Consider the following 72,089-nt stretch of genomic DNA (forward strand, 5'->3'; position numbering starts at 1 on the left):
TCTCATAATGGTTGGGTATCGTGTGATATGTTGGAACAGTGGAATATTTCAGAGGCAGATTTAGGGGGAAGGCCCAGGGGGCCTATGCCCCCATCCCTTCTCCCTTTTGTGGGAAACATTTGGTTGATTATATAGAGAATTATTGAAGCATGACTGGAGTGAGCCCCCTCTTGTGAAAATTTCTGGATCCGCCTCTGAAATAAGGGTTAAGATTCTGTATGTAATGTTAATTTAACTTTCGGCGAGACTTTTTTGGATGTGAAAAATGACAGTCTCAGACAGGGCTTTTTAGTATTCAAGTATTTGGAACTTTTTTTACCTTTTCATATATTTCTGATAGTTTCCCCACCTATTCACATATTTCAAGCCGGAAAACGTGACATATTCTGAATGGCACGTCCAATCATTTTGTATATAGTAACTGAGTTGTAAGTAACTATTTGGTGGAATTATGCCTTGGTATCGATCAATAAAAAGAGTTGTAAAATTATTCAATCTTTTAAAAAATGCATTATGTTTTTTTTTTATTTGTAGGATAGTGAGAACACCCTCGAAAAAGGTAACAGTGCAGGATAAACACGACATACAGTATTGTGCACTGCAGGGTAAATAAGTGATAGTAGAGAAGCAGAACATTCAAATGGACCTAGAAAAGAAATAACTGGAACTCCAAATTGAGCTTTTACAGAAGTTAGTGGGTGGCAATTCAGAACCGGTCACACTCTTCCATGCACTTGCCTCTATCTTTTAAACATATTAAATTCATTGTTATATTGTTGATTTTTATTTTAGAAATTATTATGAGGCCAACAAATTAATTTTGTGTACATACTCCTATGTAAAAGAAAACAGTAATTACAATTTAGCCACACCCAATGCACCTTCATCATTCACAGAATAATAACTGATGAATGAATCAAAAGCTTATAAACAAATGACAAGTATTTCAACCAAAAACTCAATGATCTAAGGATGTAATAGTGCACTTGCATGAACAGGAAACTTGCTCCTAGGTTTTATTTTCGACTTCTTGCAAGAAATGATATAGCTTTAGATCCTCGCTGAAATTATTCTACATGTACCTTCCCCAAATCAGGAGCCTGTAATTTAATGGTTGTCAGTTGTTAATGTATTTCATAATTGTTTTTTGGTTTATTTATTATATAATTCTGGCGATTGGTTTAAATTATTTGAATTGTTTTACAATTGTCGGACTGGAACCTATAATTGCTGATATTGAGGACATTTGGTCTTGGATTAATTGTTGTTTCGTCACATTGGCAATCATGATGATGGAAGTTTTAAATGAACTTGACTGGCTATACAGCCCTTGCACTGTCGGCCCTGGCTTGCGCCTTTTTGGGCATTTAAATAATTTAATTTTTACCATATGGTAATTGATATAATTAATTGGCAATCATACCACATATTCTTATTTTTATACTGAAGTACAGTTGCATGGCTACTGGGTTTTTGATTTCATAGGCGACTAACTGCTCACCATTTACTATACCAATTTTGAAGCCAAAAATGCACACTTCCTCTCTCGACAGATTGTCAAAGTGATCATATAAAGATTTGTTGCTATTTTCAAATTTCCTCATTTTTCAGTAATGAAAGACAATGTATGAAAAAATGGAAAAATAAAAAACATGCAATTTATAAAGCAAAAAAAGTGGTAGCAAAATGGTCCCGTATGCCTTTTCCGTCCTGTGGACCATTATAGGGTGGTAGCAAAATGGTCCCGTATGCCTTTTCCGTCATGTGGACCATTATAGGGTGGCATCTGAGGTTGATTGTCAATTAATTGTTCTTCTGCAACGTCAGGTTCATTCCTCATGATGGCAATATTGTGCAGAATACCACAAGCAATGATGATTCGGCAAGCTTTATCTGGTTTCATTCGGATCTGGAATACAATTTAAAAACATTTATTTCTAATTTTAAAGTGGGACAGAAATACTATTTGTAAGTATCATGATGCAACGTTGCTCATGAATAAGTCTGAGATTAAAAAAATCTATTACGAAAAACATTACCTTCTTTTTTAGAAACAGAAACACAATGTGACATGTGCATATTTGAAAACACTATTAATGAAAAAAGGACCAAATCAGGTATGAAGCTGAGCAAAAAACCCAACTGATGATGTACTGTTTCATTCACGATTTATTAAAGTTACAGTAATGACTAACTTGGAGCATCTACCCCAACAGGACTACCTGAATTTACCGAAGCAACATTACCAATTTTCCAACTGGATCCCTGTTCTCCGTATAATTTTAGGGTTTTGATCTATGTGATGAATTGTCGATCATTGTGTTTTTGTCCCGGCATTATATTTTACGTGTTTCTGAGGTCACCTTTATCAGCCTTTTAATATACAACTGATTTTTCAGTTTTCTCGTTTTTTTTAAATAATAAAAATAAGGAGATTTGGTATGATTGTCAATTTTATAACTAAAATGTATATATCCTGCAAAGTTAAAATGAAGTGGATGTAAGCAATTATAGGCAACCGTACGGCCGTCAGCAATAAAAAAAAACCGTATAGTAGGCTATAAAAGGCCCCGACATAGAAGGAGACAATTATTAATACCTTAACCCAAATTTAGAGAAATAAAAAAATGTACTAATGAAATATTTAGTAGACAGCTCTCACAAGAAAAAAACAATATAACTTTTAAAATATAAGGGCATTTACTATGTCAAACATTCATTTTACTACTATGACTATTTGTAAAGAATTAATTGTATCTCTGATCCTGGAATGTGAAAGCGCTTCTTCCATATTCCAAATGTCCTTTCTATTGTTGACCTTGTTGAGCAATGTCTTCTGTTAAACCTTGCTTGACCTCTACCAGCAGCTGGTTGTCTGTATGGTGTCAGCAAAAACTTTCTGCAGGGATAGCCACTGTCTCCTAACAACACACCTTGTGCAATTTCTTGATATCCATTCTCAAGATGTTGTCCTATGGCTGAGGTTCTGAAAACATGAGAATCATTTGCTGATCCTAGCCACCTAGCACTGATGTTGATGAATCTACCTTTAAACAAAACTATGATAATTAAAAAAGGGGAAAAAGGAGGTTCATAATTCATTTGTCAATGTAAAGCAAGGCAGTGATTGTGAATAAAGTATGGTGACCAATAGCTGTTTTTTTTCTGTGTCATTTAATCTCTTGTGGAGAGGTTGTCTCATTAGCAATAATACCACATCTTCTTTTATATGCATACATAGTTTGTCCATTTTAGTTCCAGTCATTAAAATATTGGCCGAATTTGCAATGTGATGAAAGCAAAATATGTATAGTAACAATTCAGATAAACAATACATGACATCGAAGTTATGCTTCCTTAACATTTTTTTTTTAAATGTAAAAAAAAAGGGGCGAAAAATACTAAGTTGCAGTATACAAACAATATTAGGTAAATGTCAATTGACAAAACGCCCTTTCACCAGTTTCTCAGCCTCATACAAAAAAGTTTATATTTTTCAGACAATGACCTTATATTGTATATATATATATATATACAATGTATATAAGTACGTCTGAACCAGTGACAACTCTACAACAATGAGTTCGAATCCCGGCGAAGGAAGAACAAAAAATTTGCGAAAGCAAATTTACAGAGCTAACATTGTTGGGTTGATGTTTAGACGAATCATATATGGATACAATGCAAGGCGATTTGGTGTCACGATATCTCAGTTGCATGAGTTCAAATCCCGGCGAGGGAAGAACAAAAAAATTGCGAAAGCAAATTTACAGATCTAGCATTGTTGGGCCGATGTTTAGAAAACTTGTATATACAAAATGTATTGTCGGCCTTGTATCACCATCACTGCTGGTGATCCGATGGACAAATCTGTTGTAGATGTGTCACTGGTTCAGAAGTACTTATAAATAGAATTATTTCTGTAACTTTATCTTGCATTAATTTGTAGGATCATTTACAATAGATAATTCAGCTGATCTGTAACAATTCCATCTTCATTCCTTATTTATTATTCATTTATGACAGATATTTTAAGTTAATTTTTTGCAATAACGAATAATAAACAATAAACAGCTGCGCCACGAGCGCATGATACACCCGTCGTCTTGTGAAAAAACATAATGTTTTTGGAATAACACGGGGATTGTACAGGAAGTCATGCTAAGTATATTCTGACTTATTCCTTATTCCTGTTCAATAGGAAGTTTATATAAGAGACAGAAAAAATTTTGCTCACAACATGTTTTATATGATTTTTACCAAAAAGCTCAATAAAAATTCAATAACTCAAAAATAAAATAAGAATCATCACGAAAAAGTATACAGATCTTCAGATTAATATAAGTAACAAGTGAGTGAAGTTTTGTGCAAAAATCATAAATAGTTTCTGAGATACGGCGCAACATGTGAAACCCCCCCCCCCCCTTTTTTTTATAAAAAACTCAATAACTCTAAAATAAAATATTGAATATCACCAAAAGGAATACAGATCTTTAGATTAATATAACTAAGAAGTGTGTAAAGTTTTAAGCAATAACCATAAACCGTTTTTGAGATACGGCGCGACATGTGAAAAAAACACCACCCCTGTTTTAGTTACAAAGTCCCGTAACTCAAAAAGTTTTAATCTTATTTACACCAACAAGTATACAGATCGTTTGACCATCATAAGAAACAACTATTTTCAGTTTCATGAAATTTGGATAAGTCGTTCTCAAGTTACGGTGCGACATGTTCACGCCGGACAGACAGACAGGCGTACGTCGAACATTTGTATACCAGAATACGTCCCGTCAAAATTTTGACGGGCGTATAAAAATGTGTCAACAGAAATGTTTGCTATAATTTCATAAACATGTCGTTCTGCTTTTATAAATATAGTTTTTAGATCTTTCCTTTGCGTATTTCAGGCAATTGAAAGTTTGGGCTTCAAACTGTTGACTTTATACAGTAAAATCGCCCTCTTAAAACATTAACTGTTTCACAAATAAAACGTGACTACAAAGTAAACTCATATCTAAAAACACTGCAAAAAAAATGATTCTGATTGATTTAAACCATTGTGGTGACGTCAGCCTATTCATTTACCGTGGATTCTTTTTCTAGAATCAACGGTTCCTAAATCTGCCGCTGAAATTGACTCACCAAATTATATTCAATTGTTTCCTTTGTGTGCCTAATTTCATTAAGTTTGAATTGGCTAATTTACTGATTTCTGTTCACTAATGGAATTAATTTAAAAACGAAATCTGTTATGTGTGACTGACATCAACACATCGACGAAACCTCTCGGCTACCAATGGGTTACACTATAGATGTCTATTTTATATATTTAAATGAACATCTGATATACATCGGTTCATCGGACACACAGGGCTTGTACCTTTATATAGACACAATAGGCAGTCGTATAATATGAGTTGGTAGCCGCGAGGTTAGCATGGTTAAAATCAATGAGTTAAAGATATGGATTTGTCGGTTTAGGTTCGAATCCCTGTGTTCTCTCTGATGTTCCAATTCTTAAGTTATCCTGTTTTTTTTTCTAATTTTGCATGTTAAAGTGGATATTTTTGTAATAATAGCGAGTTTTACCGGTTGTTTTTTTATTATTATTGGCTATTTCACATGTTTGAAACAAAAATGATTACATTCTATTTGTCAATTTTTGTTTTATAAATATAAAATTGAGAATGGAAATGGGGAATGTGTCAAAGAGACAACAACCCGACCATAGAACAGACAACAGCAGAAGGTCACCAACAGGTCTTCAATGCAGCGAGAAAATCCCGCACCCGGAGGCGTCCTTCAGCTGGCCCCTAAACAAATATATATACTAGTTCAGTGATAATGAACGCCATACTAAACTCCAAATTGTACACAAGAAACTAAAATTAAAAATAATACAAGACTAACAAAGGCTAGAGGCTCCTGACTTGGGACAGGCGCAAAAATGCGGCGGGGTTAAACATGTTTATGAGATCTCAACCCTCCCCCTATACCTCTAGCCAATGTAGAAAAGTAAACGCATAACAATACGCACATTAAAATTTAGTTCAAGAGAAGTCCGAGTCTGATGTCAGAAGATGTAACCAAAGAAAATAAACAAAATGACAATAATACATAAATAACAACAGACTACTAGCAGTTAACTGACATGCCAGCTCCAGACTTCAATAATACTGATTGAAAGATTATGTCTTCATCATATGAATATCAGGCACAATCCTTCCCGTTAGGGGTTTAGTATCATACCATCATAATATATATGAGAAGAACATAACCCGTGTCATGCCAACAACTGGTTTTTAAATAAATGTGTTTAGTGCCGATGCAAAGACCCTATAAGTGAATCAATATTAACGCCAAAATATGCAATCTTTAATGACCTGACAACAGTATCGTAACTAGTATGATTTCATCTGTTTTACTACATAATTTTACACAGGTTTGTTCGCAAATTCCTATGTGAGAAAATCGTGATGTGCCTAGAGTGCTAGAAAAATTTCGATAACATACTTATTATATATACTTTATATATGCTTTTTGGTCGGGTTGTTGTCTCTTTGACACGTTTCCCATTTCCATTTTCAATTTTATTAGAAATAATTTCGAATATGTCTTATTTTGTATAAACAGATAATATTCATATGCCTGGTAATATAAAGATCTTTAAAGGTAGAAGGGTTATATTTGTATTTTGTTAACCAATTAATTGTGATCTGAGATTTATCAATGCATCGTTTGGACACGATAACCTGGTTATTTAAACTCACTTACCGTGACAATACCTTCTAATTAAGAAAAGGCTTTAATTTTGAAAAGAAATTAACATAATAGTTTAAGTTATAGATACAATGGATAAGCGTAGATTCATGAAAAACAAACCATTCGCCCTCCGGGCTCATGGTTTCTTTTTCAAGAATCCACGCTTATCCATTGTATCTATATAACATAGTGGTATTGTTATAAAGTGTGTAGAAATGAACAGTGGTATTGCAAACATAGAATTCCCTCACAAAATGTTGTCACACACTATAACTGTGATGAATATAGCGACAACAATCATTATAAATTACAAATTTGAAACATTTTAATTCGAATAAATTGACAACATAAGTTCCATTTTCAGAGAGTTCGGACAAGACATTCATAAAAATCCACACATGACACAAACAGTCCTCCATGTTAATAAAAAAAAATAGAAGTTTAAAGGAAACGCGTAGATATAGAGATTTACATAACTATATAACATCAAAGTCCAAAGATATCTGTGAATGGTCAAATAACATGTGTAAAGTCTAGCGCTGGAGATGTAAAGTCTATAGCGCTAGAGATGTAAAGTCTAGCGCTGGAGATGTAAAGTCCAGCGCTGAAGATGTAAAGTCTAGCGCTGGAGATGTAAAGTCCAGCGCTGGAGATCTAAAGTCTAGCGCTGGAGATGTAAAGTCAAGCGCTGAAGATGTAAAGTCTAGCGCTGGAGATGTAAAATCAATCGAATTATACGAATTCCAAACAAAAAGAAATTAGAAAATTCAGCAAAGAGTCAGAAACTCACTAAAATAAGTAAGAAAATACCAAAACGAGAATAAAAAAATTTATAGACGGAAGAAGAAATGAAGCACACTATGACCAGCAAACAACCATAAGATAGCTGATAGTGGGGCATAAAGAACCCTCAGATAGCTGATAGTGAGCATAAAGAACCCTCAGATAGCTGATAGTGGGCATAAAGAACCCTCAGATAGCTGATAGTGGGCATAAAGAACCCTCAGATTGCTGATAGTTGGCATAAGGAACCCTTAGATAGCTGATAGTGGATATAAAGAACCCTTAGATAACTGATAGTGGGCATAAAGAACCCTTAGATAGTTGATAGTGGGCATTACGCAGCAAAGAACAACACACCCTCAGATAGCTGATAGTGGGCATAACGAACCCTCAGATAGATGATAGTGGGCATAACGAACCCTTAAATAGCTGATAATGTGCATAACGAACCCTTAGAAAGCTGATAGTGGGCATAACGAACCCTTAGATAGCTGATAGTGGGCATAACGAACCCTTAGATAGCTGATAGTGGACATAAAGAACCCTTAGATAGCTGGTAGTGGGCAAAGCGAACCCTCAGATAGCTGATAGTGGGCATAACGAACCCTTAGATAGCTGATAGTTGGCATAACGAACCTTTAGAAAGCTGCATTCTGGTACAGGATTATGTGAATGTTCGCCAACGTCGCCAACGTCGCCAACATTTACAAAATCATTACTGTTCGCCAACGTCGCCAACGTCGCCAACATTTACGAAATCATTACTATTCGCCAACGGCGCCAACATTTACGAAATCATTACTGTTCGCCAACGTCGCCAACGTCGCCAACCTTTATGAAATCAATACTGTTCGCCAACGTCGCCAACGTCGCCAACCTTTATTCTATTCTATTCACTATCAGCTATCTAATGGTTCGTTATGCCCACTATCAGCTATCTATGGGTTTTTTATGTCCACTATCAGCTATCTAAGGATTCATTATGCCCATTTTCAGCTAGCTAAGGGTTCCTTATGCCCAATATTAGCTATCTAGGGGTTCGCTATGCCCACTATCAGCTATCTGAGGGTTCGTTATGCCCACTTTTAGCTATCTAGGGGTTCGTTATTCCCACTATCAGTTATCTGAGGGTTCTTTATGCCCACTATCAGCTATCTGAGGGTTCTTTATGCCCACTATCAGCTATCTGAGGGTTCTTTATGCTCATTTTCAGCTATCTGAGGGTTCTTTATGCCCCCACTATCAGCTATCTAATGGTTGTTTGCTGGTCATAGTGTGCTTCATTTCTTCTTCCGTCTATAATTTTTTTTATTCTCGTTTTGGTATTTTCTTACTTATTTTAGTGAGTTTCTGACTCTTTGCTGAATTTCTAATTTCTTTTTGTTTGGAATTCGTATAATTCAATTGATTTTACATCTCCAGCGCTAGACTTTACATATCCAGCGCTTGACTTTACATCTCCAGCGCTGGACTTTACATTTCCAGCGCTTGACTTTACATCTCCAGCGCTAGACTTTACATCTTCAGCGCTTGACTTTACATCTTCAGCGCTTGACTTTACATCTCCAGCGCTTGATTTTACATCTTCAGCGCTAGACTTTACATCTCCAGCGCTTGATTTTACACCTCCAGCGCTTGACTTTACATTTCCAGCGCTAGACTTTGCATATCTCCAGCGCTAGATTTTACACATCTCCAGCGCTAGACTTTACATCCCCAGCGCTAGACTTTACATCTTCAGCGCTTGACTTTACATCTCCAGCGCTAGACTTTAGATCTCCAGCGCTAGACTTTACATTTCCAGCGCTAGACTTTACATCTCCAGCGCTAGACTTTACATCTCTAGCGCTAGACTTTACATCTCCAGCGCTAGACTTTACACATCTTCAGCGCAGGACTTTAAAAGACACTTTATAATCTGTGTGAGACCAACAGGGCTCCGTATAATCGCACACAATATGAAAACAATACAAATTCAAGAACGTTTAAAATGTTCACACTGGATATAATTACACTGAAAACGTACATATGCTAATTTAAGTAAACTTTTTTTTGTTGCTAAAATCTGACAACAAAAATAAAACCTAAAACGTTTTGCTACAAGTTGAAGTGTGACTTTATTTTTTGATTTTTAATTGTACTTCTGTTAATAACAGAATAATGCTTTTGCAGTTTTCTAATACCGACTCGTTTATTTGTTATACTATAATTGACTTTGCATTATAGTGATAAAATTTGTTCTAAATTTTAAGTTCTTTTGATTGTTTTGTTCATGTTTTTGCTATTTTTTTTAAAGTTTTGATTTACTTGTTTTTCTTAACGTCATGAAGTATGCTCGAGGCTCAAAGTTTCGAAAGCCAAAAGACGAAAACGTTCGGAAACATACCACTATTTTCTTATGTGACTTTATTTGTTCAAAGTATCATAAGCATGTGCTTCAAAACTTCATCCACATTCCTCGTATGTATTAATACAACAATAAAAATAATGTTAGATACTATCTATGTTAGATTATGTGACAGAGAAAAAAGAAACAACAAAGAAAGATTAAGGGAGCAACCATTCAACTTCAAAAGGGGGGGTATAAGTTTTTGTCTGAGTCAGCACATTTTGATTAATTTTTCAACGCTATCAATCATTTTTTTTTTTTATTTTCAAAATTTAACACTATAAGGTATGGGGCAAATCTGTATTTAGAATTTTTTTTTGTCACCTGCTTGAAGAATTTTTTATTTTCAAATAAGGGATCAGTATATTTTTTTTAGCAAAAAAAACATTACCCCTCTTGAAGTTGAATGGTCGTTCTTTTTTCATACATTTACAAAAAGGAACACCCTAATAAGATTTCATAGGTCATTCTTCAACTAGATAGTTCTGTTAATTATTTTTTTTTCTGCATTTGTTGTAAATCAAGGCAGTTTATCATACCGGGGTGTTTTTTTTTTTTTTTTTTTTTTTTTTTTTGTATCAAGAAGAAAACAAGAGGTAACAAACAAACACTGATGAAATCGCATCAATTTTAAAAAGAGCGAAACCAATGTTAAGCGCCTACTATTTTGCATTCATCACCCGCCATACGGACCAACACTCGCAATATGCAACAAACAGTTAAATTACAGATTACTCGACCTTTCTCTCATATAAGGACCTAAGACTATGCATCGTGTCCCATGTCGTATGAAACATGCACACATCTGTGGAACGCCATAGCTGTCTATTGTAGTATGAGCTTCTATATGATGTTTCATTATATGATGATGCTTTTTCATTATATGATGGTGCTATCGTAATATACGACGTTAATTTGTTAATATGTGATGGTGCATTTGTATTCTATGATAGTGCTTTTTTAATATATGATGTTGCTTATTTATCATGTGATGGTGCTTTTGTATTATAAGTTGGTGCTTTTTTATTATATGGTGGTGCTTTCGTATTATGTGATGGTGCTTTTTTTATTATGTGATGGTTTCTTTTAATTATATAGTGGTGCTTTTTTATTATATGGTGGAATTTTTTCATTAGATGATGGTGCTTTCGTATTATACGTTTTTTGTTATGTGATGGTGCATAAGTATTATATTATGGTGTTTTTTTTTATTATGTGATGGTGCTTTTGTATTATAAGATGGTGTTTTTGTATTATATGGTGGTGCTTTTTATAATATGGTGGTGCTTTTGTATTATGTGATGGTTCTTTTTTTTTATTATATTCTGTGGATATTTCAATATATGCTGTGGATATTTCATCATATGCTGTGGATATTTCATTTTATGATGGGGCTTTTATAATGTGATGGTGTCATTGTATTATATAATGGTCTTTTTTTCATTATATGGTTGGATTCTTTTATTAGATGATGGTGCTTTCGTATTATACAATGTTGCTTTTTTATTATGTGATGGTGCTTTTGTATTATAAGATGGTGCTTTTGTATTATAAGATGGTGCTTTTTATTATATGGTGGTGCTTTTGTATTATGTGATGGTTCTTTTTTTTTATTATATTATATGCTGTGGATATTGCATCATATGCTGTGGATATTTCATTATATGAAGGTGCTTTTGTGTTATACGATGTTCCTTTTTTATTATGTGATGGTGCCATTGTATTATATAATGGTGCTTTTTTTTATTTTAAGATGGTGATTTTTTATTATATGATGGTGCTTTTTATTATATGGTGGTGCTTTTTATTATATGGTGGCGCTTTTATATTATGTGGTGGTAATTTATTATTATGTGATGGTTCTTTTTTTATTATATGCTGGTGCTTTTTTATTATATGGTTGGGCTTTTTTAATATATGATGGCGTTTTCGTTGATCAACCGGAAGCGTTGGGTGTATTTGAAATCTTGGAAGGGCCAAATATTTGAAAAAAATTCGAGATTTTAATATAGAGTTGCTGAATGTACTTAATTTTACTATTCGTCCTTGGTTAAAAACATTCTTATATGTAATGGAATCCATGCTAATATTTGCGGTTTTTTGCTGTAACCGAAATAAAAAGCTTTATCTTGGCAATTGAGTTCAATTATTTCATCCAATTAGTGTATGTCAGGGACTTTTAGATTCTCTCGAGCATTTACATAACTACTATATATAAAATTGAGAATGGAAATGGGGAATGTGTCACAGAGACAACAACCCGACCAAAGAGCAGAAAACAGCCCAAGGCCACCAATGTGTCTTCAACACAGCGAGAAAATCCCGCCCCCGGAGGCGGGCTTCAACTGACCCTTAAACAAAAATGTGTACTAGTTCAGTGAAAATGGACGTCACACTAAACTTCGAAACATATAAATGAACTAAAATTAAAAAAACTTACAAGATACACATTACATCATAAAATTAAAGGTTTTTGCATACGCGTTTATATCAAGTTGTTAAAATACGATTCATAAAGTCCAACCAAATATTATTTTGACAATTATAATAATTAATCTTGAGATGTAATATAATCAGAGTTCTGTAATACAATAAAAGAATCGAGAAAAAAAAACACCGTTATATGTGTTCTTTCCTAATGAGGTGTGTAGCTCACTAAAACAATGCGAGAAAAAAATAACAATTATTCTTTCAAAAGAAACTGTTTGATGTGGTTATATAAATCATATTAAAAACAAATTCCTATAAACCTGATGCAAAACACTTTTATTTTATTTACATTCACATTGACTGTTATTGCGTGAAATCGTTGTTATCAATGTCGCGCAACATAACTATTGTGATTTGTTTACTTCCGTTATGCGGCACTTCATCATTTTAGTTTGTTTTTCATATAGCATGGTAAAATACTATAGTTCAACAGAAAAGAATTATGCGAACATAAAATCAAGCACCAATAAGAAAATCACATTTTAGCTGTATTTTTTCTGTTGAATTTCTATGTGTGCTCTTTAGAACGTTCTTAAAATATCCCGACAAAAACGACATCCAGTTCAGCCATAAAAGGGAACCAGAATTAGCATGCACATTTCGTCTGAAGAATGTATAATATGCATATGTCGTAAAAATTTTCGGTAATAATGACCTGGGGTCATGGATAACTTGATATCAATATGTTTGGCACGTTTTGAAAACGTACAGTCTTTATATATTCGACGTAATTCAGCCAACCAGAGTGATATATCTGTTTAAATGTTGCCTGACTGTAAGTTTTAGATGTAGTCCTCTCATATCTGAGGGGCGTCAGATATGAAACGACTACATCTGATTTACATGGAAGTAATAAGTTACTAATGAGATGAGACATGGTCCTTGGAGGTGCCGATGGCAATAATGTTTGTCCTATTGCAACACATTCATTATTTATTTTATTATCTAGACTAGAGTATCTTTGTCCTTCCACACCCTTTGGTCTTTCCATGTCTGTATTTACTATGTTTTATCAATCTTAAGTTCCAATATTTTATTCAATGCCTTTTTTAAATCATTATTTATCCCCGATTACAAATAACTCAATAGAAATATAAAACTACAACATTGATTGTTTTCTAACACCGAAACCACTAAGAGCAGATTGTGTTATATCTCTGATGTTATAATGATCAAATTAGGAAATTCTCAACATAAAAGTAGGTCAAGGAAGAAAATTCAAAAATTTTCTCATTGGTGATTGTGTCCGAAAGTCGTGATGTAGATTTTATAGAATTATATGATCTTTTTACTCGTTCTAAAAAGGCAATTAATTAGTTTTGATTTTACAGGAAAAGTGTCATTATCTCAAATTATCAAGATGCAGTTACTCTTTCAGAAGATGTTTTATAGTTTGGAATGGAATTTTAATTGCCACATATTTTCTGTCATCAAGCATTGCATCTGAATTGCAAATTGAGTCGCATCACTTCATTGTCTTTTTCTCTGATTTAATTTTAACAACTTGAACGTTTTGCAGACAAACGATAACGCTTCTATGTAAATATATATATAAAAAAAGATGTGGGATGGCTATCAAAGTGAAAACTATCCCAAACTACAATAAACTTTACAACGCATTTTGTTTTAGCATAAATTATGCCGTCTGTTTTCTTGTTTAAATTTGTGTTACATTTAAAGGTTGGTGTTAATGGCTTAACATGGGTTTTGCTCGATGTTAAAGGTCGTATGGTGATCTATGTCTTTTTACAGATTCAGATTCAATAGTTTATTAAAGTCTCACCACATACAAACAAGTATAAACACATTATAATATCAAGTACACAATATAAAAATTTAGAATGCATGTGCCATTCCTAAAAGAACTATGAGAGACTGTTATATACAATTATAAAACAACAGAATTAAAACATAATTTTGTTATTTACACAAAACATAAAAGTGCAATGTCACCATGTACATTCAAGGATAAAACCTGTTACATGTACATAAAAAAAAAAAAAAATAACAATGATTTTTTAACAGTATAAGATACTATTTCGTCGTAATAAAATATTATGGCAGGTTTTGGCAACAGAACTACAAACATTTTCATTTTTGAACAAAAATATAAATTTTTCGTCATCTGACAAAGTTAAAAACATATTATTATGTTGAATTATATCAATAAATAAAGACTGCCTTAAATCTTCATATAATGGACATGTTAACAGTACATGTTTTTCATCTTCTATATCATCACAATTGAAACATAATCTTTTATCTAAATCTAATCTTTCGTAACGACCAGTTTCAATTTTTAAAGGTGCTACTCCACATCTAAATTTCGCATATGCACTGCGATATCGAATAGGTATATTTTGCAACAAATATTGTTCAGTAGAGTATGAAAATTTAAACAATTTATAAGTTCTCAACTTATTTCCTTGACCATAAGAATCAAGCCTTGTACTCCATTCAGTTTTATAATTATCAAAAATATTAACTTCTAACTGATAAATTATATTTTTATCCAGTATATAATCATCTACATTACAAAATCTGTCCATATTGTAAAGTTTCAACATATCTATAACTTTATAACTCCAATTTTTAATTTCATAACTGCTTTTTCTAATTGACCATATAAATACTTTATAATTTATCCTGTCTTTATCCATTTTTGTACATCTTGCCCAGTGTCTTAAAATGTTACATCCAAGTGTTTTAGTCTTGGATAGTTGTCCCAATAGCAACCACATCGCATCTGCTTTTTTAATACCTTTGTGTTTTCGCGTAAACTGCCCTTTTCGTAGTACAATCTACATCGTATTGTGGCTATAATGTGTTTTGAATGCACATACCGATTTCAGACTGTATCGTAGTGTATTCATCTATAAATGCCGGGTTGTCTTTTTGTACACCAGTATATTCATCCGATCTGAAATTTTGTCATACCCACCTTTACATATGTATCAAGGAATTCATTTATTAAAATAGAAGACGGATTTTCAAATATATGTTTTAAACAAAATAATGCAAATTAATTGATTTGACTGTACTGGTGGATACTGCTTTCAGGAACCTTGAATTTACAAAATGTGTCATATTGTTTATGCATTCAAATCGTGTTTCTGAACTTGAATATTCTTCATTTATATCGACTGTTTGAGACTTTCATAGGTAGTCAATGTCGTTAAACACCCCCTAGTAGTACCATATTAATTTGCATTTTAGGAAGTGAATTCTTGAGTTATCTTTTCGATGATGGTTATCTTTTAACCTTCTAGAAATTGCCCATAGAAACTTTTTTAAAACAATGTACGATGTATTACAGTGTTTGCCACAACAACTTGTACATAAATTCTACATTTTATGTGTTTTGATCTTTACATTGAACATGAATACTACGTCCTTTAATACATACTTTGAAGATTTAATGGTCTTGTTCTTGAAACCTTTAAATATAAAAAAAAATACAGTATGATTTTAATATTATGCATTTGCCAACAACGATTGCCTTTCTTACCAGTCTTTAAAAATTGTTCACGATTTCGTTCATTTTGTAACGTATACACTAAAAATGGTAAAGAACAGAGATTCTATGTGTGACAAAAATGTATTAATTCTCTGACAATATTTCACACAATCCCCTTGTTCAGTAATACTGGTGGACATTGAACTCGAAAAAAAACCCATACATAGATGATAAGATACTGTATTGGGAGAACAGCTGACGTCGACGATAAACCTACACAGGCTTATTGAGTGTGTCGGTTCGCCAGTTATATGTTCTACCGTAATTTGGTGTTATAACACGGTAGTCTATTCAAAGTCTTATGAATTTCCTGTTTTATACGACCGCAAAAAAAATTTGGGGTCATATATTGCTATCATGTCGTCGTCGTCGTCGTCCGAAGACATTTGGTTTCCGGACAATAACTTTAGTTTAAGTGATTGGATCTCTATGAAATTTAACCAAAAGGTTCAAAACCACAAGAGGAAGGTTGGGATTGGTCCCAACCGTTTAAGAATAAGGGGCCTAAAACAAGCATTTTTCTAGTTTCAGGACAATAACTTGTGTATAAATATTTTGATTGCTCTGAAATTGTACCACAAGATTCAATACAACAAGAAGAAGGTTGGGATTCATTGGGGGGGGGGGGGGGGGGGGGGTAATTACCCAAACCGTTCAGGAATTAGGGACCAAAAAGGGTCTAAAACAAGCATTTTTCTAGTTTTCAGACAATAACTTGTGTTTAAGTGTATTTATGTCTCTTACATTGTACCACATTGTACAAAAAGAAAAATTCTTCAAATGTTATTTTTTTGGGGAAAAGGGGGTGGGGTAAAAAAAAAAAATTTTTTTTTGGGGGGGGGGGGGGGGCAATTTTTTTTTTCTCAAGATTTACGAAATTAAAAAGAAAATTTCTTCAAATAGTTGTTTTTTTTTGGAAAAGGGGGGAGGGGGTAAAAAAGAAATTTTTTTGGGGGGTCAATTTTTTTTCCTCAAGATTTAAGAAATTGTCAATTTTCCAAAGAAAAATTATGGTCACAATTTATTTTGCTAATTCTTTGTATAAAGTCTGAGAACAGATTTACTAAGTATTGCGCAACAGCACAGTGTATTGCACAAAAGAAAAAATCTTCAATTGAATATAAATTAAAATCATATAACCAATTTCAAGTTCTTTTGACTACATTTATTCTGTGTCAGAAACCTATAATGTATCAAATATTTAATTACAATCCAAAATCAGACCTGTATCAAGCATGAATATTGTGTACATGTTTGCCCCAACTGTTCAGGGTTGGGCCTCTGCGGTCGTATCCAGCTGCGCTCGGCGAAGCAATTTATTTCCTTTAGATTAACAGGTTTTCGACAATTTTCTGCCATGTATATGATGATATTATAGGATATCGATTTAGATAAGTTTTGTCTGCTTTAAAGTTTCATAAGAATTAAATGTTGGGCGTCGTTCTTGTGTACATGAAAACAAAATTGTATATAACATACATGTGTATATAAACAAAATGGCTAAATCAATTTTAACCGGGTATGTATACAGTGATAACGACAGTGACCAGAATAATTTTGCAATTGCGGCTCCGTTGTGTGACAATATATTTCTGTAGATGTCCCAATGATTGCGACCACTACAAACGGTATTTTAAAACATTTCTTGGAAAATATCTCATGCATTGACTGCTGGCAATGTAATAGATGATCCAATTTTCTCTAAAGACTGGGTATACATAGTATATAAGTCTCATCACTAACGGTTGCAAACATAGAAATCAGAAGTCGGATTAGTTGATGGAGACAATTAGAAAAACCAGCCATGCCTATTTGATTATCACAAATTCATCACTTAATAAATTCCGAAACAAACTGATGAGACTTACATACAATGTATCTTTGGTTCCGTAAATAAAAAAAAAAATATGTAAAATCAATGAGATAATTTAGATTTTTACCTCTACCAAAGCTTTACGTGGTGATGTATTCAGTGTATTTCGACATTTTGATACGGTCTTTATATTGTTTTATCAGTGTAGATATCGGTGTCTGGGTAGACGATTTTTCAGTACACAACTTGCCAAACCTTTTCTATATTCACCTGATCTTCAAGATCACGTACAAAGCTACTGATAAAAACCCAGCAGTTAACATTCAATAAATAGTTATTGGTCTCATTTTGAGATTTTCTTAACTATTAAATTCTGCTTAAACCAATACTTGTGGACCTCAAGAAAATGTAGGGACGTCTGATATCAAATACACTCTGACTACGAGATGGAGACTTCAGTTTGACTACAAGATGAAAAAAATGGAACAACTGCAATTCCTTCGCGGAAACTTAGCCAATCATGATGCATTCCGTGTCACTGAAACCACATCTTGTCGTTTTTGAAAAAGTCTTTTTCAAGACAAACACGTTGATATTGTACAAAGGATGTTTTTCAGTGAAATTAAGGTCGACGGTGCTTGACAGCAGGACACAAAAGATCACCGCAAATCAAAATTGTGCAGCTATAGTAGGCGACATGAATTCGAAGATCATGCTATAGCTAGATGTCGTTTGATTGTATGTGTCTTTAGTTAAATATTCATTGACGTATATTCATATCTTGATTTTGCACATGTAATAATCCAACAACCAAGGTTACTATTCCGACAACAAAGATACCAGTACTTTTTTGTGTGTGTGCACACGTCTCTTGATTTGAAGATGCTTCAAATATATTACTATTCATTATCAGTGAATAACAAAATAATAATAAAAATAATACTATTTTTATGTATAAAGAGATACTCATTTGCATTACACCAATTTTTAATAGGGCTCACTTAATACAAGAACAATTACATTAAAAACCAAACAATACAAAGTCAATTATAATGATAAATAAATATGCAATACAATTTAAATTTCGATAAACAATTATTCTATGGCATTAAAGTACACATATTATGGTAATGTTAAATGTACTTAGATTTGTAGTTGTGTTTAAAGAATTATAATGTATTTGACTTTTAACTGTGCTATGAAGAGCATCCTACACTTTTGATCCACCGTACGAGAAACTAGACTAGTTTTATACAGCTCTATTTTTGGTTTTAGAATTACAAAATTATCAAATAATGAAAATCTCGTATTGTATTTTTGGTTTGCAGAAGCTGATACGATAAGACTCGACAAATATTATGGAGCTGAATCATTTTTTTGCCTTTAACATTAGGTATGATGTATGATAATGTATTCTCTTTGTATTCTACACAATGGCAAATTCGTGAAATAATTCGCTATAAGGTTTGGTGTAATTCCTTCGTCTAAAATTATTCTTGCTGTCCCATTTGCAGTTTGAGTAAAGTATTTAATAGAAAGTTGTTGCAGTTCCATCACATTGAACAACAATGATTTAAATGAGGTTAAACGTAAGCATTATAAAACAGTGTTTCATTAGACTTTTCAGTGAAGCTGAAAAAGAGCTGACTTTATTTTATTATATAATCAATATGAGAAGACAAAGAGGAAGATACATCAAGAAAAATACTTAGAACCTTTTTACAATTACTTTCTTTGATTTGTTGTCCTTTTATGGCAAGATCAATGTGTCCATCTGATGTAATAGAAAGCCTTTGTGTAGAGCTAATACACATAGCTTTCGTCTTAGATACATTGTACATTTACAGCCAGTTTATTTAAATCACACCAAAGAAAAATATCCATTTAGCTGGAATTTATCTCGACGTCAAATTCACCTAAAATAATTGTTTCTTTATATGATCATGAGACAGTAAAACAGACATTAATAATTTGAATAAACTTATTAGTAATATATGAAGACAGTTCATTTATTTCGTGCGGTGGTTGATTCGTGTCATTACGTCATAGTATTTGAAGACAGGGCATGAATGGTGCACATGAGTGGCCAAAAGTATAGACGTTACGCTCGATGTTGGTGTCACTTTTGGTAACGTCGTATGTTAACGTCAAAATCATGTTATATTGACGTTTTGCAATATTGACGTCCAGTATATTCGTTAAACACTTGGTTTTCTGTTAATAAAAGGAGATATGGGTGTATGCCATGTGGCCTCTAGACAAATGGAAATATAAGGAATACGTATGGTGTTCTGTGAAAGAACGGAAATGTGGGATATACGCTACATTCAAGTCCACGCGTATGCATTCATGCACAATTTGTTTTAAAATAATGTTTACCGGTTGAAAAAACAAGTTTTTTTTTTTTATAAAAATCGTAATGAAGAGGAGAAACGCCTTACAATTTTTAGATTTTTTTAATACTTGTTCTTTTTGTTTTTAACTTTAAATATGGCTGTAGGGAGGCCCGGTATAATTTTTTTAGGTCCACCTAAACGGAAATGTGGGATATACGCTACATTCAGGTCCACCTTTAACAAATTAAATTTTGTGTATTTTCAATGATTGTAAGATTTTAATGTCTGTCAAAATTCTATGATGACAATATTTGATTGGCAAGTTTTATTTTTTGGGGAATGGAATGGTTGTAAAAGGCTCGCCTCCGGGTGCAGGAATTTCTCGCTGCATTGGTGGCCTTCGGCTGTTGTCTGCTCTTTAATTTGGTCGGGTTGTTGTCTCTTTGACACATTCCCCATTCCCATTCTCAATTTTATATTTTATGTTTTACTTTGTTCTGTATTTGTTTTGTGCTGTAATTTTTTTTCTCATTTACCTGTTTTTGTCGTTGATGGTATCTTATTTAATTGTTTTTATTTGGCGCATTCTTTATTTCTCAACGAAATGATTTTCTGTTCCTTAGAATACACTTTTAGTGATAAGTAAAGATGTACTTTAGTGTCATGTGATTTTCTCCCGAGTAAAACTTCTTAATTTTGCATTTCTCTAAAATATCACAAACAAAATACTCATTGTATAATGCAAGATTTATCTAACGCGAGAAAAAATATAAATTACGCGTCATACATTTCTAAATCACTTCTTTTAATATCAATTTTAAGAAATAAAATAATAATAAAAAAAAATTTTCAATGTAAAAGATATTATTGCTTTGGACAATATTGAATCAATATTGGGAAAGTTCTACGTAGTGCTCTCATCCTGTGCCGTGACACATTATGAAGCCGTGACACAATATGAATTTCAAATGAAAATCAATGAATCAGTTCACATAAATTAACACATTCCAAAATATTATTATTCTCTTCTTCGGTTAAAACGAGTCTTTTCAAAATACTGTCTTGGCATACATACAACACCGAAGCGCTTGGGACAATTGCTTTTTGATTTTTCAAAAGACTGTACTGTAAAACGTGATGTTTTTTCTTCATGAAATAATGTCCATTAATTACGGATGTTCCTTCAGGGAAAGTCGCCCCCCACTCATCAGACTCTTCTCCTGTTAACATATGACTCCCCGATGTAGCTTTAAGGAGGAAGAGATCATTTTCCTCATCATCACATAAAACTGCAAAAATGTGACCGGTATTTATCCTATCAGCGACTGTCTCATAACTGTCATCTTCTAATGTGTCGTCCTCTGAATTGGAATCCTCTGCCTCTACTTTGACTTCCAATGAAATGCCAACTTGATCATTAAACAAACAATGTTCACCCTCAAGGCACCCGTCGCAATAGCACGACACGGTTCGAACTAGTACCGTTTGTAGATTTTTTGTTTCTACGCGATGTATGGTCCGTATCCCCTTTATTGGTTTAAACGATTTTCTATTTCTAGGAATTTCTTCTACATATTTAAAAATTCGTCGTTTGCAAGCATATGACCGTGGTGTTGTTAATCGTGACTGCGCCAATTGAAACAGTTCTACAGCCGAACGTATCTGAAATTGTCCGCGTATAACGACAATATCTGCTTGATTTTTCAAAAGTCCACCAGCGGCATCCTGTGGCCCCTTTCCATGACAACTTTCAAAATAGTTCCTAATTATTTTGTTATATCCAAATTCGGCTGCAGATTCTGCTAGGGTACCGATGCAATGTCGACTTTTATATTGACTTGAACATCCGTCACAAAATTCGTGCATCGTATCAAAACGATAATTTATTTCGCTTAAATATTCAGATACAAGATTTTGAACATGACGAGTAAAATACTGGTCGTGTTTCTCATCTGGTGATATGACATAAAAATGTTCACAGATTATAGTTGGGTCATCTGGTGTGCTCGATACGCCATCGATCTCTAAAACTGCGTGACGGTAAATTAAAGTAACGTGAATAGATACTTCCGTTCGCTGAAAGTAGCTAGATTGTATATCAACTCTCTCCGTGCATCTGTAATTTTCGGAAAAATCATGCACTGTAACTCATTCATTTTCAGGCAAGTTTTCAACGAGTTTCTTCAATTGATCTGTTTGCCATTTTGCCCTAAAACTGTGACCAGGAAATGTCTCTAATACGGTTTTCAAGTGTTCCACCATTTGACCTGGTTTTGTAGATTTATCTACCAATGTAAGTTTTTTTTTTAATACTGGTTTTTGATTTTATGTCGATGTATTCAAACTTCTTCCACTGTACTGTACAATCATTAGAGGTGCACAGTTCTGATTCACTGAATTTTAGTAAATGTACACCGTAAGCCGAACAGTTTCTTTCTAAGCACTCTTTAAGATGTAAAGTCCCTTCTGTAATTGGGCATAATGTTGCGGCGCATAATTCAGCTAATGTTCAAAACAACTCGAATTTTTTTCATCAATAACATTATCTTTGATAAGTTGCTTCCGATGTGAACTGAAAGATTGAAATAAATATTTGTTTTCAAGGTGATACCTGCAACAGCATGTTGTTCTATCTTTGGGTCTGGCGACTCTTATGAAGTATGGTTTGCATTTCTCAAATGTTCTTTGTGAAATTTTGATTTCAGGGCGAGTCTGTTGAAAAGAAAAAAATACTTCACTTTGTGTTTTCTCTAAAATTTGAATTGCATGACTGCAGTATGTCTTTACCCCAATACGAACCCGTTTAACATCTGTTTTATTGCCCGTCTGTCGAGAATTTTCAGGGGAACACCAAAAATCGTATATCATTTTCCGTACTTCTTCAGACAATTTATCCGACCTCGTTTTTCTTTTGATATACTCGTAAGAAGACTTTTCTGAAGTAAGAACCCTTGACCGTACACGAAATCCTTTAGTAATACGTCTAACAGGTACTCCGAGTTTTTTTGCTAAATCAACCTTAGCTCTGCAATTTCCAACTGCAGGTCCAGACACCGATGCAGCTAATACTTCTACCGATGCACGTGATTGGTCGTTGCGTTTTAATTTTTCATTACTTAAGAAAGTTTTAATATCTTCAACCACTGAAGCATTAAGTTTTGATTCTTTTATTTCTTCAGGTTAAGGAACTAGTCCAATGCGTTGCAGTGTAATTGCTGTTGGCGATTTATTTGTTGAAAGGTATGCTTTTACTGTAGCTACTCTTTTACTTGGCGTTACAGGCAAGGCTCTTTTTAATTTTCTTACCGCGCGACTTTGGCTCATTTTGTTTTTAAATGGATCGTTTTTGTCTTCAGCCGAGGTCAAATTCAATGGTACTGGCGATTGCGGCTGATTTTGTTTTTGTTTTTCCCTCCAGATACGCTGTCTGTTTGTCTTTCGACTCCTTAAGGTCTGTTCAATTATTTCTTTTGCTGATTTTTTATCTTTTCATTTAGTTCTACTTTTATGCTTTCTTTTTGTTGTTGCTACTATTTTCTCTATATCTTTTCTTTTGTTATTTCTATCCTTTTCCCTCTGTCTCCTTTTTCGGATTGCAGAAGAAGACTTTGATAATGCTTTTGTTTGGTCATTTTTACTCTTTTGTTTCCATTTGCGTTTTTGTTCTCTTCTATTCTCAGCTCTCAGTTTTTGAATTTTGGATATGACTGTCATGATACCTACAAGTCGGAAAATGACAATATTCATCAATCTTTATTTAAAATTTTCTTATATTAATATCAAGACTTTTATAGCTGACTATAACATATGACTTTTTTCATTGTTGAAGATCGTATGGTGACCTATAATTGTATTTGTCTTCGTCATTAGAACTCTAAGTCTTACTATTGGATAGATGTCTCATTGGCAACCACACCACATCTCCTTATTTATATATTTTGACACTATACAGATTATTTCTAGTAGTATATTTGTTCTACTATTAAGTACATGGCGTTAAAGAGTTTGCGTTGCGTTTTTTTGTTTTTTTGTTTTTTGTTGTTGTGTTTAAGTCGCATTGTTTAGTATGGTGACACAATTATCTATTATATCGACTTCAATATCTGACAAGTCGACCTAACATCTGACAAGTCAGTATAATTATCTTACAAGTCAACTTAAATATCAGACATGTTATGGGGAATATTTGACATGCCAACCTAAATATCCAACATGTTGATTTAATGTCCAAAAGTTTCTTCGTCAATATCTATGTAAGGCAACATCACGTATCGATGATTTTTATTTGATACATTATATACTTTTAAAATATTACTCATAAAACGGAAAAATTTCAACCTAATATGTTTGGAAATATTAATTATTACCATTTACAAAATGTATTTGTAATTAAGTGTACCCAATTAGCTGTACGTATAAAATATCTCCGTATTTGATTGTTTACATATCGATATGTGTCCGTGTGTCCGTATTCGTACATGTATACACAACGTTCAACTTTCTTATTCAACACTTTAATTGATACGAATATCCATTATGTATGATGCTAATTGTATTTGAGACGATAATAATGTTCTCTACTGAAGATATTAATTTTGTATATACATGTATAAATTTTTTGTTGTTGAGTTTCTGTTTCATTAGCTTAACAAAAAATGACATGAAAGAAAAAGCATTTGAAAGAAAAAGTATATATTCTGAATTTAAGTTTTAGATGTTTTTTAACAAAATAAAGACGTTTCAAAAACGCCATAAACGCAAAAAATAAAGGTTACATGTAAAAACGTCAAATTAGCGATGCTGTGACATTTTGGTAGACCACCATGTGACCAATTTATTTTGATAATTTGTACATTAATCTTTATCCTATTTATATTGAAATGTTCCTTCGGTTTGAGAATTTCCGGTTATCGCTTAAATTTTCTTAACAATTATACAGTTTTCACTTATTTCTAAAGGTTTGTAACAAATTGTTTTTAGTATTTTAGAGAAAAAATGAAGATGCCATTTTTGTGACATTTTGGTAGACACCCTTCCAACGCATCAGTAATCGAAATAAATTGACAAAAATATAAACGAATGCATACAACCGTTTCTCTTTTATTAGGAATTTATCATATTGGCTTCATTTCTCCGTTCTGAAATGCATAACCCTTTTTTTTTCGTTTTCTTTAAAAACAACCCATCGAAATTACTAACGTTAAACGTTAGTTAAAAGTTTTGTGACGGGAGCCCTGTGGGGATTCATATGCATAATATGATTTTATGTAATGCTAAAAAAGAGACTGCTATATGAATAAATGCCGTTCAGATGTTCCAGATTACCGGACATGTAGTATTTTCTGACTAGATAACATGCTTTACATATTTGTACTCGGTATTGATAATTTCAAGTAGAGCATGTTTTTTTTAAACGTTGTTGTGACAGTGTTTTTCGGGGCTTTGAATTTGGTTATGATGTCGAAGTTCTCATGGAATTCGTTCTTTTAGATTGGGAATCAATGTTTTAAAGCATTTTCCAAGTTTCTTTTACATAATGATATTTGATATGAAGACTTTGATGACAAATAATCTCGCTATCGATGGATTCTCACCTGTTATGCTGCAAATTAGGGCGTATATTTTTCCTTCAGTGTCTACAAGCTGAAATGGCTTCTTCCAAGGTCTACTCGATTCGAAAATGGCGTCGATTACGTCATACAAATATGACGTCACAAAGCCCTAACGTTCCTCTTCAAAATGGTATACAATTTTTATATTTTATTTACTTGTGGGTATCCGAAATTAGGAGGAACCCTCAAAAACAATATTAGTATGTTACCCGTCTACACGCAAAGACATGTGATTTTTCTCGTTTGTTTTTGGAAAGCTGATTAACAAAAGTGAATAAAAACTAATAAGCCACCGTAAAAATAATGTTTTAAGTGGTCATAGTTACATGAAATCAGAAAACGTCACCAACATCGAGCGTAACGTCTAAGTGACTGCATATGTGTATTGCTCATGCGTGACGATGGGACACTCACGCATTTAGTGTATTCCAACCTAGCCACAAGGTTTCGGATTCCTTCTTTCATGTCCACGTTCTTGAGATAAAGAGGGCAAATTGTAAGTTTTGGTATCATTTTTGTTGGAACCAGGTTCTTGTCAATGTAAGTCTTTCATAATAATAAGTCAATGATCATACAATTGCCTAAAAGACTTTATTCTAGAAGGATCCATATTTTAAAATACAGACATAAGGGTTTGACACAGCACACGCTGTCTGAAATGAATATACGTAAGGAATTTATTCAGAACGACAACGCTCGGTCTAGGCAACTAGCTATATATATATAGAACATAGGCACTTGTCTCTGAAAAAATAACCCTTATACCCTAATAATACATAAGGTACCCAACTCGCATTTTTAGAAGAAGAAAACAAAAACACTCGGTTGGGAACTTCCGTTATATTTTTATTCTGTTGATGTCTATCTTACTGAAACTTGTTATGTCGTTAATTAGCTTTATCTACAAAATGCTATAAAACACGATTATTTTTGTTGTCGGAATCATTCGTAGCAGATCTTCCAAATTGGTCAACATCAAATTATTTCGTCTCCTCCCAACGAAATGGCAGTATTGAAATCGCAGTGAATATTCAAATTATTAGTATATACATCCCAGTATCCGATTAGTGTATTTTCTTGCTAAAATTTTATGTTTTATGGAGTTATCGATTTTATCTGTAAAGTCAAGAGAGAGTTTGAATGACATTAATAGAATGGGACAATTTGAGTTTTATAAAATAACAGTGTTCAAGTTTCCCCTGTGTTGCACATATTTTATCTGTCCAAGAGCAATAACTAAAAAGATTTTGTTTGTGCTTTAAAACTCTTTATTTATATCTACAAGAAATGTAGCCTTGAGCGCGCTTATAATGCAATTTGCCATATAAATCATATTTCCAATGGGCATATATCTTTTACAAATAGTTGATCGGCACCGATTTTCGGACTCTTACTCTTGCTAATATAAACCTCTGATATAAGTTTGATAGAAATCAAACAATATGTGTACACTTGAGAGCGCTTAAACATGTTAAAATTAGGTTGTCAATATAATTTGTGTTTCGGAGGGACGTTACACTTTTAAACACAGTTGATTGGCACTGAAGTTCGAACTTTTCCACGACATTGCTGATAAAAAAAAACTCTGATAGTAGTTCGATAAAAATCTGACAAGACTTGTACACGTGATAGCGTTAATTTACAATTCAATTTTCCATATAATTAATATTTCCAAGAGGCATGACTCTTTTAAAAATAGTTGATAGGCATCGATTTTTTAAATTGTCAGAGACATTGCTGATACAAGCCTCTGAAATACGTTTTATTAAAACCGAGCGCTTATAATGCAAATTGAATTCTCGATATAATTTATACTTCTAAGTGGCGTAACTTTTTTAAAGCAGTTCGAAGGCCTGCTACGAAGGATTCAAACAGCAGAAACAGACAAGATATACATCATTTTATAGATAAATTAATGTAGATTAATGACAAAACAAGTTTCAGAGGGATTTCCAATCTTTGATCAAAATGAACCGGAGGTTCGCGACAGAGTGTCATTTCTCGAAAAATGCGAGATGGGTACCTCGTGACCTCGAGACAAGTGCCTATGAACCTGAACATAACAGTGCTCACTGGATAATTGAACCCAAAATAACTTTTGTGGGATTATAAGGTTAAACGCGTGTGAAGTAGTCATCAAGCGCCGCGAACTCTGCCAGAACTGGACCACGCTCTTGAGCAAGAAAGGAGCAAAATTCTACATGACAGAAATAGTCGTTTGATCGAGCATATGCCAAGACGAGTCCGTGCTATGTTACAGGTTTATGGTAGGCAAAACAGATATTTACTTAAAAGTGACGTCATCTGAAAGCAATTGGCTTTAATGTTACTAGAAGATGCCTGCGAAATCGCGGTACAATTCGGCAAGTTTATGTGTTTGTTTGTAATCGACGATCCAGTGGTTTTTTTTTTTTTGCTAATAAATTCGTAAGTTTAAATAGTTTCATCTTTTAGTCAGGATCCTTATAGGCCTAACTGTCCTATTTTCTATCCTTTCTTCTTACTTTCACTTGGATTTCGCGGGCAGTACGTCGACGTAGCATGCGCGAAAGCGTATAAGACACGGATCGATAACGGTCTCCGAATTGGATTTTTTTCTAAAAATTGGAGTTTTCTGTGGAAAAAAGATTGTTTCAAAGACAAATTTAGGAAATACAAAACACTACATTTATACGTCAAATTACAAATATTTCCGACTCTGTATGGTTTCAGAGGTGTTGCGGCTCAATGAAATCGGTCTCTTCCTTTAGTAGTATAGATACATTTTGACATTTTAATTAGCTTTAAAGCCTGAATGTGCCAAAATGTTGCGTTTCTCTTTTTGAGGAGTATATATTAACCGTAACGAACTTCGGTTTTACATAATACATATTTGCTTTAAAGTTGTGACATTGTAAATGTAAAGTAAATAAACGATTCATCTGGTTAAAATCTATATATTGGAAGACAACACTTTATAAATTCCATGCGTACAACACGCTTTTGTTTTGGATTTAACTTCATTGCAGTTGTTATCCATTCGTTTGATGTGTTTGAGCTTTTGATTTTGATTAAGGACTTTCAGTTTAGAATTTTCCCTGGAGTTCGGTATTTTTGTTATTTTACTTTTTTCTTCATCAGGAACGATCAAAGCCGAAATTTTGAAAGCCACGAATGTATAAGAACCGAATCAGTGGAAGAGCTATTTGAGCAGAAAGGACCTAATAATAATGGTAACAACATATCTTTTAGGGTAATGTTGTTGCTCATAATTTTAATTATACTAACAAGATCTCAAAATGAAGTTATTTTGGGGCAGTGTTTGCTGCTTTTCACCGAATGTAAGAAGTTTGAAGAAATAATACTAATCTTAAGACAAGATTTTAAGATTCAAATCAAACAAATGTCCTTAAGTATAATGGAACTCTCTAACGCTTTTGATGAAGTCAGTCATAATCTACTCACACTCAAACTAAATCACTACGAGTAAAGAGTAAAAGACATACATATACACAGAGCTTCTTGATATGATATATCCAAGCAACTATCTAAGAGATGGAACTTAAGGATATATACCTGACAAGTCAGGAGTGGTCCAAGGTTCTGATCTAAGTCAAAGTCTGTTTGTGTTTTAACTAATTGTAACTTACACATCACATATCCTGGATACTGTGGATTCATTATTATTTGTTGGATACCAATTTTCGTGGGTTTCGTGGGTACGGGCGAACCCCGAATTCAAATGTTCAACGAAAGACAAATTTTCTATAAGCCTTGTATGCAGAGATTGGCAAAACAACGAAATCAAATATCAACGAAAATGCAAGTTTTCATGAATCCACGAAAATTCTTGCCCACAGAAATAAATGAATCCACAGTACTCCTTATAAGTGTCAATTGTTCTCAATGCAAACTAAGAAACTTAAAAAGATATGTTGATATTGTATAAATAACTAAATATCAACTCTAAAATATAAGTTTAGTGGAAGGTTCGTGGGTGGGAACACTTGGTATGTATGAGCGGTTGGTAAGAGTTGCTGAAATTTTTAGCTCACTTTTTAGCTTGATAATATATAATAAGTGCGAGAAATGTAAAAGAAATGTATGATAAGATTCTCGATTATGACATATGAATATCTTAAAGTAATAAGATTTCGTATTTGTCAAAGAAGTGTTTAAAACCAGTGAGAAATGCGTCAGTTATTCATCAAACCTTTTGTGATTTCTCTATGAAACAACATAATCCTGATAGCTAAAGGTCTATTTTTAGTTTAAAAATATGATAGGGTATGTATGTTTTGATATTCAGAATATATGAAAAGGGTAGGATAATGCCAGTCACAGCTGCTAATCCAATATTATAGAAATTGCAAGAGATATGGTGATGACATTTGAAATGAAGAAAAGGCTCAGTCCGTGTTTGCCATAAGAAATCCCTATAAAATCAACTTCAGTATCTGAAAATATCTTAACTACTCCTCTAAATGTTATTGAATTCTCATGGACACTCTTAAAGATATGTTGATAACAAACATCTCCATTTGTTAACATTTGTTTTTCTGAATTATTATATTTTACAATCCGTTTACATGGTAAACAATTCATTACAAGTCTTACATTGCCGTTTACCGCCAAATTTTATGTCAGTTTCACACAAAAGATACTTCAAGCTTTTTTAGTCATAAAAAATTTGCATCATATGTCATTTATTTTTTGTTTTTATGCTTATTTTCCCTAGATATGCATTGATAAACTAGCCTTTTATATAGTGCCAAATCACTAAGGTTTATCATTACTGCAAATTATAATTTCCACAAATTACTACATGTAAAGACATATTAACCAGAATAACTGTCATCTAAATTAAATGAACAGTATTGGATTTTGAAATAAAACTTACCTTCTTTAATGACCACAAATCTGCGAAAAAATATGCCGACTGTATTATTGGCTGTAAAAGTGTATTCGCCTATGTCACTGCTTTGTACTTTGTCGATAAATATGGATGACGAGGTAAAGAATCCATCGGTTCTTGTGTTGGAGACTATTGAATTGAAATTGCAGTCCCTGTCCGCCTTGAATGTCCATTGTATAGTTGGTTTCGGATTAGCATGTATTGCAAGTGTAATCTGAAGTATGTTGTTTTCTCTTGCACTAATATTTGAAGGAGAATATGGTCTGGTGTTGTCTAGAAAAGGTTTAACTAAAACAAACAAAAACAATGTCATTTCTTACCTAAATTATTACGTTTGAATAAATGTGTAAAATTAGGGCAAATAGTAATAAAGAAAAATTAACCAGCAGCTATATTCCATACATTAATTAACTACTAAAATTTTAATCTGCTTATATTAGTTAAAAGAACGTTTGATTTTTTTTTCATTTCTTATAAAAAAAAATTAAGTAGGACTAAAGAGTTGATGATTCTGTATAATAAAGTTTTCTTTATCCATCTCTCCTGTATCTTTTCCCGTCTTTTTTATTAAGGCCATCAGGTTCTAAAGTGTGAAGCTGGTGGATTCACACGTTTCCTCTACTCCTTCTAGCCGTGGTGTTCCACTCACAATCGGGACACCACGACGAGAAGGAGAACATAAATCTTTTGGGTCCACCAGCTCCATACTTTAGAATCTGATGGCCTTAGTGAAAAAGACGAGAAAAGATACAGGAAAGATAACGAATAATTAATTATACAGCATCGTCCTTTATATCTATGTAATATTGGCCAATGGACGTTGCGAACTTCAACAACAAATGTTTTAATTACATAAATAATATTGAACTGCATCCAAACTTTGAATTATTTACAAGGCAGCAAAATTTACATACAATGAGCTGCAAAGGTTTCTTATCCACATCCGATTTCACCTGGATAGATGCACGCTCGATAAAGCGTGTTTGTTATGGGAAATATTGCGTTTATTTTTTATCGTATTGTACAATATTTTTAACATTTTATTATTTACATACTGAATGTGTTAACATTACAGTGTTAGGCATGTGTGTGTGTGTGTGTGTGTAAATATATCAATTTACCAATAGCAGACAAGGATAAAGACATTTGCACAACTTTAAATGATATATATATAATTAAGATCCATTGTGTTACATCTGTGATCCGTTTATTTGGCAATCGCCATGGCAATCAGCAGGGTTTAAAAACATCCGTTTTTCGACCTGCTAGTCAAATGCGTTTTGTTAAAATATACTTTTTCACTTTTTTGGTCTTTTGGAAAATGTTGTTTGTGCTGTATTTAGACCCCTCTACAAAGAAATTTTTTTCGCATGAACACGTATAAAAATTGCGGTTTTTATCGAACGCAATCATAGGTTTGAACGTTGTTTTCAATTTAGACTTGTTTATATTTTTTCGTTTGGGCTTGTATTATATTTGCCTTCGGGTTTATATGATCCGTTCATCCTATTTCGACTCTTCAAAATTCAAGAGTCAATCCCAAATTGAGGTAAATTATATGGCTTTCCAAATACCGTTTCGATTCCTAACATCACTGAAGAGACATTAATTGTCGAAATCCGGATATGGTGTACAAATTTTTGCACCTCATGTTTGCGATATACCATCTTCTCCGCAAGTTTATTGTTTTCTGTTTGGTATTAAATTAATATAATTAAGATCCATTGTGTTACATCTGTGATCCGTTTATTTGGCAATCGCCATGGCAGTCAGCAGGGTTTAAGAACATCCGTTGTTCGACCTGCTAGTCAAATGCGTTTTGTTAAAATATACTTTTTCACTTTTTTGGTCTTTTGGAAAATGTTGTTTGTGCTGTATTTAGACCCCTTTACAAAGAAATCTTTTTCGCATTCACACGTATAAAAATTGCGGTTTTTATCCAACGCAATCATAGGTTTGAACGTTGTTTTCAATTTAGACTTGTTTATATTTTTTCGTTTGGGCTTGTATTATATTTGCCTTCGGGTTTATATGATCCGTTCATCCTATTTCGACTCTTCAAAATTCAAGAGTCAATCACAAGTTGAGGTAAATTATATGGCCTTCCAAATACCGTTTCGATTCCTAACATCACTGAAGAGACATTAATTGTCGAAATCCGGATATGGTGTACAAATTTTTGCACCTCATGTTTGCGATATACCATCTTTTCCGCAAGTTTATTGTTTTCTGTTTGGTATTAAATTAATATAATTAAGATCCATTGTGTTACATCTGTGATCCGTTTATTTGGCAATCGCCATGGCAGTCATTAGGGTTTAAGAACATCCGTTGTTCGACCTGCTAGTCAAATGCGTTTTGTTAAAATATACTTTTTTACTTTTATGGTCTTTTGGAAAATGTTGTTTGTGCTGTATTTAGACCCCTCTACAAAGAAATTTGTTTTGCATGCACACGTATAAAAATTGCGGTTTTTATCCAACGTAATCATAGGTTTGAACGTTGTTTTCAATTTAGACTTGTTTATATTTTTTCGTTTGGGCTTGTATTATATTTGCCTTCGGGTTATGATCCGTTCATCCTATTTCGACTCTTCAAAATTCAAGAGTCAATCCCAAGTTGAGGTTAATTATATGGCCTTCCAAATACCGTTTCGATTCCTAACATCACTGAAGAGACATTAATTGTCGAAATCCGGATATGGTGTACAATTTTTTGCACCTCATGTTTGCGATATACCATCTTTTCCGCAAGTTTATTGTTTTCTGTTTGGTATTAAATTAATATAATTAAGATCCATTGTGTTACATCTGTGATCCGTTTATTTGGCAATCGCCATGGCAGTCAGCAGGGTTTAAGAACATCCGTCGTTCGACCTGCTAGTCAAATGCGTTTTGTTAAAATATACTTTTTCACTTTTTTGGTCTTTTGGAAAATGTTGTTTGTGCTGTATTTAGACCCCTCTACAAAGAAATTTGTTTTGCATGCACTCGTATTAAAATTGCGGTTTTTATCCAACGCAATCATAGGTTTGAACGTTGTTTTCAATTTAGACTTGTTTATATTTTTTCGTTTGGGCTTCTATTATATTTGCCTTCGGGTTTATATGATCCGTTCATCTTATTTCGACTCTTCAAAATTCAAGAGTCAATCCCAAATTGAGGTAAATTATATGGCCTTCCAAATACCGTTTCGATTCCTAACATCACTGAAGAGACATTAATTGTCGAAACCCGATATGGTGTACAAATTTTTGCACCTCATGTTTGCGATATACCATCTTTTCCGCAAGTTTATTGTTTTCTGTTTGGTATTAAATTAATATAATTAAGATCCATTGTGTTACATCTGTGATCCGTTTATTTGGCAATCGCCATGGCAGTCAGTAGGGTTTAAGAACATCCGTTGTTCGACCTGCTAGTCAAATGCGTTTTGTTAAAATATACTTTTCACTTTTTTGGTCTTTTGGAAAATGTTGTTTGTGCTGTATTTAGACCCCTCTACAAAGAAATTTGTTTTGCATGCACACGTATAAAAATTGCGGTTTTTATCCAACGCAATCATAGGTTTGAAAGTTGTTTTCAATTTCGACTTGTTTATATTTTTTCGTTTGGGCTTGTATTATATTTGCCTTCGGGTTTATATGATCCGTTCATCCTATTTCGACTCTTCAAAATTCAAGAGTCAATCCCAAATTGAGGTAAATTATATGGCCTTCCAAATACCGTTTCGATTCCTAACATCACTGAAGAGACATTAATTGTCGAAATCCGGATATGGTGTACAAATTTTTGCACCTCATGTTTGCGATATACCATCTTTTCTGCAAGTTTATTGTTTTCTGTTTGGTATTAAATTAATATAATTAATATCCATTGTGTTACATCTGTGATCCGTTTATTTGGCAATCGCCATGGCAGTCAGCAGGGTTTAAGAACATCCGTTGTTCGACCTGCTAGTCAAATGCGTTTTGTTAAAATATACTTTTTCACTTTTTTGGTCTTTTGGAAAATGTTGTTTGTGCTGTATTTAGACCCCTCTACAAAGACATTTTTTTCGCATGCACACGTATAAAAATTGCGGTTTTTATCCAACGCAATCATAGGTTTGAACGTTGTTTTCAATTTAGACTTGTTTATATTTTTTCGTTTGGGCTTGTATTATATTTGCCTTCGGGTTTATATGATCCGTTCATCCTATTTCGACTCTTCAAAATTCAAGAGTCAATCCCAAATTGAGGTAAATTATATGGCCTTCCAAATACCGTTTCGATTCCTAACATCACTGAAGAGACATTAATTGTCGAAATCCGGATATGGTGTACAAATTTTTGCACCTCATGTTTGCGATATACCATCTTTTCCGCAAGTTTATTGTTTTCTGTTTGGTATTAAATTAATATAATTAAGATCCATTGTGTTACATCTGTGATCCGTTTATTTTGGCAATCGCCATGGCAGTCAGCAGGGTTTAAGAACATCCGTTGTTCGACCTGCTAGTCAAATGCGTTTTGTTAAAATATACTTTTTCACTTTTTTGGTCTTTTGGAAAATGTTGTTTGTGCTGTATTTAGACCCCTCTACAAAGAAATTTGTTTTGCATGCACTCGTATTAAAATTGCGGTTTTTATCCAACGCAATCATAGGTTTGAACGTTGTTTTCAATTTAGACTTGTTTATATTTTTTCGTTTGGGCTTCTATTATATTTGCCTTCGGGTTTATATGATCCGTTCATCTTATTTCGACTCTTCAAAATTCAAGAGTCAATCCCAAATTGAGGTAAATTATATGGCCTTCCAAATACCGTTTCGATTCCTAACATCACTGAAGAGACATTAATTGTCGAAACCCGATATGGTGTACAAATTTTTGCACCTCATGTTTGCGATATACCATCTTTTCCGCAAGTTTATTGTTTTCTGTTTGGTATTAAATTAATATAATTAAGATCCATTGTGTTACATCTGTGATCCGTTTATTTGGCAATCGCCATGGCAGTCAGTAGGGTTTAAGAACATCCGTTGTTCGACCTGCTAGTCAAATGCGTTTTGTTAAAATATACTTTTCACTTTTTTGGTCTTTTGGAAAATGTTGTTTGTGCTGTATTTAGACCCCTCTACAAAGAAATTTGTTTTGCATGCACACGTATAAAAATTGCGGTTTTTATCCAACGCAATCATAGGTTTGAAAGTTGTTTTCAATTTCGACTTGTTTATATTTTTTCGTTTGGGCTTGTATTATATTTGCCTTCGGGTTTATATGATCCGTTCATCCTATTTCGACTCTTCAAAATTCAAGAGTCAATCCCAAATTGAGGTAAATTATATGGCCTTCCAAATACCGTTTCGATTCCTAACATCACTGAAGAGACATTAATTGTCGAAATCCGGATATGGTGTACAAATTTTTGCACCTCATGTTTGCGATATACCATCTTTTCTGCAAGTTTATTGTTTTCTGTTTGGTATTAAATTAATATAATTAATATCCATTGTGTTACATCTGTGATCCGTTTATTTGGCAATCGCCATGGCAGTCAGCAGGGTTTAAGAACATCCGTTGTTCGACCTGCTAGTCAAATGCGTTTTGTTAAAATATACTTTTTCACTTTTTTGGTCTTTTGGAAAATGTTGTTTGTGCTGTATTTAGACCCCTCTACAAAGACATTTTTTTCGCATGCACACGTATAAAAATTGCGGTTTTTATCCAACGCAATCATAGGTTTGAACGTTGTTTTCAATTTAGACTTGTTTATATTTTTTCGTTTGGGCTTGTATTATATTTGCCTTCGGGTTTATATGATCCGTTCATCCTATTTCGACTCTTCAAAATTCAAGAGTCAATCCCAAATTGAGGTAAATTATATGGCCTTCCAAATACCGTTTCGATTCCTAACATCACTGAAGAGACATTAATTGTCGAAATCCGGATATGGTGTACAAATTTTTGCACCTCATGTTTGCGATATACCATCTTTTCCGCAAGTTTATTGTTTTCTGTTTGGTATTAAATTAATATAATTAAGATCCATTGTGTTACATCTGTGATCCGTTTATTTTGGCAATCGCCATGGCAGTCAGCAGGGTTTAAGAACATCCGTTGTTCGACCTGCTAGTCAAATGCGTTTTGTTAAAATATACTTTTTCACTTTTTTGGTCTTTTGGAAAATGTTGTTTGTGCTGTATTTAGACCCCTCTACAAAGAAATTTGTTTTGCATGCACACGTATAAAAATTGCGGTTTTTATCCAACGCAATCATAGGTTTGAACGTTGTTTTCAATTTAGACTTGTTTATATTTTTTCGTTTGGGCTTGTTTTATATTTGCCTTCGGGTTTATATGATCCGTTCATCCTATTTCGACTCTTCAAAATTCAAGAGTCAATCCCAAATTGAGGTAAATTATATGGCCTTCCAAATACCGTTTCGATTCCTAACATCACTGAAGAGACATTAATTGTCGAAATCCGGATATGGTGTACTAATTTTTGCACCTCATGTTTGCGATATACCATCTTTTCCGCAAGTTTATTGTTTTCTGTTTGGTATTAAATTAATATAATTAAGATCCATTGTGTTACATCTGTGATCCGTTTATTTGGCAATCGCCATGGCAGTCAGCAGGGTTTAAGAACATCCGTTGTTCGACCTGCTAGTCAAATGCGTTTTGTTAAAATATACTTTTTCACTTTTTTGGTCTTTTGGAAAAATGTTGTTTTTGCTGTATTTAGACCCCTCTACAAAGAAATTTGTTTTGCATGCACACGTATAACAATTGCGGTTTTTATCCAACGCAATCATAGGTTTGAACGTTGTTTTCAATTTAGACTTGTTTATATTTTTTCGTTTGGGCTTGTATTATATTTGCCTTCGGGTTTATATGATCCGTTCATCCTATTTCGACTCTTCAAAATTCAAGAGTCAATCCCAAATTGAGGTAAATTATATGGCCTTCCAAATACCGTTTCGATTCCTAACATCACTGAAGAGACATTAATTGTCGAAATCCGGATATGGTGTACAAATTTTTGCACCTCATCTTTGCGATATACCATCTTTTCCGCAAGTTTATTGTTTTCTGTTTGGTATTAAATTAATATAATTAAGATCCATTGTGTTACATCTGTGATCCGTTTATTTGGCAATCGCCATGGCAGTCAGCAGGGTTTAAGAACATCCGTTGTTCGACCTTCTAGTCAAATGCGTTTTGTTAAAATATACTTTTTCACTTTTTTGGTCTTTTGGAAAAATGTTGTTTTTGCTGTATTTAGACCCCTCTACCAAGAAATTTGTTTTGCATGCACACGTATAAAAATTGCGGTTTTTATCCAACGCAATCATAGGTTTGAACATTGTTTTCAATTTAGACTTGTTTATATTTTTTCGTTTGGGCTTGTTTTATATTTGCCTTCGGGTTTATATGATCCGTTCATCCTATTTCGACTCTTCAAAATTCAAGAGTCAATCCCAAATTGAGGTAAATTATATGGCCTTCCAAATACCGTTTCGATTCCTAACATCACTGAAGAGACATTAATTGTCGAAATCCGGATATGGTGTACTAATTTTTGCACCTCATGTTTGCGATATACCATCTTTTCCGCAAGTTTATTGTTTTCTGTTTGGTATTAAATTAATATAATTAAGATCCATTGTGTTACATCTGTGATCCGTTTATTTGGCAATCGCCATGGCAGTCAGCAGGGTTTAAGAACATCCGTTGTTCGACCTGCTAGTCAAATGCGTTTTGTTAAAATATACTTTTTCACTTTTTTGGTCTTTTGGAAAAATGTTGTTTTTGCTGTATTTAGACCCCTCTACAAAGAAATTTGTTTTGCATGCACACGTATAACAATTGCGGTTTTTATCCAACGCAATCATAGGTTTGAACGTTGTTTTCAATTTAGACTTGTTTATATTTTTTCGTTTGGGCTTGTATTATATTTGCCTTCGGGTTTATATGATCCGTTCATCCTATTTCGACTCTTCAAAATTCAAGAGTCAATCCCAAATTGAGGTAAATTATATGGCCTTCCAAATACCGTTTCGATTCCTAACATCACTGAAGAGACATTAATTGTCGAAATCCGGATATGGTGTACAAATTTTTGCACCTCATCTTTGCGATATACCATCTTTTCCGCAAGTTTATTGTTTTCTGTTTGGTATTAAATTAATATAATTAAGATCCATTGTGTTACATCTGTGATCCGTTTATTTGGCAATCGCCATGGCAGTCAGCAGGGTTTAAGAACATCCGTTGTTCGACCTTCTAGTCAAATGCGTTTTGTTAAAATATACTTTTTCACTTTTTTGGTCTTTTGGAAAAATGTTGTTTTTGCTGTATTTAGACCCCTCTACCAAGAAATTTGTTTTGCATGCACACGTATAAAAATTGCGGTTTTTATCCAACGCAATCATAGGTTTGAACATTGTTTTCAATTTAGACTTGTTTATATTTTTTCGTTTGGGCTTGTTTTATATTTGCCTTCGGGTTTATATGATCCGTTCATCCTATTTCGACTCTTCAAAATTCAAGAGTCAATCCCAAATTGAGGTAAATTATATGGCCTTCCAAATACCGTTTCGATTCCTAACATCACTGAAGAGACATTAATTGTCGAAATCCGGATATGGTGTACAAATTTCTGCACCTCATGTTTGCGATATACCATCTTTTCCGCAAGTTTATTGTTTTCTGTTTGGTATTAAATTAATATAATTAAGATCCATTGTGTTACATCTATGATCCGTTTATCTGGCAATCGCCATGGCAGTCAGCAGGGTTTAAGAACATCCGTTGTTCGACCTGCTAGTCAAATGCGTTTTGTTAAAATATACTTTTTCACTTTTTTGGTCTTTTGGAAAATGTTGTTTGTGCTGTATTTAGACCCCTCTACAAAGAAATTTGTTTTGCATGCACACGTATAAAAATTGCGGTTTTTATCCAACGCAATCAAAGGTTTGAACGTTGTTTTCAATTTAGACTTGTTTATATTTTTTCGTTTGGGCTTGTTTTATATTTGCCTTCGGGTTTATATGATCCATTCATCCTATTTCGACTCTTCAAAATTCAAGAGTCAATCCCAAATTGAGGTAAATTATATGGCCTTCCAAATACCGTTTCGATTCCTACCATCACTGAAGAGACATTAATTGTCGAAATCCGGATATGGTGTACTAATTTTTGCACCTCATGTTTGCGATATACCATCTTTTCCGCAAGTTTATTGTTTTCTGTTTGGTATTAAATTAATATAATTAAGATCCATTGTGTTACATCTGTGATCCGTTTATTTGGCAATCGCCATGGCAGTCAGCAGGGTTTAAGAACATCCGTTGTTCGACCTGCTAGTCAAATGCGTTTTGTTAAAATATACTTTTTCACTTTTTTGGTCTTTTGGAAAAATGTTGTTTTTGCTGTATTTAGACCCCTCTACAAAGAAATTTGTTTTGCATGCACACGTATAACAATTGCGGTTTTTATCCAACGCAATCATAGGTTTGAACGTTGTTTTCAATTTAGACTTGTTTATATTTTTTCGTTTGGGCTTGTATTATATTTGCCTTCGGGTTTATATGATCCGTTCATCCTATTTCGACTCTTCAAAATTCAAGAGTCAATCCCAAATTGAGGTAAATTATATGGCCTTCCAAATACCGTTTCGATTCCTAACATCACTGAAGAGACATTAATTGTCGAAATCCGGATATGGTGTACAAATTTTTGCACCTCATCTTTGCGATATACCATCTTTTCCGCAAGTTTATTGTTTTCTGTTTGGTATTAAATTAATATAATTAAGATCCATTGTGTTACATCTGTGATCCGTTTATTTGGCAATCGCCATGGCAGTCAGCAGGGTTTAAGAACATCCGTTGTTCGACCTTCTAGTCAAATGCGTTTTGTTAAAATATACTTTTTCACTTTTTTGGTCTTTTGGAAAAATGTTGTTTTTGCTGTATTTAGACCCCTCTACCAAGAAATTTGTTTTGCATGCACACGTATAAAAATTGCGGTTTTTATCCAACGCAATCATAGGTTTGAACATTGTTTTCAATTTAGACTTGTTTATATTTTTTCGTTTGGGCTTGTTTTATATTTGCCTTCGGGTTTATATGATCCGTTCATCCTATTTCGACTCTTCAAAATTCAAGAGTCAATCCCAAATTGAGGTAAATTATATGGCCTTCCAAATACCGTTTCGATTCCTAACATCACTGAACAGACATTAATTGTCGAAATCCGGATATGGTGTACTAATTTTTGCACCTCATGTTTGCGATATACCATCTTTTCCGCAAGTTTATTGTTTTCTGTTTGGTATTAAATTAATATAATTAAGATCCATTGTGTTACATCTGTGATCCGTTTATTTGGCAATCGCCATGGCAGTCAGCAGGGTTTAAGAACATCCGTTGTTCGACCTGCTAGTCAAATGCGTTTTGTTAAAATATACTTTTTCACTTTTTTGGTCTTTTGGAAAAATGTTGTTTTTGCTGTATTTAGACCCCTCTACAAAGAAATTTGTTTTGCATGCACACGTATAACAATTGCGGTTTTTATCCAACGCAATCATAGGTTTGAACGTTGTTTTCAATTTAGACTTGTTTATATTTTTTCGTTTGGGCTTGTATTATATTTGCCTTCGGGTTTATATGATCCGTTCATCCTATTTCGACTCTTCAAAATTCAAGAGTCAATCCCAAATTGAGGTAAATTATATGGCCTTCCAAATACCGTTTCGATTCCTAACATCACTGAAGAGACATTAATTGTCGAAATCCGGATATGGTGTACAAATTTTTGCACCTCATCTTTGCGATATACCATCTTTTCCGCAAGTTTATTGTTTTCTGTTTGGTATTAAATTAATATAATTAAGATCCATTGTGTTACATCTGTGATCCGTTTATTTGGCAATCGCCATGGCAGTCAGCAGGGTTTAAGAACATCCGTTGTTCGACCTTCTAGTCAAATGCGTTTTGTTAAAATATACTTTTTCACTTTTTTGGTCTTTTGGAAAAATGTTGTTTTTGCTGTATTTAGACCCCTCTACCAAGAAATTTGTTTTGCATGCACACGTATAAAAATTGCGGTTTTTATCCAACGCAATCATAGGTTTGAACATTGTTTTCAATTTAGACTTGTTTATATTTTTTCGTTTGGGCTTGTTTTATATTTGCCTTCGGGTTTATATGATCCGTTCATCCTATTTCGACTCTTCAAAATTCAAGAGTCAATCCCAAATTGAGGTAAATTATATGGCCTTCCAAATACCGTTTCGATTCCTAACATCACTGAAGAGACATTAATTGTCGAAATCCGGATATGGTGTACAAATTTCTGCACCTCATGTTTGCGATATACCATCTTTTCCGCAAGTTTATTGTTTTCTGTTTGGTATTAAATTAATATAATTAAGATCCATTGTGTTACATCTATGATCCGTTTATCTGGCAATCGCCATGGCAGTCAGCAGGGTTTAAGAACATCCGTTGTTCGACCTGCTAGTCAAATGCGTTTTGTTAAAATATACTTTTTCACTTTTTTGGTCTTTTGGAAAATGTTGTTTGTGCTGTATTTAGACCCCTCTACAAAGAAATTTGTTTTGCATGCACACGTATAAAAATTGCGGTTTTTATCCAACGCAATCATAGGTTTGAACGTTGTTTTCAATTTAGACTTGTTTATATATATATATATATAAGTCTGAAAATTACACCCAACAGTGTTAGAATTAGACTTTTATGCTGACAAATTTTTGTCCCTCAACGGGATTCGAACTCACACCTTTGATACACTACAGCACCAATCGCTTAGCCTCATGTCCAGCGCTCTAGACCCCACGACCACATCCGCTATATTGAAATATAACTTCAATAGTCGTAGTGTTACCTTGTCACGTAAGGCGAATCTAGAGATAGACATAAGACATGTGTTTTTAAGCGTGTGAAGATGTTATATTATTATTTAATACACAATGTATTTGTTATTTGTCAGCAATCTAACTCAACAATTTTAATATACAGTATGGGATAATGATTCAATTCATTATACAGTCACTAGAAATAAGTATATCATACAAACAAGTCTAAGCAAGTGACAACCATACAATATATATGCCCACTGGATCTCAGTGTGTTTGAGACGCAGGGTTAATACAAATATTTATATAAGTCTGAAAATTACACCCAACAGTGTTAGAATTAGACTTTTATGCTGACAAATTTTTGTCCCTCAACGGGATTCGAACTCACACCTTTGATACACTACAGCACCAATCGCTTAGCCTCATGTCCAGCGCTCTAGACCCCACGACCACATCCGCTATATTAAAATATAACTTCAATAGTCGTAGTGTTACCTTGTCACGTAAGTCGAATCTAGAGATATATATGTCTCTTCAGTGATGTTAGGAATCGAAACGGTATTTGGAAGGCCATATAATTTACCTCAATTTGGGATTGACTCTTGAATTTTGAAGAGTCGAAATAGGATGAACGGATCATATAAACCCGAAGGCAAATATAAAACAAGCCCAAACGAAAAAATATAAACAAGTCTAAATTGAAAACAATGTTCAAACCTATGATTGCGTTGGATAAAAACCGCAATTTTTATACGAGTGCATGCAAAACAAATTTCTTTGTAGAGGGGTCTAAATACAGCAAAAACAACATTTTTCCAAAAGACCAAAAAAGTGAAAAAGTATATTTTAACAAAACGCATTTGACTAGAAGGTCGAACAACGGATGTTCTTAAACCCTGCTGACTGCCATGGCGATTGCCAAATAAACGGATCACAGATGTAACACAATGGATCTTAATTATATTAATTTAATACCAAATAGAAAACAATAAACTTGCGGAAAAGATGGTATATCGCAAAGATGAGGTGCAAAAATTTGTACACCATATCCGGATTTCGACAATTAATGTCTCTTCAGTGATGTTAGGAATCGAAACGGTATTTGGAAGGCCATATAATTTACCTCAATTTGGGATTGACTCTTGAATTTTGAAGAGTCGAAATAGGATGAACGGATCATATAAACCCGAAGGCAAATATAATACAAGCCCAAACGAAAAAATATAAACAAGTCTAAATTGAAAACAACGTTCAAACCTATGATTGCGTTGGATAAAAACCGCAATCTTTATACGTGTGCATGCAAAACAAATTTCTTTGTAGAGGGGTCTAAATACAGCACAAACAACATTTTCCAAAAGACCAAAAAAGTGAAAAAGTATATTTTAACAAAACGCATTTGACTAGCAGGTCGAACAACGGATGTTCTTAAACCCTGCTGACTGCCATGGCGATTGCCAAATAAACGGATCACAGATGTAACACAATGGATCTTAATTATATTGATTTAATACCAAACAGAAAACAATAAACTTGCGGAAAAGATGGTATATCGCAAACATGAGGTGCAAACATTTGTACACCATATCCGGATTTCGACAAGTAATGTCTCTTCAGTGATGTTAGGAATCGAAACGGTATTTGGAAGGCCATATAATTTACCTCAATTTGGGATTGACTCTTGAATTTTGAAGAGTCGAAATAGGATGAACGGATCATATAAACCCGAAGGCAAATATAATACAAGCCCAAACGAAAAAATATAAACAAGTCTAAATTGAAAACAACGTTCAAACATATGATTGCGTTGGATAAAAACCGCAATTGTTATACGTGTGCATGCAAAACAAATTTCTTTGTAGAGGGGTCTGAATACAGCAAAAACAACATTTTTCCAAAAGACCAAAAAAGTGAAAAAGTATATTTTAACAAAACGCATTTGACTAGCAGGTCGAACAACGGATGTTCTTAAACCCTGCTGACTGCCATGGCGATTGCCAAATAAACGGATCACAGATGTAACACAATGGATCTTAATTATATTAATTTAATACCAAACAGAAAACAATAAACTTGCGGAAAAGATGGTATATCGCAAACATGAGGTGCAAAAATTAGAACACCCTATCCGGATTTCGACAATTAATGTCTCTTCAGTGATGTTAGGAATCGAAACGGTATTTGGAAGGCCATATAATTTACCTCAATTTGGGATTGACTCTTGAATTTTGAAGAGTCGAAATAGGATGAACGGATCATATAAACCCGAAGGCAAATATAAAACAAGCCCAAACGAAAAAATATCAACAAGTCTAAATTGAAAACAACGTTCAAACCTATGATTGCGTTGGATAAAAACCGCAATTGTTATACGTGTGCATGCAAAACAAATTTCTTTGTAGAGGGGTCTAAATACAGCACAAACAACATTTTCCAAAAGACCAAAAAAGTGAAAAAGTATATTTTAACAAAACGCATTTGACTAGCAGGTCGAACAACGGATGTTCTTAAACCCTGCTGACTGCCATGGCGATTGCCAAATAAACGGATCACAGATGTAACACAATGGATATTAATTATATTAATTTAATACCAAACAGAAAACAATAAACTTGCAGAAAAGATGGTATACCGCAAACATGAGGTGCAAAAATTTGTACACCATATCCGGATTTCGACAATTAATGTCTCTTCAGTGATGTTAGGAATCGAAACGGTATTTGGAAGGCCATATAATTTACCTCAATTTGGGATTGACTCTTGAATTTTGAAGAGTCGAAATAGGATGAACGGATCATATAAACCCGAAGGCAAATATAATACAAGCCCAAACGAAAAAATATAAACAAGTCTAAATTGAAAACAACGTTCAAACCTATGATTGCGTTGGATAAAAACCGCAATTTTTATACGTGTGCATGCAAAACAAATTTCTTTGTAGAGGGGTCTAAATACAGCACAAACAACATTTTCCAAAAGACCATAAAAGTGAAAAAGTATATTTTAACAAAACGCATTTGACTAGCAGGTCGAACAACGGATGTTCTTAAACCCTACTGACTGCCATGGCGATTGCCAAATAAACGGATCACAGATGTAACACAATGGATCTTAATTATATTAATTTAATACCAAACAGAAAACAATAAACTTGCGGAAAAGATGGTATATCGCAAACATGAGGTGCAAAAATTTGTACACCATATCCGGATTTCGACAATTAATGTCTCTTCAGTGATGTTAGGAATCGAAACGGTATTTGGAAGGCCATATAATTTACCTCAACTTGTGATTGACTCTTGAATTTTGAAGAGTCGAAATAGGATGAATGGATCATATAAACCCGAAGGCAAATATAATACAAGCCCAAAAGAAAAAATATAAACAAGTCTAAATTGAAAACAACGTTCAAACCTATGATTGCGTTGGATAAAAACCGCAATTTTTATACGTGTGCATGCAAAAAAAATTTCTTTGTAGAGGGGTCTAAATACAGCACAAACAACATTTTCCAAAAGACCAAAAAAGTGAAAAAGTATATTTTAACAAAACGCATTTGACTAGCAGGTCGAACAACAGATGTTCTTAAACCCTGCTGACTGCCATGGCGATTGCCAAATAAACGGATCACAGATGTAACACAATGGATCTTAATTATATATATATCATTTAAAGTTGTGCAAATGTCTTTATCCTTGTCTGCTATTGGTAAATTGATATATTTACACACACACACACACACATGCCTAACACTGTAATGTTAACACATTCAGTATGTAAATAATAAAATGTTAAAAATATTGTACAATACGATAAAAAATAAACGCAATATTTCCCATAACAAACACGCTTTATCGAGCGTGCATCTATCCAGGTGAAATCGGATGTGGATAAGAAACCTTTGCAGCTCATTGTATGTAAATTTTGCTGCCTTGTAAATAATTCAAAGTTTGGATGCAGTTCAATATTATTTATGTAATTAAAACATTTGTTGTTGAAGTTCGCAACGTCCATTGGCCAATTAATTTTATTAAATTTAAAAAAAATAGTTCCTATAACTTTACTGATAAGCAGATTTTCTATATTTTCTTTTCAAAAGTTACATGTACAAATATCGAGGCCGATAGAAAGGTTATCCAACACATCGGAAAAATATTTGTATATGATGGAATATAAACATCATTGTTTACGTTGCTTCGTTCCCCATTTTTAACTGTTCTTCGAATTCCTAGCTCGATGCATTTCATACATTATTTTTAATCGTAATTCACATGGATTTACATGATTTCAGCTTCTGTTTTGTCAAATGTTCAAACAGAAATTGTACAGTGTATTGCAAGGGATATTAATAAAGTGTTGTATAAGTATGTACATTTATACCATCTCTTCAATTTAAACAGACCTATCCATAACAATTATGAATGATATTTGTGACGTCCGAAAAATATACTCGATTTGAACATGAATTCTTTTTTCGAATTTCGGGATTTAAATTTATTTAAATTCGGGACCTCGGGATTTCGTGTTTTTAAGCCCTGGATTTCGGGACCAGGACCCTTCCTACCCAACCTCTCTTAACAGTATACTATATTCCAAGAAGAGAACTACTCATACTTTTCATTATTAAGTACAGTGTACATAAATCGGTCATGTGAGTGTTGAATGATGCTGTTAAATAGTTTTGTTTAAAATATAAACCATCACGAACTACTGACATAAAAATATTACTGATTTACTATGTGACTATAAGATTTACACAATAAAGTACAAATATGGTCAGTTTTGGTTGATGTGGACAAATAATTTTGTTATGGAAGTCAGTCTGAGGTATGAAAACTACTGATATTTGTTTACAACTCAATATTTTGAATAAAAAGAGGACATGCTGGCACTCTCAATTGATAAGAACATTTTTTTTAGTCATTATGTGCCAATATTGCTATCATTTGTGTATTCAATCAATCCTTACATGAAATTATAGCTCCTTTAGTATGCGGCTATAAAGATTTACATAATAAAGTGCAAATATGGTCAGTTTTGGTTTATGCGGAAAAATAATTTTGTTATTCAAGTCAGTCTGATGTATGAAAACTACTGAAATTTGTTTACGATTCAATATTTTGAATAAAAAGAGGACAGGCTGGCACTCTTAATTGATGCGAAAAAAATTTATAGTCATTTTGTGCCAATATTGATATCATTTGTATTATACAATCCATCCTTACATGAAAATATAACTCATTTACTTATGCGGCTATAAAGATTTACATAAAAAAGTGCAAATATGGTCAGTTTTGGTTGATGAGGACAAATAATTTTGTAATACGAGTCAGTTTGAGGTATGAACACTCCTGAAATATGTTTACAATTCAATATTTTGAATAAAAGGAGGACATACTGGCACTCTCAATTGATGAGAACAAAATTTTTTAGTCATTATAATCCAATATTGCTATTATTTGTGTATTCAATCAATCCTTACATGAAAATATAACTCATTTACTATGCGGCTATAAAGATTTTCATAATAAAGTGCAAATATGGTCAGTTTTGGTTGATGCGGACAAATAATTTTGTTATATGAGTCAGTTTGAGGTATGAAAACTACTGAAATTTGTTTAAGATTCAATATTTTGAATAAAAAGAGGACATGCTAGCACTCTTAATTGATGTGAACAAATTTTTTTAGTCATAACGTTCCAATATTGCTATCATTTGTTATATACAATCCATCCTTACATGAAAATATAACTCATTTACAATGCGGCTATAAAGATTTACATAATAAAGTGCAAATATGGTCAGTTTTGGTTGATGCGGACAAATCAGTTTGATATTCGAGTCAGTCTGATGTATAAACTACTGAAATTTGTTTACGATTCAATATTTTGAATAAAAAGAGGACATGCTGGCACTTTCAATTGATGCGAACAAAAATTTTTAGTCATTATGTGCCAATATTGATATCATTGTATTATACAATCCATCCTTACATGAAAATATAACTCATTTACTATGAGGCTATAAAGATAACATAATAAAGTGCAAATATGGTCAGTTTTGGTTGATGCGGACAAATAATTTTGTTATTCGAGTCAGTCTGATGTATGAACACTACTGAAATATGTTTACGATTCAATATTTTAAATAAAAGGAGGACATACTGGCACTCTTAATTGATGAAAACAAAATTTTTTAGTCATTATAATCCAATATTGCTATTATTTGTGTATTCAATCAATCCTTACATGAAAATATAACTCATTTACTATGCGGCTATAAAGATTTTCATAATTAAGTGCAAATATGGTCAGTTTTGGTTGATGCGGACAAATAATTTTGTTATGGTATATGAGTCAGTTTGAGGTATGAAAACTACTGAAATTTGTTTACGATTCAATATTTTGAATAAAAAGAGGACATGCTAGTACTCTTAATTGATGCGAACAAATTTTTTTAGTCATAACGTGCCAATATTGCTATCATTTGTATTATACAATCCATCCTTACATGAAAATATAACTCATTTACAATGCGGCTATAAAGATTTACATAATAAAGTGCAAATATGGTCAGATTTGGTTGATGCGGACAAATCATTTTGTTATTCGAGTCAGTCTGATGTATAAAAACTACTGAAATTTGTTTACAATTCAATATTTTGAATAAAAAGAGGACATGCTGGCACTCTAAATTGATGCGAACAAAAATTTTTAGTCATTATGTGCCAATATTGATATCATTTGTATTATACAATCAATCCTTACATAAAAATATAACTCATTTACTATGCGGCTTTAAAGATTTACATAATAAAGTGCAAATATGGTCAGTTTTGGTTGATGTGGACAAATAATTTTGTTATTCAAGTCAGTCTGATGTATGAAAACTACTGAAATTTGTTTACGATTCAATATTTTGAATAAAAAGAGACATGCTGGCTCTCTAAATTGATGCGAACAAAATTTTTTAGTCATTATTAGCCAATATTGATATCATTTGTATTATACAATCTATCCTTACATAAAAATATAACTCATTTACTATGCGGCTTTAAAGATTTATATAATAAAGTGCAAATATGGTCAGTTTTGGTTGATGTGGACAAATTATTTTGTTATTCAAGTCAGTCTGATGTATGAAAACTACTGAAATTCATTTACGATTCAATATTTTGAATAAAAAGAGACATGCTGGCTCTCTAAATTGATTCGAACAAAAATTTTTAGTCATTATGTTCCAATACTGCTATTATTTGTGTATTCAATCCATCTTTAAATGAAAATTTAACTCATTTACTATGCGGCTATAAAGATTTACATAATAAAGTGCAAATATGGTCAGTTTTGGTTAATGCCGGCAAATCATTTTGTTATTCCAGTCAGTCTGATGTATAAAAAATACTGAAATTTGTTTACGATTCAATATTTTGAATAAAAAGAGGACATGCTGGCACTCTAAATTGATGCAAACAAAAATTTTTAGTCATTATGTGCCAATATAGATATCATTTGTATTATACAATCCATCCTTACATGAAAATATAACTCATTTACTATGAGGCTTTAAAGATAACATAATAAATTACAAATATGGTCAGTTTTGGTTGATGCGGACAAATAATTTTGTTATTCGAGTCAGTCTGATGTATGAACACTACTGAAATATGTTTACAATTCAATATTTTGAATAAAAGGAGGACATACTGGCGCTCTTAATTGATGAAAACAAAATTTTTTAGTCATTATAATCCAATATTGCTATTATTTGTGTATTCAATCAATCCTTACATGAAAATATAACTCATTTACTATGCAGCTATAAAGATTTTCATAAAAAAGTGCAAATATGGTCAGTTTTGGTTGATGCGGACAAATAATTTTGTTATATGAGTCAGTTTGAGGTATGAAAACTACTGAAATTTGTTTACGATTCCATATTTTGAATAAAAAGAGGACATGCTAGCACTCTTAATTGATGCGATAAAATTTTTTTAGTCATAACGTGCCAATATTTCTATCATTTATTTTATACAATCCATCCTTACATGAAAATATAACTCATTTACTATGAGTCTATAAAGATTTACATGATAAAGTGCAAATATGGTCAGTTTTGGTTGATGCGGACAAATCATTTTGTTATTCGAGTCAGTCTGATGTAAAAAAACTACTGAAATTTGTTTACGATTCAATATTTTATGTTAAAAAGAGGACATGCGGCCACTTTCAATTGATGCAAACAAAAATTTTTAGTCATTATGTGCCAATATTGATATCATTTGTATTATACAATCCATCCTTACATGAAAATATAACTCATTTACTTATGCGGCTATAAAGATTTACATAATAAAGTGCAAATATGGTCAGTTTTGGTTGATGCGGACAAATCATTTTGTTATACGAGTCAGTTTGAGGTGTGAAAACTACTGAAATTTGTCTACGATTCAATATTTTGAATAAAAGGAAGACAAACTGGCACTCTAAATTGATGCGAACAAAATTTTTTACTCATTATGTTCCAATATTGCTATCATTTGTGTCTTCAATCCATCCTTACATGAAATTATAACTCTTTTACTATGCGACTATAAAGATTTACATAATAAAGTGCAAATATGGTCAGTTTTGGTTGATGCAGACAAATTATTTTGTTATACGAGTCAGTTTGAGGTATGAAAACTACTGAAATTTTTTTACGATTCAATATTTTGAATAAAAAGAGGACATACTGGCACTCTAAATTGATGCGAATAAAATTTTTTAGTCATTATGTGCCAATATTGTTATCATTTTTATTATACAATCCATCCTTACATGAAAATATAACTCATTTACTATGCGGCTATAAAGACTTACATAATAAAGTGCTAATATGGTCAATTTTGGTTGATGCGAACAAGTTATTTTGTTATACTAGTCAGTTTGAGGTATGAAAACTACTGAAATTTGTTTACGATTCAATATTTTGAATAAAAAGAGGACATGCTGGCACTCTAAAGTGATGCGAACAAATTTTTTAGTCATTATGTGCCAATATTGCTATCATTTGTATTATACAATCCATCCTTACATGAAAATATAACTCATTTACCATGTGGACATAAAGATTTAAATAATAAAGTGCTAATCTGGTCAGTTTTGGTTGATGAGGGCACATCGTTTTGTTCTAAGAGTCAGTCAGATGTATTAAATCTACTGAAATTTGTTTACGATTAAATATTTTGAATAAAAATAGTACGGACATGCTGGTTCCAATATTGCTGTCAATTGTATTATACGGTCCATAATGACATAAAATATAGCTGAATTACTACGCTACTGTATAGATAACTTGACAAAGGGTGATGATTAAATTAATTTAATAAAAGGACATACTTGAACTATATTTTGGTGAAGAAAAAGAAATTTACTATGAATAATTTTGATTAAATTTATTAAAGAAGTGTGATAACATTATCAATTAACTGTAATCGACGTCAATATGTCAATCGAAAATGACCACTTGGTCATTTAATTTTGATGTACCTTATCATTTGAATTGTTAGGTCAGTGTATCCAGGATACGATGACAATCTGCGTTAACGCGCGTTTACTACAAACAGTAAACGTGCGTTTACTTTTGACGAAAATAGAAGACGCGCATTTTTTCACGTTAACGCGGAAGTAAACGCGAAAGTAAACGCCCGTTTACTCTTTACAAAATTAGAAGACGCGCCGTTTTTGCGTTAACGCGGAGGTAAACGCGAAAGTAAACGCCCGTTTACTTTTTATGTCTACTGAAATTTTCGGAGTTAACGCACAGTTAACGCGGCGCTAACATGAAGTGCACGCGAGTAAACGCCGCGTTAACTTTTTCGGCCCGTCTACATGTAATGCTTGGTCTGCATCCAACTGTAGCTAGGTTTTATGGTTACATACAAAAAATGTACAATAGTTATATAATTATCTCTTTAATGAGGTAACAACAGCCAACAAAATCACTGAAATTGTTTAGCCTTATTTTAGAAATATATCTATTATTATAATTTGGGATATATTATATACAATATAAATCAAAAAGGGATAAAAATTAAAGAAATTAATAAAATTGTTCTTCTGATTAGTGGTGAAGTATAAAGTAATACCTCCTGCTTGGGGCAAACTCATGAAAAAGATCACACCTGGTCAGAGAGTATTAAATTCTAAATAACATTCATTAAAAATTGCAACATCCTGTGAAACTTAAATCGCAAGGCCTTTTGAATTCACTAGATAAGTAATACACGAGTTTAAGAAAAATAGGGCTTTCTTTTTACCTGTAAAACACACATGTACTGAGGTAATTAAACCTTATTAAAGTGCTTCTTGTACATGTATGCCATGTCTTTAATTTTGATAAAAATTATTTAAATTTAATTGAAATAAATTTTTACTGTAACTTTGGAACACATTTCCTTTTTTAAAAGTTTATCACAGGATTACTATGGAAGTTCTATTATCATGATTATATTAAATTCTTCGTTTAACAAAACAAAGGCTTCATTTTTTAAATTTATTAATTTGCTTAATATGCTATTTTATATATATTTTAATAAAAAAAAATGTTCACTGCATTATTAACTAAACTCAAGACGTGACACCATAAATCTATACGAGGCTTAAGTTAATGGTGAAAATTGTCCAGTAACCATAAAATATATCTGAAACATTCAAAAAATTGTGAATAACATTGAAAATATTAGTCACAATTCAGTTTTGAGATTATTTGATCAGCTTGTTTTATTTTTATTTTAAAGGTGATATATATGTATGTATATAAAATTAGTGCTGATGAATATGGTGATGAAGTTATATTATGTTTATTGTGAAATTTTGGTTTCAATGCTATATTGAATACATTTTTAATTTCAAATTGTTGTTCAAATTTCTAGCCAGGGGAAATAGCTGTTGTTAAAAACAGTTCCTAAATTGATGAAATACAATAGATAGATACAAAAAATAGGTCTAGGTTGGTTGAGACTTGGTCGAGTATGGTTCAGACTAGGTCGAGTATGGTTCAGACTAGGTCGAGTATGGTTCAGACTAGGTCGAGTATGGTTCAGACTAGGTCGAGCATGGTTCAGACTAGGTCGAGCATGGTTCAGACGCGTATAAAATTATTAAGTACTGGTCGAGTACAAGTTCAAACTGTTAAGTATGGTTCAGACTACAGTCGAGTATTATCAAGTAAATTTCAGACCAATTCAGACTGGTCGAGTAAAAATCAGTACAGTCGAGTACAGATATAGGCCATTTCAGACTTTTACTGGTTTGTAGTGTATACACCTTGCAATCGTTCTATACATCAACCTATTGCTTACAGCACTCGAACAACAGACCAAAACACAATTTTTTTTTCACTAATGAACCCTGAAAATGAGGTAAATGTCATATGAAACCTGCCAGACTGACATGTACTTATAATTATTCCATAAACCAAATAAAGTTTTTTATTGCATAAAGTACTTGTTAGAAGGACCAAAAACACAAAAACTTATCATTGATCATTAATGAACCATGAAAATGGAGACAAGGTCAGATGGAACCTGCCAGATCTAGACAGACATCTATCCCTTACAATCATTCCATACACCACACATAGTTGACCTACTGCTTATATAAGAGAAATGAACCTATTCATGCATGTAACTTTCACCTTGATCACTGATCCATGAAATGAGGTTGAGGTCAGGTGAACCCTGTCTGACTGCCATGGAGACGTAGCAAGTAACCCATATACCAAATATAGTTATCCTAATATTATTCATAATAAGTGAGAAATTCGCATGACCAAAATACTAAAAAAAAAATTCGAGCAGTCATTGAACCATGAAAATGAGGACCAGGATTTTGGACATATGACAGACGGAAACTTTGTAACATAAGGTATCTGCTAACAAGCTCTTCTTATTTATATTACGAATCCAGGTCTTCTACGGTTCTACCCTCTAAAATATAATAGTTGGCCCTACCACCGTCGGATAGTAATGCCTTTGTCTTGCATACTGTGACACTGCGAGACAAAATGTAAGTCATAAAAACATGCAACATTTTTCAAAAAGAAAACAGTAAAATGCACAAATTATTGCATTCATTTATTATAATATTTGTAAAAGTAACTGACCAAATTAGAGATTTATTTATGCTTATACAGGAAAAGCTCTTCCAAATTCTGATTTCAGAATGCAAGTTCTTATCATTGAGATACTCAACCAACATTCTTCACTTCAGAAATGTTGGTCAATTTGAAGGCATGCTATTTACTTATGTCCATTTAGTACAAACATTTTGATCTTCTTTCTCAAGTGCGCAATATTGTCATCACAATAAGTTGAGCCTCATTGAACTGTAGTTGAATCTTTTAATCATCAATCCTGCAATCATATGAAATTTCAGTAAAAATCAAAATAAATATAATAGCAATTCATTTACAGTTCATGTTGTTAATTTCAAGTTCAATGAATCACTTTGGTTGAATGAAATGTAAATGATTGAAGTTTAAAAAATGAACACTAAGGAAACGACCATTAATTCTAGTACATGTATGTCAACAAGCGGACCAATATATAAATTTATTTGCAAGTCCCAGGTGGAACAATATTTGTTTGTTTTTTTTTGTTGCTTACCAGTGATTTTGCAATCACTTGTCATTTTTCCCTTCAGAAATATCAAAAGTATTTCACTAAAATATAGTAAAAGTTTAAAAAATAAACTTGACACAGTCTATATGTTAATTTGGTAGAAAAATTCAAATGATGAAATCAAATAGTTATACTCTGAAATGTTTAAATATGCCAAATACTCAAAGTGAATGAACCTGTGAACCATTACTAAAAATGTCAGTAGAAATATAAGAAATTCCATTAATGCTAAATACAACTGTATACCAAATAAGAGGGTGGTGATGGGGGTACCAGTCCATCATTAAGATTAAGGGTAAGAAGTCTTGCCAAAGGGCGCTAACGGTAATTTTTGGTCTATGACGATAAAATGTACACTTTCTTTTTAACCGTAAAGAAATCGACTGATTTTGACGAATCATGTTAACTTTTTCTCCAAAATTAACAGTGATGATAACTTTTTGAGGTCTCTGACGAATCACAATAACTTTAGGATATTATGACAAATCACGGTAAAATTTAACCAATTTGACGCTTACGGTAGCCTTAAATGACCGTTTGACGCCTGACAATACAGGGCATTCCTACCCTTGAATAAAACTAACTTATCATAAGTGGTTCTTTGTTAACTGATCTACATGAAATCACACACTTTAAAATGTAAACTAGTTGCTAAAATGATAAAATCAATAGACCATGACCAAGGGTCGAAGTAAGAGGACAGGGCCAAATAATCTCCATAGATATAAGATGCATCAAATTGAATGCTTATACAACTTTATATATCAAATATTATTTATTTACCATTAGTAGTTCCACTTAAACTGACCTAATTAAAAAATTTTAAACACCAATATGTTTTTGAGTAGGGAAAGGAAATGCATGATTTTTTTACAAGTAAAAAGACTCTTGATGTTGTTGACAATACATGTGTAGGTGATCTCTGCATAATTCTTGTTTAGCATTGTCAATATTTTACCCAAGTAGCTCCAGCAGAAAATGTACATGTAGGTCATATTGACCTAGTTCTTGTTGTGACATATATACATGTATATCTATATCATAAGATGAATTAACCACTTGCTCAAAACAGAACCAGCAAAATCATTTTGTAAATCAGCATTTGCATACCGACGGGAAAATCTATGATAATGAGCTGTCCCGTTGTGGATGGGTATGACAAAAACATCTTGTAGCTGAAGTAATTCTCATCTATTTCTTAAATCACAAAATCGTTTAAAAAAATATTTCACCGAAAAAAATGGGCCCGCTAGTGGAGATGGGTTGAAGTAAACATTCTATCACTCAAATTTACTGGTATACATAAAAAATATCTAAATTCAAATAATTTGTACCTGTGCAATTCAATAATCTTCTGTAAACAGTTCTTTCAAATATCAAAGGTATGTGTCTTAACAAATCACCTCTGCAATTCAGCAAATCCCTGAAGAAAAAGTTCAAATTTGTTAATTCTGATAAAAATATATATACATGAATATGAATGAAGGAATGAATTTATTTATACAGTACAAATTTCTTTGTAGCTTTTACTTCAGACCAATCTAATAAGTTGCAAATAACATTAACTAAGAAAATTATTTCCATACGTACAAGTTATGCAGAATATGTTTTAACCCCTGAAAGCTAGCTATATATAGAGTTTCAAGGGCTCTGGGTTAAAACATTTTAGTAGATCAAAAATTGTAAATAAGGTAATGGGCCTAAGGCAGACCAAAAATATGTATGTGTTTAAAGTACTAAAAATACTGACCCTATATTTTATGATTAAAAATGCCTAAAGTACACTGGAAATTTGTTCTTGTCATTTTTTAATAGCACTGATAAAAACAACATATTCCTTACATTAAGCCAATAAGGTACAGTTATATCATCAAAATAGTTCCGTAAATTGTTGAAGGCATATTTGAGAAAAAAAATAGTTGTTCCTTTGATAACCTTACCTATACATAAACATTTCTTTAAGTTTTTAACGAGCCCTATTTATATTGCGTCCCCTTTTTAAACCAGTCAAAAACTTAAAAAATTTTAAATCATTTTCGTACCTATCTAACCTAATAATTTTCAGTTGTAAGTCTATTTTTTTAGGTCAAAATGCATCATTATGTATGAAACTTAAACATTTGTTAAAGAAATACATGTGAACCTTCCTTTGGAAGGGTAATAGTACATTTTTTAGGGCCAGGGGTCTCCTTCAGTTTAGAACAAACTCATATTTTTGGCATTATCACCATTTTTTCGAAACATTCTTTATAAAATATGAGAAAAAAAAAGTTTACTTCTTTTCAATCTGTAATTATCTAACAGAAAAAAATCTGCCAAAAAACAAAATATGAGTCTGATAATGAGCCCCCTTTTTTTTATTCATGTTGAACCTAAACCATTTTCAATATTTTACAGTAAAATATATAATGGGGGAGGAGAATGGTGTATGACCAAAACTATCTTTTGAAAATATAATAATATGTAAATAGTGTACCTTGTGTTTAGAACCTAGAAAAAGGCCCTGCTCATCTGGATTGGCACTGCTCTGCCTGGCTTTGATCCTTCCTTTATGTCCTTTGTGAGACGGTTGTGCACAACCAACATTCCTTCTCTTAATCGCATGCATATTCCTAGGGTTTGTTGGTGTTTTGGACAAACAAAGTATGAATGTTCATGTAAGTGGGAAAAGATCCCAATATTGTAAAAAGTCAATTTTCCCTCCGACTTGATTTTTGTCTAATTTTGAATATTTTAATCCTAGGGAAGTGGTTCAACAATTCTATTACATGGTCCAATAACCGTGTTGTCTTTTCATCCTTAGCATACTGTGAATTCCCTCATTCATCGTCAGATAAGATTGAAAAACTACAGTTCAACATTGTCTGCCACATGCATGACATAAGTATTGTTTACATCAAGAGAGTTCTGCTAGGGGAAGTAACTCTGTATATTGTGTTCTTTCATGAACAAAGCAACAGAATCTTTGGAATGGAATTTTGACCAGTAGACAAAAAAAAACCACCAGACGAAGACTTAAACCTGAAATTTCTATTTGCTTTGTATTTATATTTGCAATCATTGTGATTGTACGGGTCTGGTAATAAAAAATATTTTGAATTGAAATTGCCTGAATTTACTTAGGTAAATAGTAAAACATATAGAACATAGAAGTGCTAATACATAATACTGCAATTGATTTTCTAAAATTTGATTATACAGTTCTATTTGGATTAACTAAAGGTAACATATTTTGTATATGAGATGAATATTTGAAATATGTCATGTTTTGATTTTTTTAGAATTTGCCTGATTCTTAGACAGACTGGCACTTAATTAAGATGTTATATAAACACAAGTCACTGAAACAGTGATTTCAAGAATACTCGCATATAAATGAGACCTGCCAAAGCTTGCCTTCTGTGCCTTTTTTATTGTTTGTAATTATTATTTCATTGCTCACTATCACCAGAGACATATAATACAAGAGATTCGCAACTCTAGTAGAGTCTATATAACAGTCAATGAAATGACGTGACCACCGGAAAGCCGATTAATCCGATGGATTTATGGGTAATAACCCGTATTGTTGTGTAAAAGGTTCTACGCCTCACGATTTTTCTAATGGATAATGCCGATACCTTTCACAGCTAAAGCATGCAAGTATATTTAAAAGTTACAAAAAACTAATTCTAATAATTTGTTATTGATAAAATGTGTTCTAATGATGAGATTAATCAAATACAAACAAAGTTAAAACTCGGCCCATTTTACTTCACCTATTGCCGTAGAAACCGTTTGATCTCCCAATTTTTTTCTTAAAACTTGAAAATATGCTAATAAATATATAATTTTATGGGCCAATAGTACTCCCAAATGTTGTTTCGTGAAAATAAGACTATTTTCGTAAAATTTGATCCAACAATGTGGCGATTTTTTCTGATTGATACCCGAAATTTTTTTATTAAACTGGCTAAATATTGAAATTGTTCATGGACAAATTTCCTTAAATCAGTCCTGTTTTTTTGTGCACTATGAAATTGCTTGCATTTTGTTAGACATTTTATTCATTTTTCATTCTGTTTATAGCAAAGTTGTTTATTTTCTCCTATTCTGAAGTCATTGTTTTTTTTTCTTCTTTTTAGGGTGCCAAAGATGAACGAATGCAGTAAATTCACAAAAGGAGTAAAAATTTTCCTAGTAAAGGAAACCTTCTGCTGGTCGTAATATTATGAATGAGCTTCATATGCATCTGTTGTCGTTTCAGACTACGCTTCTCGTTCAAAACATGAACCTAATTCATTTTTAAATTGAAATCGTATTGAGGACATTTCAATGGTGACTGCAAAAGATATATATATACATGTATATATATATATATATTTTTGCACCTCATGTTTGCGGTATACCATCTTTTCCGCAACTTTATTGTTTTCTGTTTGGTATTAAATTAATAAGATCCATTTTTACATCAGGTGATCCGTTTATTTGGCAATCGCCATGGCAGTCAGCAGGGTTTAAGAACATCCGTTGTTCGACCTGCTAGTCAAATGCGTTTTGTTGAAATATACTTTTTCATTTTTTTTTGGTCTTTTGGAAAATGTTGTTTGTGCTGTATTTAGACCACTCTACCAAGAAATTTGTTTTGCATGCACACGTATGAAAATTGCGGTTTTTATCCAACGCAATCATAGGTTTGAACGTTGTTTTCAATTTAGACTTGTTTATATTTTTTCGTTTGGGCTTGTATTATATTTGCCTTCGGGTTTATATGATCCGTTCATCCTATTTTGACTCTTCAAAATTCAAGAGTCAATCCCAAATTGAGGTAAATTATATGGCCTTCCAAATACCGTTTCGATTCCTAACATCACTGAAGAGACATTAATTGTCGAAATCCGGATATGGTGTACAAATTTTTGCACCTCATGTTTGCGGTATACCATCTTTTCCGCAACTTTATTGTTTTCTGTTTGGTATTAAATTAATAAGATCCATTTTTACATCAGGTGATCCGTTTATTTGGCAATCGCCATGGCAGTCAGCAGGGTTTAAGAACATCCGTTGTTCGACCTGCTAGTCAAATGCGTTTTGTTGAAATATACTTTTTCACTTTTTTTTGGTCTTTTGGAAAATGTTGCTTGTGCTGTATTTAGACCACTCTACCAAGAAATATGTTTTGCATGCACACGTGTAAAAATTGCGGTTTTTATCCAACGCAATCATAGGTTTGAACGTTGTTTTCAATTTAGACTTGTTTATATTTTTTCGTTTGGGCTTGTATTGTATTTGCCTTCGGGTTTATATGATCCGTTCATCCTATTTTGACTCTTCAAAATTCAAGAGTCAATCCCAAATTGAGGTAAATTATATGGCTTTCCAAATACCGTTTCGATTCCTAACATCACTGAAGAGACATTAATTGTCGAAATCCGGATATGGTGTACAAATTTTTGCACCTCATGTTTGCGGTATACCATCTTTTCCGCAACTTTATTGTTTTCTGTTTGGTATTAAATTAATAAGATCCATTTTTACATCAGGTGATCCGTTTATTTGGCAATCGCCATGGCAGTCAGCAGGGTTTAAGAACATCCGTTGTTCGACCTGCTAGTCAAATGCGTTTTGTTGAAATATACTTTTTCATTTTTTTTTTGGTCTTTTGGAAAATGTTGTTTGTGCTGTATTTAGACCACTCTACCAAGAAATATGTTTTGCATGCACACGTATAAAAATTGCGGTTTTTATCCAACGCAATCATAGGTTTGAACGTTGTTTTCAATTTAGACTTGTTTATATTTTTTCGTTTGGGCTTGTATTATATTTGCCTTCGGGTTTATATGATCCGTTCATCCTATTTTGACTCTTCAAAATTCAAGAGTCAATCCCAAATTGAGGTAAATTATATGGCCTTCCAAATACCGTTTCGATTCCTAACATCACTGAAGAGACATTAATTGTCGAAATCCGGATATGGTGTTCAAATTTTTGCACCTCATGTTTGCGGTATACCATCTTTTCCGCAACTTTATTGTTTTCTGTTTGGTATTAAATTAATAAGATCCATTTTTACATCAGGTGATCCGTTTATTTGGCAATCGCCATGGCAGTCAGCAGGGTTTAAGAACATCCGTTGTTCGACCTGCTAGTCAAATGCGTTTTGTTGAAATATACTTTTTCACTTTTTTTTGGTCTTTTGGAAAATGTTGCTTGTGCTGTATTTAGACCACTCTACCAAGAAATATGTTTTGCATGCACACGTATAAAAATTGCGGTTTTTATCCAACGCAATCATAGGTTTGAACGTTGTTTTCAATTTAGACTTGTTTATATTTTTTCGTTTGGGCTTGTATTATATTTGCCTTCGGGTTTATATGATCCGTTCATCCTATTTTGACTCTTCAAAATTCAAGAGTCAATCCCAAATTGAGGTAAATTATATGGCCTTCCAAATACCGTTTCGATTCCTAACATCACTGAAGAGACATTAATTGTCGAAATCCGGATATGGTGTACAAATTTTTGCACCTCATGTTTGCGGTATACCATCTTTTCCGCAACTTTATTGTTTTCTGTTTGGTATTAAATTAATAAGATCCATTTTTACATCAGGTGATCCGTTTATTTGGCAATCGCCATGGCAGTCAGCAGGGTTTAAGAACATCCGTTGTTCGACCTGCTAGTCAAATGCGTTTTGTTGAAATATACTTTTTCACTTTTTTTTGGTCTTTTGGAAAATGTTGCTTGTGCTGTATTTACACCACTCTACCAAGAAATATGTTTTGCATGCACACGTATAAAAATTGCGGTTTTTATCCAACGCAATCATAGGTTTGAACGTTGTTTTCAATTATGACTTGTTTATATTTTTTCGTTTGGGCTTGTATTATATTTGCCTTCGGGTTTATATGATCCGTTCATCCTATTTTGACTCTTCAAAATTCAAGAGTCAATCCCAAATTGAGGTAAATTATATGGCCTTCCAAATACCGTTTCGATTCCTAACATCACTGAAGAGACATTAATTGTCGAAATCCGGATATGGTGTACAAATTTTTGCACCTCATGTTTGTGGTATACCATCTTTTCCGCAACTTTATTGTTTTCTGTTTGGTATTAAATTAATAAGATCCATTTTTACATCAGGTGATCCGTTTATTTGGCAATCGCCATGGCAGTCAGCAGGGTTTAAGAACATCCGTTGTTCGACCTGCTAGTCAAATGCGTTTTGTTGAAATATACTTTTTCACTTTTTTTTGGTCTTTTGGAAAATGTTGCTTGTGCTGTATTTAGACCACTCTACCAAGAAATATGTTTTGCATGCACACGTATAAAAATTGCGGTGCCAAAGATGAACGAATGCAGTAAATTCACAAAAGGAGTAAAAATTTTCCTAGTAAAGGAAACCTTCTGCTGGTCGTAATATTATGAATGAGCTTCATATGCATCTGTTGTCGTTTCAGACTACGCTTCTCGTTCAAAACATGAACCTAATTCATTTTTAAATTGAAATCGTATTGAGGACATTTCAATGGTGACTGCAAAAGATATATATATACATGTATATATATATATATATTTTTGCACCTCATGTTTGCGGTATACCATCTTTTCCGCAACTTTATTGTTTTCTGTTTGGTATTAAATTAATAAGATCCATTTTTACATCAGGTGATCCGTTTATTTGGCAATCGCCATGGCAGTCAGCAGGGTTTAAGAACATCCGTTGTTCGACCTGCTAGTCAAATGCGTTTTGTTGAAATATACTTTTTCATTTTTTTTTGGTCTTTTGGAAAATGTTGTTTGTGCTGTATTTAGACCACTCTACCAAGAAATTTGTTTTGCATGCACACGTATGAAAATTGCGGTTTTTATCCAACGCAATCATAGGTTTGAACGTTGTTTTCAATTTAGACTTGTTTATATTTTTTCGTTTGGGCTTGTATTATATTTGCCTTCGGGTTTATATGATCCGTTCATCCTATTTTGACTCTTCAAAATTCAAGAGTCAATCCCAAATTGAGGTAAATTATATGGCCTTCCAAATACCGTTTCGATTCCTAACATCACTGAAGAGACATTAATTGTCGAAATCCGGATATGGTGTACAAATTTTTGCACCTCATGTTTGCGGTATACCATCTTTTCCGCAACTTTATTGTTTTCTGTTTGGTATTAAATTAATAAGATCCATGTTTACATCAGGTGATCCGTTTATTTGGCAATCGCCATGGCAGTCAGCAGGGTTTAAGAACATCCGTTGTTCGACCTGCTAGTCAAATGCGTTTTGTTGAAATATACTTTTTCACTTTTTTTTGGTCTTTTGGAAAATGTTGCTTGTGCTGTATTTAGACCACTCTACCAAGAAATATGTTTTGCATGCACACGTGTAAAAATTGCGGTTTTTATCCAACGCAATCATAGGTTTGAACGTTGTTTTCAATTTAGACTTGTTTATATTTTTTCGTTTGGGCTTGTATTATATTTGCCTTCGGGTTTATATGATCCGTTCATCCTATTTTGACTCTTCAAAATTCAAGAGTCAATCCGAAATTGAGGTAAATTATATGGCTTTCCAAATACCGTTTCGATTCCTAACATCACAGAAGAGACATTAATTGTCGAAATCCGGATATGGTGTACAAATTTTTGCACCTCATGTTTGCGGTATACCATCTTTTCCGCAACTTTATTGTTTTCTGTTTGGTATTAAATTAATAAGATCCATTTTTACATCAGGTGATCCGTTTATTTGGCAATCGCCATGGCAGTCAGCAGGGTTTAAGAACATCCGTTGTTCGACCTGCTAGTCAAATGCGTTTTGTTGAAATATACTTTTTCATTTTTTTTTTGGTCTTTTGGAAAATGTTGTTTGTGCTGTACTTAGACCACTCTACCAAGAAATATGTTTTGCATGCACACGTATAAAAATTGCGGTTTTTATCCAACGCAATCATAGGTTTGAACGTTGTTTTCAATTTAGACTTGTTTATATTTTTTCGTTTGGGCTTGTATTATATTTGCCTTCGGGTTTATATGATCCGTTCATCCTATTTTGACTCTTCAAAATTCAAGAGTCAATCCCAAATTGAGGTAAATTATATGGCCTTCCAAATACCGTTTCGATTCCTAACATCACTGAAGAGACATTAATTGTCGAAATCCGGATATGGTGTACAAATTTTTGCACCTCATGTTTGCGGTATACCATCTTTTCCGCAACTTTATTGTTTTCTGTTTGGTATTAAATTAATAAGATCCATTTTTACATCAGGTGATCCGTTTATTTGGCAATCGCCATGGCAGTCAGCAGGGTTTAAGAACATCCGTTGTTCGACCTGCTAGTCAAATGCGTTTTGTTGAAATATACTTTTTCACTTTTTTTTGGTCTTTTGGAAAATGTTGCTTGTGCTGTATTTAGACCACTCTACCAAGAAATATGTTTTGCATGCACACGTATAAAAATTGCGGTTTTTATCCAACGCAATCATAGGTTTGAACGTTGTTTTCAATTTAGACTTGTTTATATTTTTTCGTTTGGGCTTGTATTATATTTGCCTTCGGGTTTATATGATCCGTTCATCCTATTTTGACTCTTCAAAATTCAAGAGTCAATCCCAAATTGAGGTAAATTATATGGCCTTCCAAATACCGTTTCGATTCCTAACATCACTGAAGAGACATTAATTGTCGAAATCCGGATATGGTGTACAAATTTTTGCACCTCATGTTTGCGGTATACCATCTTTTCCGCAACTTTATTGTTTTCTGTTTGGTATTAAATTAATAAGATCCATTTTTACATCAGGTGATCCGTTTATTTGGCAATCGCCATGGCAGTCAGCAGGGTTTAAGAACATCCGTTGTTCGACCTGCTAGTCAAATGCGTTTTGTTGAAATATACTTTTTCACTTTTTTTTGGTCTTTTGGAAAATGTTGCTTGTGCTGTATTTAGACCACTCTACCAAGAAATATGTTTTGCATGCACACGTATAAAAATTGCGGTTTTTATCCAACGCAATCATAGGTTTGAACGTTGTTTTCAATTATGACTTGTTTATATTTTTTCGTTTGGGCTTGTATTATATTTGCCTTCGGGTTTATATGATCCGTTCATCCTATTTTGACTCTTCAAAATTCAAGAGTCAATCCCAAATTGAGGTAAATTATATGGCCTTCCAAATACCGTTTCGATTCCTAACATCACTGAAGAGACATTAATTGTCGAAATCCGGATATGGTGTACAAATTTTTGCACCTCATGTTTGCGGTATACCATCTTTTCCGCAACTTTATTGTTTTCTGTTTGGTATTAAATTAATAAGATCCATTTTTACATCAGGTGATCCGTTTATTTGGCAATCGCCATGGCAGTCAGCAGGGTTTAAGAACATCCGTTGTTCGACCTGCTAGTCAAATGCGTTTTGTTGAAATATACTTTTTCACTTTTTTTTGGTCTTTTGGAAAATGTTGCTTGTGCTGTATTTAGACCACTCTACCAAGAAATATGTTTTGCATGCACACGTATAAAAATTGCGGTTTTTATCCAACGCAATCATAGGTTTGAACGTTGTTTTCAATTATGACTTGTTTATATTTTTTCGTTTGGGCTTGTATTATATTTGCCTTCGGGTTTATATGATCCGTTCATCCTATTTTGACTCTTCAAAATTCAAGAGTCAATCCCAAATTGAGGTAAATTATATGGCCTTCCAAATACCGTTTCGATTCCTAACATCACTGAAGAGACATTAATTGTCGAAATCCGGATATGGTGTACAAATTTTTGCACCTCATGTTTGCGGTATACCATCTTTTCCGCAACTTTATTGTTTTCTGTTTGGTATTAAATTAATAAGATCCATTTTTACATCAGGTGATCCGTTTATTTGGCAATCGCCATGGCAGTCAGCAGGGTTTAAGAACATCCGTTGTTCGACCTGCTAGTCAAATGCGTTTTGTTGAAATATACTTTTTCACTTTTTTTTGGTCTTTTGGAAAATGTTGCTTGTGCTGTATTTAGACCACTCTACCAAGAAATATGTTTTGCATGCACACGTATAAAAATTGCGGTTTTTATCCAACGCAATCATAGGTTTGAACGTTGTTTTCAATTTAGACTTGTTTATATTTTTTCGTTTGGGCTTGTATTATATTTGCCTTCGGGTTTATATGATCCGTTCATCCTATTTTGACTCTTCAAAATTCAAGAGTCAATCCCAAATTGAGGTAAATTATATGGCCTTCCAAATATCGTTTCGATTCTTACATCACTGAAGAGACATTAATTGTCGAAATCCGGATATGGTGTACAAATTTTTGCACCTCATGTTTGCGGTATACCATCTTTTCCGCAACTTTATTGTTTTCTGTTTGGTATTAAATTAATAAGATCCATTTTTACATCAGGTGATCCGTTTATTTGGCAATCGCCATGGCAGTCAGCAGGGTTTAAGAACATCCGTTGTTCGACCTGCTAGTCAAATGCGTTTTGTTGAAATATACTTTTTCATTTTTTTTTGGTCTTTTGGAAAATGTTGTTTGTGCTGTATTTAGACCACTCTACCAAGAAATATGTTTTGCATGCACACGTATAAAAATTGCGGTTTTTATCCAACGCAATCATAGGTTTGAACGTTGTTTTCAATTTAGACTTGTTTATATTTTTTCGTTTGGGCTTGTATTATATTTGCCTTCGGGTTTATATGATCCGTTCATCCTATTTTGACTCTTCAAAATTCAAGAGTCAATCCCAAATTGAGGTAAATTATATGGCCTTCCAAATACCGTTTCGATTCCTAACATCACTGAAGAGACATTAATTGTCGAAATCCGGATATGGTGTACAAATTTTTGCACCTCATGTTTGCGGTATACCATCTTTTCCGCAACTTTATTGTTTTCTGTTTGGTATCAAATTAATAAGATCCATTTTTACATCAGGTGATCCGTTTATTTGGCAATCGCCATGGCAGTCAGCAGGGTTTAAGAACATCCGTTGTTCGACCTGCTAGTCAAATGCGTTTTGTTGAAATATACTTTTTCACTTTTTTTTGGTCTTTTGGAAAATGTTGCTTGTGCTGTATTTAGACCACTCTACCAAGAAATATGTTTTGCATGCACACGTATAAAAATTGCGGTTTTTATCCAACGCAATCATAGGTTTGAACGTTGTTTTCAATTTAGACTTGTTTATATTTTTTCGTTTGGGCTTGTATTATATTTGCCTTCGGGTTTATATGATCCGTTCATCCTATTTTGACTCTTCAAAATTCAAGAGTCAATCCCAAATTGAGGTAAATTATATGGCCTTCCAAATACCGTTTCGATTCCTAACATCACTGAAGAGACATTAATTGTCGAAATCCGGATATGGTGTACAAATTTTTGCACCTCATGTTTGCGGTATACCATCTTTTCCGCAACTTTATTGTTTTCTGTTTGGTATTAAATTAATAAGATCCATTTTTACATCAGGTGATCCGTTTATTTGGCAATCGCCATGGCAGTCAGCAGGGTTTAAGAACATCCGTTGTTCGACCTGCTAGTCAAATGCGTTTTGTTGAAATATACTTTTTCACTTTTTTTTGGTCTTTTGGAAAATGTTGCTTGTGCTGTATTTAGACCACTCTACCAAGAAATATGTTTTGCATGCACACGTATAAAAATTGCGGTTTTTATCCAACGCAATCATAGGTTTGAACGTTGTTTTCAATTATGACTTGTTTATATTTTTTCGTTTGGGCTTGTATTATATTTGCCTTCGGGTTTATATGATCCGTTCATCCTATTTTGACTCTTCAAAATTCAAGAGTCAATCCCAAATTGAGGTAAATTATATGGCCTTCCAAATACCGTTTCGATTCCTAACATCACTGAAGAGACATTAATTGTCGAAATCCGGATATGGTGTACAAATTTTTGCACCTCATGTTTGCGGTATACCATCTTTTCCGCAACTTTATTGTTTTCTGTTTGGTATTAAATTAATAAGATCCATTTTTACATCAGGTGATCCGTTTATTTGGCAATCGCCATGGCAGTCAGCAGGGTTTAAGAACATCCGTTGTTCGACCTGCTAGTCAAATGCGTTTTGTTGAAATATACTTTTTCACTTTTTTTTGGTCTTTTGGAAAATGTTGCTTGTGCTGTATTTAGACCACTCTACCAAGAAATATGTTTTGCATGCACACGTATAAAAATTGCGGTTTTTATCCAACGCAATCATAGGTTTGAACGTTGTTTTCAATTTAGACTTGTTTATATTTTTTCGTTTGGGCTTGTATTATATTTGCCTTCGGGTTTATATGATCCGTTCATCCTATTTTGACTCTTCAAAATTCAAGAGTCAATCCCAAATTGAGGTAAATTATATGGCCTTCCAAATACCGTTTCGATTCCTAACATCACTGAAGAGACATTAATTGTCGAAATCCGGATATGGTGTACAAATTTTTGCACCTCATGTTTGCGGTATACCATCTTTTCCGCAACTTTATTGTTTTCTGTTTGGTATTAAATTAATAAGATCCATTTTTACATCAGGTGATCCGTTTATTTGGCAATCGCCATGGCAGTCAGCAGGGTTTAAGAACATCCGTTGTTCGACCTGCTAGTCAAATGCGTTTTGTTGAAATATACTTTTTCACTTTTTTTTGGTCTTTTGGAAAATGTTGCTTGTGCTGTATTTAGACCACTCTACCAAGAAATTTGTTTTGCATGCACACGTATAAAAATTGCGGTTTTTATCCAACGCAATCATAGGTTTGAACGTTGTTTTCAATTTAGACTTGTTTATATTTTTTCGTTTGGGCTTGTATTATATTTGCCTTCGGGTTTATATTATCCGTTCATCCTATTTTGACTCTTCAAAATTCAAGAGTCAATCCCAAATTGAGGTAAATTATATGGCCTTCCAAATACCGTTTCGATTCCTAACATCACTGAAGAGACATTAATTGTCGAAATCCGGATATGGTGTACAAATTTTTGCACCTCATGTTTGCGGTATACCATCTTTTCCGCAACTTTATTGTTTTCTGTTTGGTATTAAATTAATAAGATCCATTTTTACATCAGGTGATCCGTTTATTTGGCAATCGCCATGGCAGTCAGCAGGGTTTAAGAACATTCGTTGTTCGACCTGTTAGTCAAATGCGTTTTGTTGAAATATACTTTTTCACTTTTTTTTGGTCTTTTGGAAAATGTTGTTTGTGCTGTATTTAGACCACTCTACCAAGAATTTGTTTTGCATGCACACGTATAAAAATTGCGGTTTTTATCCAACGCAATCATAGGTTTGAACGTTGTTTTCAATTTAGACTTGTTTATATATATATATATATATATATATATATATATTTGATAATAAAAGATTTTATTTACACCAAGGATTTGTATATGTATACACATAAACAATCTTACTTTAAAATTGCCATCTCTTTACCCCAGAATAAAAAGACAAAAACCGCTACAAATGATTAAAGACAAAAACCACTACAAATGATTGTCTCGTGGAAACAAGGTTATAAAATACTTTTTAAATAGTGTCTGCCGTGTTGCTTTGATGTATGACCTGTGTTTTTTTATAGATTTTTTGTTGCTTCGAGGACACACATATCCATCTATGTATGCAGTATTGTCAATTGTTTTTGTTGGTGGGTCTCTCGCTTATGTTTTCGTCCTTTTCACTATCAACAAAGAGTTCGTTTATCAGTTTATTCAACTAGGAGTATATCTAAGTCGTAACTATTAAGATTGTCATCCCACGAAATTAAAATTGTCATCCATCGAAATAAAATCGGAATTTTCCATATTGCGTGCACATGAATGAAGCTTTATTCAAATGAGTAATTAATTGTAATTTTCTTAAATATTAATTCTCAATACACACTTCGAACATGAAGAAACCATAAATTTACCGACAATCATTTAAAAAAACAACTCAATGCAAGCCTATATGATAAAACTGTCAAACAACACTTAAAAATCAAACATTTACCGACAATCCTACAGAAAAAAAGCTCAATGAAAGCCCAATAAATGAGGAATATAAAAATAAATAAAATTTTAATAATTTATAAATATCAAGAATAAAAAACACAGCCTATCATGATTAACAATTAATTAACAAACAAATTAAGTTTTTTTCCATATTAATTAATTATACATTTTGTGACTTGTATTTTTGGAAAGAGTGTGGACACCTGTGGCGTGACAACTTCTTGTTTACAAGGTGTCAATTAAAACTCATTATTTATAACACGTTCGTGATTTACCTGGTCTTCGAATAATTCAAACCTAATATACATGTCACACTGTGAAATTATGTCTCCGAGACAGGTGTATATTCAATAGAAACCCATTATGTAACTACCAAATAAAATGAACTCTGACACAATTTATCAAGTATTAATTATTTAATATCAGTTTTTTTTATACAATCTCAAATTATGTCTCTTTTTCAATAATACAAATCTAAAATCAAAATTACATTAAAATAAATAATTATATATGTATTCAAATTATATTTAATTAATTATGATACATTTAACACTGAAACAGTTTATGTTATGCTTAAACATTCGTCCTTAGTTCGAGTACTTTTAATACTTTTATTAATGACTTTATTACCTAAGGAGATCTCGCGAGGTTTAACTAGTGGCCGCGTGTTATTACGGGATTTCGCCGAGTTGCGAATCTCTTGTATTATATGTCTCTGCTATCACCCTTTATTTTTAAGAAGGGATGGGGTTGAAAAAAAATGCCAAGGTTAGGGGTGCTGCCCCCTTTCAAATAAGTATTAAAGCAGCCAGTTTAATAAAAAGATATTGAAAACGGTTAAACCCTGATTGTTAAAAAGGGAGTCACAACATGTTTAATTTGAATATAGATCTATCTATAAATCACATGTAGTATGTACAAAATAAAAAAAAATAAGTATCTATATTCATAGTTTAAAGTTTCTGATTCAATTGATTATCATAAAAAGTGTTAAGAAAATATATATATTAATTGTCAGAAATTATCAGGTATTATCAAATTGTTTTTTTCCTCAAGATTTTCGAAAATTTCCATTTTTTCAAAATTTGGTGAGCAAATTGTTTTTTTCCTCAAGATTTTCGAAAAAAAAAAATTTTTTTGGGGGGGGTTTCTCTCAATTTTTTTTCACAATTGATCTTGCTTATTCTTTGTATATAGTCTGAAATCAGATTTACTAAGTATTGCGCAACAGCACAGTGTATTGCACAACAGCAAGAAATCTTCAATTGAAAATAAATTCAAATCATATAACCAATTTCAAGTTCTTTGACTACATTTATTCTGTGTCAAAAACCTATAATGTGTCAACTATTTAATTAAAATCCAAATTCAGACCTGTATCAAGCTTGAATATTGTGTCCATTTTTGCCCCAACTGTTCAGGATTGGACCTCTGCGGTCGTATCAAGCTGCGCTCGGCGAAGCACATTTTGAAACATCAATACAGTGCAATTAAAAAATTAGGCGGAAGAAAAAAAAAGAATTAGAACAAAACCAATAGGTCTTTCCAAGGATAAGTGAAAGGCCTAACAAAAAAAAACGATTGTTCAGAGACCAATTAAAGTTCTTTCCACCTGAAACGATATATTTTGATATTAAAATATAAAAATCGGTTTTTTAAATGTCATTTCTAGTGTCAAATGATAGCTTATTGTACGCTGATTAAAAAAATATATGGTTTTTATACATTTTTCATTTCAAAAAAGGAGATAATTTGTTACTTCCTGTTTGAAAAATGTCACTTTCGGTTGTGTTTGATAATTAACTTGACACTGATTCCAAATGTATGGTTCTATATACTTTGACATTAAAAAAGTACAAAAAATAGCTACTTCTTGTTTACACATGGTCACTTCCGGTTGGTCTTTTCAAGGTCATATGGCTTGCACAAATTCCCATGGCTTTATCATGCATACATATGAAGTAAAAGAAAAG

This window comes from Mytilus californianus, unplaced genomic scaffold, assembly GCF_021869535.1.
Source record: "Mytilus californianus isolate M0D057914Y unplaced genomic scaffold, xbMytCali1.0.p SCAF_33, whole genome shotgun sequence".
NCBI classification, from domain to species: domain Eukaryota; kingdom Metazoa; phylum Mollusca; class Bivalvia; order Mytilida; family Mytilidae; genus Mytilus; species Mytilus californianus.